This window comes from Jaculus jaculus, chromosome 4 (assembly GCF_020740685.1).
Source record: "Jaculus jaculus isolate mJacJac1 chromosome 4, mJacJac1.mat.Y.cur, whole genome shotgun sequence".
In the NCBI taxonomy this organism is placed as follows: Eukaryota; Metazoa; Chordata; class Mammalia; order Rodentia; family Dipodidae; genus Jaculus; species Jaculus jaculus.
In genome coordinates this window covers 178,492,005-178,552,952 of record NC_059105.1, presented here as the reverse complement: position 1 = coordinate 178,552,952, position 60,948 = coordinate 178,492,005, and the positions used below count along the sequence as shown (strand labels likewise).

The following is a 60,948-nucleotide window of genomic DNA, read 5'->3' as shown; positions in this document are numbered from 1 at the left end:
TCTGTCTTTCTCTCACTCTCTGATCAATACTTTTTTTTTTTTTTTTCTAGGTAAGGTCTCACTGTAGCTCAGATTGACCAGAAATTCACCCTGTATTCTCAGGCTGACCTCAAACTCACAGAGGTCTTCCTACCTTGGCCTCCCAAACTCTGGGATTAAAGGCATGCACCACCATGCCCAGCAATAAGTTTTTTGTTTTTTTTTTAATCTCAGGATTAACGTCATAGCTTTTAATTTTCTTTGTCTTTTTTCATTTCTCTTCATACTTTTCATTAAATTTTCATGTATTTAACTCTTTGAATTTGTCTTTTCCTATATTTTTCTATAACCAGCTCCATAATTACTAACTTACTAGGAAGCAGATTATTGAAAAAGCTATAGGTATTTATTCTTTCAGTAAAATTTAGCCATAAAAACTATCCTGTCATTTCTGTCACTCTTTGAGGAGAATCCCCAAGAATCTGACCCTTTTGATTATGATCGAATAACTGTTCAGAACTAGTAAATGTTTTGTCCTGGGAGAGATCATTGGCAATTAATGAAAGAATCGACCTTAAAGATATACATCATTTATTCAATATTTGTTGTAGATAGTACATGTGGAAATGAGACAGTGGAGCAGAAATATAGGTCCTTCTCTTCAATGCCTTTTCAGTTTAGCATGGAAAGAAGATATTAAATGAATAATTATGTAAGTCATTTCTTAGTCTCAATTTTATTAATGTTATGAGGAAAGATGCCTGAGAGTATATGTTAAGGGATCCAGATTAATGTGCTGGTCCAAAAATAGCTTTTCTGGTGAACTATTATTTAAGCAATGGCTCAAAATGTAAGCTGGTTTAACTCTACAAAAACTGGTGAGAGAGAGAGAGACAGAGAGAGAGAGAGAGAGAGAGAGAGAGAGAGAGGGAGGGAGGGAGGGAGAGAGTTGTCTGTTATGTCAATCACAGGAGCCAGAAGTCTATAAATTAAAATTAACAGATTCCTTTGTCAACTTTCTGGCACTAGGCAGCACTGGCACGTCATCAGAAAGTAGACCTGAAGAAGCCATGGTTTTTGCTCCCTGGGGAGCTACTAGGATGCAAGACAAATGATGGAAGGCCCGAGGTTCAAGTTTTAGCATCATGTGTGGAAAGGCACGTCCTGTCTGGTTCAAAAAGAGGGAAGAACAGGCTTGGCATCGCCAGCATAATGAAGAGAGATGATGCAGCTCCACTCTGCAGCCAGTAGCTCACTTACTGAAGTGGTTCCTGGATTCTGTTTTACTGGCTGTATACTACTAACATAGAAGAAAAGAATGGAATGAAAGCTAAGTAAGGTAGAAAGGTAATGTACACTCGTAAGTCATGAAGAATTTTGTGGAGTTTGTCTTAACAGTAATGGGAACCCATTAAAGAATTCTCTAGAAATGGCCCAATCCACTTTCCATTTATAAAAGGATGGTATGACTACTCCAGAGAGAAGGTATTGGTGAGGATGGGTTCTCTATGAGAAATGGATTAACTGAATTCAGTATCACTTAAGTGAATCCAGGAACTTACAGAAGAAATGACAGAAGTTAGATCCAATGCTATAAAACTACAGAAGTTTGCAGCTCTGAAGAGGAACTGGTAAGACTCTGGGGATGGCTTGGATTTAGAGGGATATAAAGGCAAAGGTGTTCCAGAGTTTCTAATGTGCAAGTATGTGAGAGTATGTGAGCGCACTTCTGAGCAGAGCACAGAAGATGGGGTGCTCCCTTGAGAAGGGACAAGAGGGCCCAGTGAAGTAAGGAGACACTAGCAACATAAGCTAAGAGTTGCTGAAGAGGAAAAGCAGCAGGAAATTTAAAATGTGGTGTTTTATAACTGGGAGGATAAGAATGCTTCTAGAAAGAGAATGATCGGTTAGAAGGAATGCTACTTTGTAAGTGGGAACACTAGAAATCTCAGAAACAAACCTAGCAATAACTAATAAAAATAGACACTGAATTCAAAGTGTATCGGGGAGTATATCAAATCTCTGGAAGGCATGATGTACCCGATTGGAAACAAAACCAGAGACAATGCCTCAAATCAGACTACGGACGTAAGATGTATTTGTGTGTGTGTGTGTGTGTGTGTGTGTGTGTGTGTGTTTAAAGGCTACTGTTCATGCAGACACTGCATCAGCTGCCACAGCTGGCTCTGAGAAGAAAGATGACAGGTGACCCTAGCTACCACCTCTTACTGCTGCCACAGTCACCTCAGAAACAGCTCCCCTGCTAGGGCAGCTGACCTGCCCAGTGGTGGAAACAGAACCTACATAGGCTGAAAGCACCCATGTCATAGAAGACTGGCACGTGAAGAGCAAGTGTAAACAGCCTTTTCAAGGCATTTGGCTGCGAAAGGGGAGTGGGGAAGCTGTAGCTGGAGGGCTCTGTGCCACTCCCCAAGAACTGTTGAGATGAGCAGAAGTTAGCCAACAGGGAGATGCTCGTGATGCCAGAATGTAAGATTATCTGTGTAGCAAGTCAAGAGTGCATACTAGCATGCTATAGCCCAACATTATTCCGGGGACATTAAACACAAAACAGAAAGTAAATTTTAGCTTTGAATATGAGAATGGAAGAGGTTAAGTTGCTGTAGGTAATGTAATTGTACATGTGAAAATCCCAAGATAATTAATTACACACTGATCAGAAAATCCAGTGACGAACTATGACTAATATACAGAAATTACTAACTCTTGTATATTAAAACAAGGAGTTAAGTAGTCTAATAAAAATAAGATCCACTTACAATAGCCATTAAAATGATTAAATATACAGAAATAACCCTAGCAAGAGATATGTAAATTGTGTATGAAGAACACTTTAAATTATGAAAGTGGAAGAGGAAAACATAAGATTTATTTTCATGATGTTGGAGTAGGGAAGGACTTTCTAAGTGTACCACAAAGCCAGGAGCTATACAAGTGAAACTTTAATAAATCTTACTTTAAAACATTTTCTGCATTGCCAAAAGTTGCAATGTATATTACAAAAGTTACCTTTACATATCCATAACTTTAATAGACTAGTTTTTAGAAAATGCACACAAGAAAATTAAAAAGAGATATGGATAGAAACATCATAGAAAAACAATTATAAATGCTTTTAGAGTATTTGAGGATAATATTAAAAGTGAAATCTTAACTAAATTGATGTAATAAGCAGAAATTTTGTGGCAGTTTTATTTAAAAAGACTTATTTATTTGCAAGGAGAGAGGGAGGGAGAGATAGGGAGAATGGGCCCTCCAGGGCATCTTGCTATTATTGCAAACAAACTCTAGATGCATGTGTCACTTTGTGCATCTGGCTTTAAGTGGGTACTGGGGAATTGAACCGGGGCTGGCAGGCTTTACAAACAAGTGCCCTTAACCAGTTAACCATCTCCCCAGCCTGACAATTTTCTTTTGGATGAGTATTGTCATTCTAGTGCATTTTGGTGGAGGATAATTTAGACATATCTATCAGCATTACAACTGCATCTCTTTAGCTGTGCAAACCCACAAAAATGAACTTAATGGCAGGTGCTTTTTTGCATATGTGAAATAAATCTATAAAGTCAGTAATTACAGTGTTGTTTATAACAGAAACAAGTTAAATGTCCATTAATTTGTTCAGGTTAAATGACTGGAAATCCAGAATTTATGTCATGTAGTTGAAAAAGAATGAGCTATTACTTTATGAGTTAAGATACAATTCTGAATGAGAAAAGGAAGGAAGATACATAACAGTGTATTAAGTGTCCCTTTTTTTTAAGACTCAAGAAAAAGGTTGCATTCATTTATTTGTGTGTTAGGGGATATCTCTGCCAGGGCCTGTTCCTCAGAGCAGAGGTTCTGCCAATGAAAGAGAGACTGTGGAGGCTGGGAAATGGCCCTGTGTTTAAAGGTGCTTGCTTGCAAAGCCTGTCCACAGGGGCGCAGCCCTTCCCAGCACCCATGTTAAACCAGACTTAGAGGCAGATGCAAAGGGGTTCATGCATCTGTAACGCCGAGACACCCAGCACAACAGGAGACACAGCAAGGAAAACATAAAGTTTATGGGCCAGCTAGTCTGTTGTTCACTTTTAGCAGCAGCAAATACTGTCACAAGAAGAACAGAGATACCTTGAGACTGTCCTTTGACCCCGTGCATGACACGGCACGTGAGCCCACAAATTAATTAATGAATTAATTGAAAGAGACGTTCATATTTTCTTTACATAATTTGTGAACTTTGAATCAGTTTAAAAGCTGTTTATGCAAAATGATTAAGACATGTCAAGAAAAGCTTGTGAGTTTCCTAGAAACACTCAAGGGAATGGATTGTATAGAATATGTGGCCAGCTTGGCTTCCAGTGATGAGGAACAATTGATTTCCTCCATGTTTACAGGTCAGAAGGAAGATAGAGAGGATGTAGTTTAATTTATTTTGTCCAGGATGGAGGGTTGAAAAAACTTGTAATGCATAGGGGTTCTTTTTTTTTGGGGGGGGCGGATTTTGTTTGATTGGTTTGTTTTTCTTAAAGGAGGATGCAATGTCAGGAGATTGTACTTATAACAAGGATGGAGAAAGGAAGAGTAGAAGTTTGAGATGAGGTTGTGAATATAGAAGAATGAACTGACTGCAGGTAGGCAGAGGGCAAACATTCCGACCTTCTCCATTTCCTGAGGCCTTTTCTACCAATTCTTAGCTGGTTGTGGTGAGTTAAAAAGTGTTCAGGAAAACGAGATATTTAACTTTTTACTTTCTTTCTTTTTTTTCTTTTTCTTTTTTTCCAGGAGGAGGAATGGGAACAAGATGAACCCTGTGAGTGGAAAAACATCCTAAGGATGGGTAATTAAACTGACAGGAAATGCCAGCCTGGCATGGAAAAGTGCCATTTTACAGTTTGCCATCATCTGTCATGAAGAAACAAGAACACATTTACAAGAACTTGCTTACACATGGGTAACACAAATTCTGCTTGAGTCTCTTAAGTCCTCAGAAGTTGTGTGAGGACAAAAAGTTCATGTTCCATCTCAAAAACTAGGAACAAGTTGTCAGTGTAATACAAACATTACTTGTCATTCATGTTCGATTTGACATACAATTCTATGAGGACTTTTAAGGTACTTTATTTCATATACTTAAAAAAATAGGATACTAATCTGAATTTTAAAAGTATGACTCCATTGAGGCCAAATATTAAAGTATAACTGTGATTCCCAATTGTGCTGATTTATAATTTTTCGAATTCTACTAATAGAAAACATACACACACATATATCTATATATAATACACACACACATATATGTATGTATGCACATATGTACATATATATGCTGTTTGTGGCATATTAATAACTCTGAATTTGAAATACATAGAGTTACACATTATTATTTTTAATGTTTTTTTTCCCTCAACTATAGAACTCTGATGCAGCTTACTAAACTGCACTTTTGCTGTGCGTGACTACAAGCCCCTTCACAGCACTGTGTGCGTGTTACAGTCAGAGGTCGGTTTTCAGGTGCTGGTTCTCCCCTACCTTGTTTGAGTTCACGGTGGTGCTCACCAGGCTAGCCAGTCCTCAAGCTGCCGGCACGGCCTTCTATCGCCACCTCCCTTCTCACTGAAGGCATGCTTGAATCACACACACCAGCACCCAGCTTTTTGTATGGATGCTGGGTTTCTAAACTCAAGTCCGCACACTTGAGCCGCAAGGGTTTTTACCCACTGAGCCATCTGTTCAGCCCCAGGACTGCTTTCTCTCTTAGTCCCAATTTTTAAGACTGAAAATAAGTGTAATGTCTAAGAAATGTCTTGTTCAGACATAGCTCTGACCCTTCTATTATTTAGAACTCTCAAAATTAGTTCATGAGGAGACACAGCAGTTTTGTTTGTATTATGATGGCATAGGCTCCCATTGGAACTGAAAGAAATACTCATTTCCTGGAAGTATGCTGTTACAAATCTACATACGATGTGCTTTAGAAAGGCTTTACTTCCCCACTTATGCCTTTGAGGTAGTTCTTTGTCGGTGCCCAAGAACTGCTTCCCATAGTGATCTTTAAATAGCAACAATCAAAAGGCTCTTTCTTCAGAGCTGTCATTGGAAAAGGTACTTTCCCTGTGCTGGGCTGAGCGTACGCACTTGATTGATGGGCCTTTTGTAATTAAGTTCTCTTAAAATAGATACTCTTCAGGGATGGGCCAATAGTTTTATACATACTTCTATGGGGGGAACATAAGTTATACATGCTCATAACACCAAAATTTCTTTGCCTTTCAATATAGGTAACAATGAAAACAATCTGATTGCACTGGCTAGGGCCCCCAGTAAAGAATTATAAAAACATAAAACTTTGTATTAAACTTTGCATTAAAAGTATATAACCATTTAAACAACAAATATACTTAAAATGAATGCTGTTTCATATCTCTATGGGCACTACAGAGTGAATACTATTTATAAAATTTAAAACAAGACTTGAAATATAAATAGTATCTTTCTTAATTTCTGAATACAATATGGCCAATATACCTTTTTTGAATTAGAAAAGTCAGTCTTCTCTTGTCTACATAAGGGACCTTCGGCTTTGCTTGTGCAGTACCAGGTCCATGGTTGAAGCCTCTAAAAAAAAAAAAAATTTAAAAAGACATTGATTAAAAGGAAAGTACATATATATATATATATATATATACATATATATATACACATACATACATACATAACTACATACAGTTTGAAGGGAAGGGAAGTTGTACAGTAGTGTGATAGAAAAGGAGAGAGTGATGGGCTTGGAGTAGATGTCATCTTCTTCATTGTGACCCTGAGTAGTCACAGTAAGGATTTCCATCTCCTGTAGGTATAGAAAGAGCCTCTATCATGAACAGCTCTTGACCTTAGAGGAAGATCAGGTGATCTTTTCTGGGCTGATTTTGGGGAGAAAAAGCAAATAAAGTAACAGACATCTTCCTGATTCTGTTTCCTTAAATGTCAACTTTCTATAATTTTGGGTAGTGTATCCTAAACCCTGTTGCATTAAACATTTTCCCTAGGGAGACACAAACACACATCTATTCACCCCAGATAAGACAGAGAGTAATGCATGATTGCACCAAAATCCAGGTAACAAAACCACATATTTTATTTTATTTTTATTTCTAAGGAGAGAGAGGAGAGGGAGAGAAAGAATGTGGGTGCATGGGGGCCTCTTGCCACTGCAAACACACTCCAGATGCATACACCACTTTGTGCATCTGGTTTTATATGGTTACTAGGGAAGTGGCCCCGCTGGGCAGGTTTTCCATCCAAGTGCCTTGAACTGCTGAGCCACCTCTCCAGCCCCCAAATCCAGTTCTGATGAACTAATGAGTTTATTTGGGTTCACAGGTGAGGGAGGATTTGAGGAACATGGGTCACTGTGAGGCATGCAAAGCCCAGGTCAGCTCAGGGGACAAGTCCGGGAAGTGGCATGGCTGGGAGGGAGCTCAAGGCTCTGCTTTCAGTGGGCCTGAGTGGTCACAGTCCCTCCCAGCTGGGGTTTTTTGCTTTTTCTTTTTTGATCTACAACCTTGGAGAGGGGGTGTTGTGACCTTTATGGTTTTCCCCAGACTTGTTTACCTCCTGAATCTCCCGAGCCTTCCTCAGGGGGAGGGGATATTTCAATTCATTGTATCAATTCAGAGGAAATTGCTATATTAACACACTTCAATGCCGTTTTCACTTTCCTTAGGGCCTCGGTCTTCTTTGTTTTGTATGCCTCTCTATGAACAATACGGTTTGTCAGAGCGTGTGCCTCACCCGAGGCATGTTTGCCTGCGCACTTGCTGGTAATAGAGCTCATCACGGGCTGGAGAGATGGCTTAGTGGTTAAGGCTCTTGCCTGTGAAGCATACGGACACCTGTTGGACTCTCCAGATCCCATGTAAGCTAGATGCACAAAGGTGAGGCAAGTGCAAGGTCACACATGCTCACTAGGTGGGACAAATGTCTGGAGTTCTATTGCAGTGGCAGAGGCCCTGGCATGCCAATTCTCTCTCTCTCTGGCTTGCTCTCTTAAAAAAAAATAAAATAAAGTTCATCAAAACCTGGTTAAACGTTAAAATGGTTTTGCCCTTCTTCCTCTGTAGGTGAAACCTATGCCCAGTCTCTAAGGACAACTATGGAGAAGAGGTTGTGACTTCTTGGACTTCATGAAGTGTGACAGCAGAAAGTATGATTATCCAATTGACATTTCTTCTTCTTTTTTTTTAAACAAATTTTTATGCCCAGAACCCGTTTTTGTTTTTGTTTTTGTTTTTTTTCTCCCTATGAGTCCATCTACTTTGATGTCTTTTTTTTGTCTTCAGCCATTATCCGGACAATATGTTGGTGGGACCCGTGCTATACCGGTCTAGAGCAGGCAATGCCTGGCCCTGTGCGACAGCCACTTCAGGTCCGGAGGACAGGGCTTCAGAGCACTCCACCCATCCTCTGGCTCTCACATTCTTTCTATCTCCATTCTACCCTAACGTCCCCTGAGCCTTTCAGGGGATGCTATAGAGGTCTCATTTAGCACAGAGCGCTCAACAGTCACTGAATTCTCCATAGTTTCATGAGTTTTTAGTATTCATATCACCACCAATTGCAGAAAGAAGCTTCTATGGCCAAAGCTGAGAGTAATATCAATACATGGGCCCAAACATGATTATTTAGAGGGCAACCTGATGGGTGCAACATCCATCAGTGGTAGCACCCTATTCCTTCGAGGGCCTACGACCTTCCCAGCCACAGGCTTTTGATGAGGTTTCCAGAACTAGGTGTGAATTTCCTCCTATGGAGTGGGCTTCAAATCCAACTGAGAAGCAGTTGGTTACCCCCATAATAGTCACACCACTATTGTATCATGAGTCAATTGTCATTTAACTGTGTAAAGCCTAGTCTGGATTCCCCTTGGGATAACTACACAGGCTATCAGATTCCAGATAAGGAATGGCAGTTGGAGACAATAGCAAGCTTTGAAGATCAATTTCCCTACTCTATAATTCTTTATGAACATATCTTTTCTTAGAGATAATACAATCTACACCAAAGATTTGGTTTGAGAGTCAGGTTCACATGTAAATATTGTTTAAAAAAATGAGATAACTGTGTTACCGGGTTAATTCATTAAGATCCCTAGTGGTGGGTGGGTCTAATAAAGAATTCCTTTGAGATAAACATTATTTCATGGATTTATCACAAAATTATAAAGGCTAAGCAAGACACTGACTGAAGATATTCTCTTCTTTTTTTCTATGTCATATACATTGCTTTTAACAAAAAAAAAGGTGTGACCAGAAAAATATTTGAATCAGTCTCTCATATTAATCAGCCTCTATCTCTCATTCATATTGATATTTTAAATTAAAAAATTAACTTATTTGTAAGCAGAGAGAGAGAGAGAAAGAGAGGAAAAGATTGAGAATGAATGGGCATACTAGGGCTTCTAGCCATTGCAGATGAACTCCAGATGCATGCATCACTTCACTTTGTGCATCTGGCTTTATGTGTGTATGAGGGAATCAGATCTGGGTTGGTTAGTATTTTCGGGCAAGTGTATTAGCTACTGAGCCATCTTTCCAGCTCTCAATGTCTTTTATACAACTCTAAAGCAAGGTGAATCTGGTCCACTCCTTATTTCTTTACTCTGTTGCATTAGTAAGTGCTATTAGCAATAAATAATAAGATATTTTACTTGGGGTCCACTTTCATAGTGCTAGAAAATACACATCTGCTGGATGAAATATTCATTTTTCCCCACTGCCTTCATTTTGAAAATATGTAGATATTCACAGAAATAATATACAAAATATATCATAACTTAGGAAAACAGTTTACGCAGCAGATCTAGAACTCCTCTCAATTTTTGCGAGGGCATTTGTATGTGTTTTTCTGTCAGAGAAGGGTGCCTTGGCCCTCCAGTCTAAACCAGGGGACTCTGATTATTCATTCGCATAGAAAGGTTTATTTGATTTAATGTCTACCTCTCAAAAGTATAGGTTTCATTAAGTCGTTGCATATTCTGTTGACTCTATATAAGTACAGCACTTAGCTAGTACATAGCTGTATACAATGAACATTTGTTAAATGGACAAACTGACATCAAAGAGCAGATAATGCCTTTGGTGAAGACATCTCGTATTTATTCGCATATTTTCCTCTTCTGGGGAAAAAAGAGAGGAAATAGGGCACAATTTAAGAGACATGCATGCCATAAGGTTTCCTTTTATTTTTCAAGCTTAAGATCCCAAACCTGAAAATCCAGTACAAAGGAAGTGGTGCCACATCGTTCTTGAAAATCCAGTTTAAAATTGCCCTGTGTTGTGGGAAGATGAGAGGTAACTTTTTGCTCATCTGTGCAAAAGTCTAAGAGGCAAAAGGCAAAGAAAGCCAAGGAGAGGTGGTCAGTGCTGCCCTCCTTCAGTACCTCCACCCTCCCAGAAAAGACAGCCCTTGGGCAGCATCCTTCGTCTGCTGTGGTGAGAATGGGCACACGTTCCTCCTCATCAAACGTGTTCCCCAAAGAAAGGCTACATTGCTAACTATGAAGCTACTGATGTTCTTGAGGATTTCAACTGCCTGTATGTAGTGTAAGTGAATTTGAAGCAACTTTCTTTCTTCCTTTCTTTTCTTTTCTTTCTTTCTTTCTTTTTTTTTTTTTTTTTGGTTTTTAGAGGTAGGGGTTTCACTCTAGCCCAGGCTGACCTGGGATTCCCTATAGAGTCCTAAGGTGGCCTCGAACTCACGGCAATCCTCCTACCTCTGCCTCCTGAATTCTGGGATTAAAGGTGTGCACCACCACGCCGGGCTCTTTCTTTCTTTTTCTTTCTTTCACTGAAAATGCATGTGCTTGTGTGTTGACCATTGCAAGCTAAGTAGAATTAGTAATATATTTTGCAAACTAAATTTGTAATGATATGAAGAATAACTGAACCACTCTTCTATGCTTATAAAATAGTCAATTTCAGAAGCGTTGATCATTCATGTGGTTTTTTTTTAAAGAACTGTTTCCACATAGTCAGGGCTTACACTTCTAGCTTTATTTCCCCCCGCTTTCCCCAGGATACTAGATTTCCTTTTACACGTTACAGTATAAATATTACAATACTTATCATTGGAGGCATACCTCTGTAGAATTCCTTCCATACGATTAGCTCAGGGGAAAACTACGAAAGTCCATATACTCAAAAGCCTTTTCACAAGGCAAGACAAGCCACAGTGACCTGCTGTGGCACTGATCTCTACCTCTCAGAGGCACACAGAGAAGTCAGAGCCTGTCAGGAGTTGCCTGTGGGACACAGGGCGGCAATCTGGCTCCTGGCAGTTTGTTTTTCTCAAGATTGGAACTATATTGACGCGGAGTCTCTCTTGTACAATGAGGAATGTAAGTCACGGGGCTGAGGCAGGTGCAAAATACAGAGTAATTTAGCAGGCTCTCTAAAACTTCTTGAGGCCTGACAAGGCCAAAAGAAACATGACATACCACCATCACAACTGAAAGAAATAAGACAGCTATAAAGAGAGGATATTGTTTGTACAGAGAATTACCTAAAACCACAGTCACGTGGAGGAGGATCAATGGCTGTAGCAGCTGTGTGCTCTGGAAACAAGCAGAATTTTAAGATGGAGTATTCATGACTCTGTGCATTGTGCTAACCGAAATCCCCAAGAGAATAGTTGGGTGCAGGTGAAAAAAATCTAGTCAAGTGTGGTGGTTTGATTCAGGTGTCCCCCATAAACTTAGGTGTTCTGAATGCTAGGTTCCCAGCTGATGGAGATTTGGGAATTAACGCCTCCTGGAGGAAGTATGTTGGGGGCGGGCTTATGGGTTTTATAGCCAGTGTCCCCTTGCCAGTGTTTGGCACACTCTTGTGTTGCTGTTGTCCACCTGATATTGGCCAGGGGGTGATGTCCACCTTCTGCTCATGCAATCGTTTTTCTTGCCATCATGGAGGTTCCCCTTCAAGCCTGTAAGACAAAATAAAGCTTTTTTTCCCCCCACAAGCTGCTCTTGGTTGGGTGATTTCTACCAGCAATGCAAACCAGACTCTAACAGCAAGTCTGCTTGCAAATCCTGTGACCTCATGAGACTGTGATGACTCCCGAGGTCTGTTGGTGGGCTGGCTACAGCCTAGTTTCCATGTGCATTCTAAACATATTGTGCTTCCTTGTTTTCTTGATCATTCAGGAAAGAGGAAAGAAGGGCTGAGACCAAATATCATCACCATGTCCTTCCCCACACTCATTCCCACATACGCATACCTTTACTGAAAGCAGGATAGTAGAATATTCAAAGGACTCCAGAGCTCAGTCCATTGTAACTTCCATCTTCCCTCCTTCCCTTCTTCTTTCTCTTTCTCTCTCCTTTCTTCTCTTTCTTTTTGGCATAGGCTAAAGGTACACAAAACTGATTCATTGATTTGAGGTAACATGGGAGGTCGTCCCTGGGAAGTCATTGTTCAGCGCAGCATAAGTGGTTTCAAGTCTAGGATCTCTCATTAGAGAGCTTGAGCAACTCAGCCAGTCTTTTTGGACCTCGATCTCTACATTTGAAAAGGAAAAGTTTAAATTACAGCAATGGCTCTCCAAGATGGGTTGCATGGGTAAAAGCTTTCCAGTTTAGACCTACTGGAATACAATAATAAAGTCTTTTTGTTGAAGCTGTAATTAATAATCTAAATCCATAGCTTAACAAAACCAATATCTAAATGTTTTCCTTCATGGCCTTGCTGTTATGCACTGACTTTATTTTTAAAAAAATAAACAAAGAAGAAGGTCAAAGAAGAGGAAAATCAGGAGGAGGAGGAGGGGAACCAGTCTTCTTAATTTAATGTATGAAGATGTGTTTACAGCACAGGTAAATTTCATTACTCTGGCTATAATGACCCAAGTGACCACCATACAATCAGTATAGCTTTCTTGAGCAGCATTAATTTCCTAGGGGGTTGAAGCATTTTAGGTTAGTGATGATATGGCTGGTTTCAGGAGGCATGCTGGTGTCCTGTCCAGCTTTCACCCAGAATCAGGGAGTGTTTGTGTTAGTCCGTTTTATAGTGTGAAACCTCCCTTAAGTACAAGAATCAGGCTCTGCCTTGATGTTTACGGCCAATAGCTCAAATTTCAGTGTTGAAAAAAAAATCATACTTTTCAAGCAACCCTCCTAAAAATTTAAATTTCTTTTACTGACTTTAAATATTTTCTTTTTATTTATTTATTTAAGAGAGAGAGAGAGAGGGAGGGAGAGAAAGAAGCAGATAGAGAATGGGTGCATCGGGGCTTTCAGCCACTGCAAATGAACTCCAGATACATGCGCCGCCTTGTGCTTCTGGCATACATGATTTCTGGGGAGTTGAACCTGGGTCCTTAGGCTTTGCAGGCAAGAAAATGCCTTATCTGCTAAGCCATCTCTCCAGTCCTAAGAAAATATATTTGAAATGAAAAATATTTTGAGCTTCAGTTTTCTCTTTGTGTTTTAATAGACCATGTAGACTGGTTAGACTAAATAAAGTGACTTTAATTTATAGATAGATGAAAATCACTGAAATTTAGTAGCAATTATGTTAGATGAAGATCCAGAAAACCTAATTGCTTACCTTAGCCTTGATATTAACTGGATATAGATGTTCAACTGCTGTGTTTACCACTTTGGACTTCAGTGTCCTAGGAAGTGAAAGCACAGAGTTATTGAGTCCTTTCCAATTCTTGTGGAGAAGTTCCTCATTCCTTTCTCTTCTTTATCCTGGTGCAACCATCTTTTTCTCCATCTTACAGTCATTACCCAAACAGGTCAATTTATCTGACATATTAGTATGACCAAATCTGGACTAGTCTCTCTAAAATCATGCTATTTCCAACTCCAAATTATCATGTATTACACTGGCAGTTATCTGTCTAAAATTCTAATTTTATTATTGTATAAGTGTATTCCAAATACTGATGAAACATCAAACATTAGTTCCTTTGCATCACCTTGGGAAGCCATTGCAAGCTTACCTGCTTGCCTCAGCCAAGAAAGAAAGGTAAAATGAAGCCAACTGCTGGGGGTTGCAGCCAATATGAAAATATGTTTCTTTCTGAAAAGGAGGTTGCTAAAACTTGGCTTCATCAGGTGACTGCCACATAGGATTCTGGAATGCTAGTCAGATCGTTACTAGTGTAAGAGAAAGGAAATTCTGATTTATTTTGGGGAATAAAATCCAGTTTTTGAATGTTGATAATTAAACCATCTTCGATCAGGGAAACATTTTTGAGTAAAGTCTCTCTTAATTATACTCATTTTAACTACTCAGGTATTATTTTTAATTGTAGCACCTTGTAGGCCCTTTTACCAAGTTGTATGTTCTCAGGTCCCTTTGTTGCTATTTCCTAGAATCTACCTTTCTGTCTGTCTCATCTTCCCCTCTGTGGTATTTTGAATAGAAGGTCCCCAATATATTCAGTATTTTATTAGTTTGTAGTTTGCATCTGCAGCCACCTGGCTGGAGGTGGTGTCACTGTACGGATCTTAAGTGGTGGTGGTGGGTTTGAGCTTTCATTCTAAAGATATGCAAAGTGTGCCTAGCTGGAGTTCCTGAAGTGTTCTCTTTGGCTTTTGGCTTGGGGCTTCTCTCGCGCTCTGCTGGTTCCTATAAGAGCTGGTCAGCTTCTTCTGCCATTATGGAATGTCTCCTGGATCTGTAGGCGTCAATAAACATCCCTTCCTCCATAGCTGTGCCTGGTCTGGACGTTCATCTCAGCGAACCTGACGCTGTCTGCCACACCCCCACCCTTACATAGTGGAGCATTAGGTCATAGCCAATGTTCAATATCCATTGTGAAAATATACCCTTTGCAGAATAACAATGAGTTTTCCAAAAGTGAATCCAGAAAATCTTAGAGATTCCCACAGCCTTAACATGGGATTTTACATCTGAATGCCATCCAAAGCTCTTCTGTGGTTGTGGTTAAGACAAGAAGCTGGGATAAGAGCCACCAGGGCCACTGCACAGATGAGCAGAAGGAAATCCAAAGCAGAGTAGTCCTGATGTTTTGTCAGATGGAATGCAAATTCTACAGAGCCATCCATTTCCAGACAAAGGGACAATTATATGAGGGCATTGGAATGACCTCACAGGACCGTGACTATATGACAAAGCATCTGAATCCTCAGGAATTGGTTAGGTAACTTTTTTTAAAAATTATAATATGGAAAGTAGGCGCTTCAACTTTGCAAGCCACATGACCTTTTTTATTGCAACTACTTAGTACTGTAACATTGTGATGTGACACCAGCCATAGACAACATATAAATGAACCCTCATGACAACCAGGTATGTGAGTCGAGAGAGTTGAAAAATGTCTTTTATTATCAAAGAATCAGAAAATACAGGGAGTAAAATCAGAGAATAGAGATATATAAAGTCCAGGAAATAGTGAAATCTAGGTACAACCCAGAGGGGTGACCACGTCCTGGGACAGCCACGCAACAGGTCTGAAGAGCCGCAACTCCAAGTGGGGCACACAGTTGACGTGGACGTGGGTCCTAGGCTGGGGTGGAAGAGAGGGTCGATTTAATAATTTATTCAGCAAAATAAATTTAAAATGTTTACGACGAAAAGATTGAAAAAATAAAGTAAAATAATTAAAATTTCTTGGAACAAAACCAAAAGATTGTGCATGAAAGGAACCTTTACTATAGTATAGCTATTTAGGTGACAGCCCAAACTACTTGACTCTATAGTAAGTACTAATATAGCCTGAAAATATTGTAAGCACTGTTAGGTTACTTAACATAAAAATTATTTAGCTATACTTGAAGAAAGAGAGAGGAATAGTGGTTGTTGTGCCTTAATATGAGACCATAAATAACATTAGTAAATCAATATCAGTCACATAGACACATTATTTATAAATAGCAAGCCTATAGTTAAAAACATATCATCTGTAGATGACAGCATCTAAGGTTAGGGATGTATGGAACAAGAAATGGTTCATACTCATATTGGTGTATAGTACCATTTGGCTTTAATAATAATAATTAAATAATAATATTTAAAAATAACAACATAAGCATATTATGTATTTTTTAAAACTTATTTTCTTGGCTCAAGAGGGAAAGTACTTGCCATGCAAGCATGAGAACCCGAGTTAGGATTCTCAGAACCCACATAAAAACACCAGGTGAGGTGTGTGCCTGCGATCCCAGAGCACTTGGGAAGTGTAGACAGGAGAACCTACCTTGGTTTAGCCTAACTGCTGAGCTCCAGGTTCAGTGAAAGAGCTTGTCGGAGAAAATAAAGTGGAGAACCACTGAGAAAGAAACTCAACAAGGCTGTCCCCCACCATATTTCATGTATAAAACATACACATACTCACACCCCACACGATACACATGCAAAGAAAAAAATCTGCATCTGTTTTCTAAGTTGGAGTTATTCATCAGTCATGATCATGCACATGAGTCAGCTAGCTATATGATCTGTTCACTTGACTTTGATAGATGTAGTATCAGCCCTTATCTCATAAACGAGCCTGTGTGGGTTTAATTCACATATGCTAATTCTTCCTTTCTTGTTGGAAGTGTTTTAAATTTCTATTAGCTAATGTCTATAAAGGGATTTCAGTTACTTGCATAAAATACTTAATCAATGTGGAAGTTATTTATTTTTCTAATCAGAAATTTTAAGGTACCTTTAGTTATGACTTCTACTTGACATCAAATCACAAAATACAAAAAAACCCTGAACATTAGAACTACAATGTGACATCCTACTATAATCTGCTTTGCTTTGTAAAATTTTAGATATTTTTAAATCAAAGGAAAATTAGCATTTTACTTGTTTTAGAGGTCATCAAAATGAAGGAGAATAAAATGTAGTCAATAAAATTAAATCACATTTTAAATGTAACAATACTATGCTCTAAAGACATAGAAAGGATGAAAAAATTAAATGACTTACATGTTATTGCTTGGTATCAGATAGTATTGAAGAAAGAAAATAATAATATAATATAGAAATATACATGACATTTATTGAGAACACTTTTATAGCTTGTTTTGAATCCATGTGATTTTTTTGTTTTTCTTAATTATTTTAACTTTTATTTTTTATTTATTATTTGAGAGAGAGAGAGAGAGAGAGAGAGAGAGAGAGGGAGAAAAAGAGAGAGAGAGAGAGAGAAGGAGGGAGAGATAGAATAGGCAACCAGGACCTTAGGTCACTGCAGACAAACTCCAGACATATGTACCACTTTGTGCATCTGGGTTATTGAACCTGGGTCCTTTTGCTTTGCAGGCAAGCACTTTAACCACTAAGCCATCTCTTCAGCCGTGAATCCATCTGCTTTCATTGCTTAGATGAGGAAATACGTTGCAGAACTCTTACGTGACTTGTTTAAAATTGCACAGACGATTTGGTAAATTCATGGAATCCAGTTCCAATCCTGGATTGGATTGGAACAGCTCAACATTCTATGAGGTTTTCCAGAAAACAACACTTGAAACAAAAATGAAAGGTATTATTAGCATTGTCAGCGCTCTCCAATTGTATCCGATGTTAGAAAGTTTCAAGTGGTTAACGTTAGTAAAAATGGACAAGCACGTGCTGAAAACTGAATTCTTCCGCTTTCGTTCACTCACAGTAATAGGAACTTTCTGCGTGTGTGTGTGTGTGTGTGTGTGTGTGTGTGTGTGTGTGTGTGCGCGCGCGCGCGCGCATATGCCTGTTCCTGTGTGGGGGTGCACATCCGTGGGGCTGCATGTGAGTGTTAGAGTCGACATTGGCTATCTCGCTCTCTACTGTGATTCTTTCTCAGACCATGGCTTGTGCTGCAACTAAAGCGTACCCGTCCTGCTAGACTAGCCAGTCAACAAGCAAGCTCTTGCGACCAGCCTGCCCTGTCCTGTCCCATCTCTGTCTCCCTTGTGCCAGGGTTACAGTTGCACACCACCATGTCTGTGGTGTTTCCTGTGGCTGTGAGGCATCAGAACCCAATTTCTCATGAGAGCCCACACTTTGCCCACTGAGCTATCTGCGCAGCCCACCGGGAGTAAGGCCTGGGACTTGTAGTCGGTGTCTCTCACAGTACAGCATCTTGACTAGGAAGCTTGTGAGACGTGCGGATTCCCAAGCTTCACTTCAGTCCTGGACCCAAGCTTTAGTTGCACAGAACTCACTGGAAACAAGTGACTTGAAACAAGCATAGCCAGAAGCCTTAGATCCCACTCGCGTAGATTCTGAGTCAGTAAGGACCAGAAATTTGTATTCCCAACAACCCTCGGTGACACCACAGTTGAACTTCAAGTGTAGGTCAAGTAGTTTATAAAACACTTTTAAAAGAATTTTGTATTTATTTATTTATTTATTTGATAGAGAAAGAGGGGGAGAGAGAGAGAGAGAGAGAATGGGCATGCCAGGGCCTCCAGCCACTGCAAACGAACTCCAGACACGTGCGCCCCCTTGTACATCTGGCTAATGTGGGTCCTGGGGAATCAAACCTGGTCCTTTGGCTTTGCAGGCAAACACTTTAACCGCGAAGCCATCCCTCCAGCCCTCCCTTATAAATCAATTTTATTCAAAGAATGGACAATGAATGAATGAATGAGCACTTCATCAGGACAAAAAAAAATATCAAAAACCTGGGATGGGGCAGTGGGACAAGCAGAAAGGATAGTTAGAACTAAAGAGTCATGGAGAAAGGCACAGTGAATAAATGAAAGCAGGAGACCGCGTATCAATGTCTGACATAGGGCCTTGATGATTGCATGAACTATGTATGTTAGAACATGGTGTAAGATGTATTACCAGCCTAACCTCAGTATTATGCATCCTGCCTTATTTTTTTTTTTTTTAATTAGGGCTGGAGAGATGGCTTAGTGGCTAAGGTGTTTGCCTGCAAAGCTAAAGGACCCAGGTTCGATTCCCCAGGACCCACATAAGTCAGATATACAAGGTGGTGCTTGCATCAGGAGTTCGTTTGCAGTCGTGGGAGGCCCTCCCTGGTGCACCCTCTCTCTCTCTTTCTGCCACATTTTCTCTCTCTCCAATAAGTGAATAAAAATAAAAAAAATATTTATTGGAAAGAGAGAGGCAGATAGAGAGAATGAGTGTGCCAGGGCCTTTGGCTACTGCAGATAAACTCTAGATGGATGCGCTACCTTGTGCATCTGGCTTACGTGAGTCTTGGAGAACCGAACCTGGGTCCCTAGGCTTCTCAGGCAAATGCCTGAACTGCTAGGTCATCTCTCCAGCCCTCACCCTGACAGTTTTAGATAGGAGACATTTCAAGAAAGGAAGTTTTCTTATCAGGGACTGAAAGCAATACGATCCAACAAGTTACAAATTATTAAAGGAAATTCCATATTTGAAATATCACTTTTTATTCTAAAGCAATTCCCAAAATAGAAGACTGATATAGATCCTGATAATACCCTCTTACTATCACATCAATAGTAATTGAGTTTTAAACCCAGTATTAAAAAATAAAATTCCGACCTCTTTCTCTTCCGGCCCTTGGGGACAGTTCTTTGGGCTGGTGTTCAACTCCAGTTGGAGTTGTGGAAAGAAACAATAGCCATGGCAGTGTTTGAGCAGATGAGCGTGAATGTGAGCAAATTGCAGGTACAACCCCGAGAACGTGGCCACTCTGCTGCCTTAAGTGGAGACCCAGGCCAATGAGAATGTGTTTGATCTGGAGGCCAACCTGGCCGTCCCGAGCTGTGCTGGTTCATCCCAGCCTTTCAGGCCACAGTCGCCGCTCAGACCTTGCTGCAGGCGCTCACCAGCCGGCCCCACGCTGACTTCTCTGTGCCAGTGCACGGCAGGCCAGGCCCATCGAGAAGATCGTTCCGTAAGGCAGGTTTTGTACCTTGGGGACCTTCTAGAGACCTGCCACTTCCAGGCCTTCTGGCCCTTGAAGAAACCATGGACCTCTTAGAAGGTCTAACCAGCTTTGAAGATTCTGTCCGAAAATGTATCTGCCATGTGGTTGGCATTACATACCAGCACATCGGCTGTTGGCTGCTGGCTGGGGCACCCCGGCATCTGACAGACAACCACCTGAAGGTGTGGATGAGCAAATATGGCTGGAGCGCTGACGAGTCAGGGCAGATCGTCATCTGTAGCCAGGAAGAGTATTAAGCGCCAGAACTCTGTGGAGATTGACCCCCAATAGTGTGTTGAGCATCATGCCCTCCTTTCAGTAGACAATGCTGTTTCATAAAGATTGGCTGACTAAAAATGAATAAGTAAATTCCAGGCTGGTGAGATGGCTTAGTGGTTAAGGCACTTGCCCACAAAGTCAAAGGACCCAGGTTCGATTCCCCAGTACTCATGTAAACCAGATGCACAAGGTGATACATATGTTTGGAGTTTGCAGTGGCTAGAGGCCCTGGTGTGCCCATTCTCTCTCTCTCTCTCATAAATAAATACATAAATTAAAACATTTAAAAAAACGAATACAATAAAATTCCAGCCAGGCGTGGCGGTACACACCTTTAATCCCAGCACTCAGGATGCAGAAGTAGGAGGATTATATGAGTTCAAGGCTAGCCTGAGATGGCCTGGATACCCATGACCTCACAGTGCCTGACACTACCTACACAAGACCATCTCATAAGAGGAGGAAAAGATGATGACATCAAAATAAAAGAGAGACTGCTTGAGAGGGGGAGGGCATAAGATGGAGAATGGAATTTCAAAGGGGAAAGTGGGGGTAGGGAGGATATTACCATAGGATATTTTTTATAATCATGGAAAATAAAAATTGAGATAAAAAACAGCAAAAAGAATTCCAAAGATTTAAAACAGAAGCATTGAAGTATGAAGCATATTTTGAGTTTTTTAAAGCATTCTCTACCTCTCCATATCTTTCGTTATCCTTCCATGTTTTCTAATTTCTTAATCTAGAGAAAAAGGTGGTTCATTGTAACATATTTTTTTCCAGAGATGACAAAATTATACTATACATACATATTTTTCAAATATAAGGATCATATTTGATAAAACACTTCCATTGCAGAATTTAGAAATCCATTAAAGATTATGTATTATGCTGTGATTTATGGCATATTGTATGATAGAATAGGCTATAATCATTTAATTTTTCCCTTTGTAAGGGAGGTCATGAAATTTATAGTATTATAGGGTGAAGAGCAATCCTGTAGCCACGTGACCCTTATTCATTTAGATCCAAGAAGGGAAAAGTAAACGAGGAAGAATTAAGTTTGGCTATGCATTCTAGATGTTAAAATATAAACAAAAATATGGACTTCTAAGCGATCGACAACTTATAGAGAAAAGGACTCGATGCTGCTGGAGATTTTTCTTTTTACCAGTCATGCCAGGCTGTAGAGATGTCTTTGAATGTCCATGAATCTGCTTATTGAGAAACAAAGCCAGGGGTAAGAATTCAAACCCAAGGGGCTTAATTATCATTGACCATATGATGCATCAATAGAGAAGGAATGAGCTGACATACAGAGAAGGAAGGAAGAGGGAAGTATTTTACTAAAGTATTTTACTAAAGATAGGAGGACCTTAATCTTCCTGGGGAACTCTGGAGAACGCAGGATTCTCCCCACCTCCAACAACTAGTCCAACAACAAGGAGGGTGGCGATCATTTCTGGGGTCTTGTTGGTCTCCCATGCCTATAGGCAGAGAAGGTGTCACTAAGACCAACTTTGTGGGGTCTAGTGAAAAATAAACATTAGAATGTGGGATCCTTTGTGAAATAACATTTTTGTATTTTCCTTCCCCCTCCTTCCATTCTGCTTATGATATGTGATGGCTATTTAATGTCACATTCCTCTGGCACTCTGTTAACTCATAGGAAAGTTCAGCTGGTCCCTGCTCTATCCTTCCTGTAGTTGGGCACTTGTGGTGATCCAAGTACATATGCCTAGCCTTGACTCTTATCCCAACCTCCCCTACGGCCAGACGTAGTGGAAGCAATGCAGTGGTCAGGGTCGGGGAGAAGAAGGGACATTAAAAAGTGAAAGCCAGCCGTGTGTGGTGGTGCATGCTTTTAATCCCAGCACTCAGGGAGGCAGAGGCAGGTGGATCACTGTGAGTTCAAGACCATCCTGACACTACATAGTGAGTTCCAGGCCAGTCTGGGCTAAAGTGAGACCCTATCTTGAAAAACCAAAAAGCAAACCAAACCAAACAAAACAAAAAATTTAAAAAATAGTGAAGGCTCCTTAGTGGTTGCACATGCTTTTGTGTTGTTGTTTGTTTGTTTGTTTTTCAAGGTAGAGCCTCACTTTAGCCCAAGTTGACCTGAAACTCACTCTGTAGTCTCAGAGTGGCCTTGAACTCATGGCAATCCTCCTACCTCTGCCACCCAAGTGCTGGGATTAAAGGCATGCACCACCACGCCTGGCTTGCACATGCTTTTTTCTACCATTAGGATTTACAGAATGCAAATTCAAAGACAAGCAAAAAATTAACCCTCAAGCACAGGGTTTCCCTTTCCGAGAAGAGGGTCCTGCACTGGTCATATACTAACAAAACCAGCGCTGAACTAGTTAGCGAGATATGTCTTTTATCAAAGAGATGAAGACACTCCCAGCTAGAATTTGGAGTATTAGGATAAAAACCCAAGGGTATATGTGTGGGACATGCTACAGGTTCAAAGATTTAAACTCTATACACCCATTCCTGGAATTAATTTTATATTCCATATGAAGTCATAGGAAGTTCTTTACTTGACCTTGGAGAGAGTTACTTCTGAAACTTCCAGATTATCTTTTATTCTTGTTCATTCCCATACGTTAGGGACTCACATTGTCATACATCTTTCATTACCAGCTATGGAAACATTTTATGCTTCCTGTTTCCCCCAAATAGACTTAATCATGTATTGGTGCATTTGTCAAGCTTCCATTCTGGACTAAACACTGCACTAGATGTTAGGAATAAACCAATGTACATGATCAATAAGTTGTCTACTATAATGGAGATTATGTTCCAAGTTTAATTCAAGGAATTTGCTTCTTGGGCTGCAATGAAATTCTCTGGACATCTTGGGAGCAATGCTGGTACTCGGCAAGCAGGAAACCGATATCCTTATTTCATGTCAGTTGCAGCCCTTGAGAGTTGTTCATGAAAATGCAATAGCTACATTCATCTCCTTTTAAAATCCATCGAGAATCCTTGCTAAAGGATAGATTTGGTGGGAAATCCCTTGGGTTAATTATAGATTTGGTAAAAATAGTTCTTTCTATTCCTTTTCAAAATGGCCCGCTCCTCAGTGTATCGTCTAGGACGAACACCTAAGCAGTTGTTTGTAATACACTGTGGCACCTAATTTTCACGTGGTCGTTCTAGAGGACAATTTCTGTAGCAAGTGCCCATATTCCCTCACTCATCACAAAGAGGGTTTTTCTTCTCTTATCAAAACGCATGAACATGGGTACTCCATGTTTTCTCCGTGGTCCGCCAGTTAGGACATTAAAATTGTTCCCAAACATTTGGGTCATAATTCCTCTTCCACTCTCCTTGACTGTATGAAATCATAAAGCACTGTTGACGGTGCTCTACTTATTTATTTCTTTTTTTTACATTTTTAGTCTCTTTAGTATGTAGATTTTAAGAAATAACAGACCACACCAACAAGACTTTCAGAACTGTGAAAGAAAAGTCACATCATGAAACAAAATAATTCTCACTTTGTTCCTGGACAAAAATAGTCTTTGTTTCTTGTCTCTGAGAGAGTCCTTGGTGTGATGGCTGAAATTACATGAATACTTGAGTTGGGGGAAGTGAACCTCACAAAAGCCAAAATGTCTCTTCTCCATTATGTAAATAACCCATCAGTTCTGACTAAAACAGTTGGTACTACATGTTCAGGGAAGAGGAAGAGGTGTTTAAAGACTCACCCCTCTATCACTTGCGATTGAAAGCACTTTTTGCAGCATGCACTTTGCATGCATATGGAAGTAGCAGATCCTAGGCTGCAATTACATCAAATGAGGCTGTTGGGTGACTATAATCTGATTCTACAAGATAAATTGCTTCCATAAGAAACGTTAAAATAACTAAAACCAAACAGAAATCAATTGGTTTTCTAATGATATTAAAATATGCGTTGGTGGTAGGTATGCAGATAGGTATAGGCAGAGAAGTTTCAGAAAAACTTCAGAAAATTGAATACTATTTTTGCCACTTTAAAACAAGACATTTCACCAATAACAATGGCAATAGCAAAAGTTCTTTCTCACCTCATTTATAAAAATCTCTGAAACCCATAAAACATGTAAGATATCCTGAAAAAGCCACACCCTACTTAAATAAAATAAATAGGAAATTAACTTTAACTTCTGTTTTAGTGACACTTTTTCATGATTACTATTAAAGAATTGCCAGATCCCTGGAAACTTTCCCATGGTTATTTCTGAAAGGTTTCCCCAGTGCTGTTCTATTATTATTTCTAATTTTTAAAAGAACTTTTAAATTAGTGTACAAAATACTCGGTTTTTGGCTGGAGGTATGACTTAACAGTTAAGGCGTTTGCCTGCAAAGCCAAAAGACCCTGGTTCAATTCCCCAGGACCCACGTTAGCCCAGATGCACAAGGGGTCGCACACTTCTGGAGTTTGTTTGCAGTGGCTGGATGCCCTGGTGCACCCATTCTCTCTCTCTCTTTCCTCTGCCAAATAAATAGATACAATACTTTTTAAAAATGCTGGGTTTCATTGTGGTTCTTCATATGCATAAGTCTTTGCATTTTACTCATATTTGCCGGGCCACAGGACACTCTGTTGTCCCTCCTCCCGCTTCTGGCTAGTCCCTTCCTTTCCCCAGGGAGTCTCCTGTTTTCATGTCATATGTTTGTGTATTAGTGAACCTAATTCTGCATTTGAAGGAAAACATGCAATATTTTGTCTCCTCCTCCATTTCCCCTCTCTCACCTTCATCTCTGCCCCAACATTTTACCAGCTGCTAATAGATATGATGCCTCCCATTTCTTCACCTCTAGGTTTCTACCCCAAGTCTGACTTGCAACTGAGGATGTTTGGTACAGAAAGACCTCTTGTCTACTGGGCCCATGGCAGATGTCTCCGCCTCCCATTGATGTGCTGTCCGCATCTTGCTGGGATGGCTACAGCTCACTCCTTACCCTCCTTTGTTAATCTTGACCTTCTCCTGCTTAATAGATGACTGATGTATTATAGTTACCTTCATGTTGCTGAGACAAAACCCTTGACCAGGTCTGGAGAGACGGCTTAGTATAGGCCCTTGCCTACAAAGCCAAAGGACCCAAGTTTGATCCCCCAGAATCCTCATAAGCCAGATGCACAAGGTCACATGTGCGTCTGGAGTTTATTTGATGAGCCTGGAGTTTCTCTAACTGCCTCTCTTTCTCTCATCAATAAATAAAAATAATATATTTTTAAAACCAGTTGAACAAAGCAGCTAATGGGAGGGAAGAGTTTATTCTGGCTGGCGTCTTGACGGGCAGCTTCATGCTGGCAGGGAAATGACGGTCGAGCCGAGGCTGGACATCGCTTCTGCCGCTCCAGGCAGAAGAGAGCAACAGGAGGGAGAGCTGAATTCTGGAAAAAGGGAGCTGACTAGAACACCCCAAAACCTGCCCCAGAGACACACTTTCAGCAAGGCCTCATCTCCCAAATAGCTACCAGCTATGAACCAAGCACTGAACCCATGTGAGTTTAGGGGACATCTGACTCAAACCGCCACACCATGTGAGTCTTCTAAATTAAAATATTCGATAACAGTGAAGTGTCTTGTTCCAACTGGGGTTATGTATATATATATTTTCTGCTAAATTCAGTCCTTTCAGGGCTCAGGCCTCAAATCCTAAATCATCTGTGATCCCTCCCCTTCTTTCACTCATGATACACAGTCCGTAAATAAACTCCTTTCACTTCCTCTAAATATCTCCAAAATTATGCTGGAGAGATTGCTTAATGATTAAGGCACTTGCCTGTGAAGCCTAAGGACTCATGTTCACCCTTCAGGCCCCACATAAGCCAGACATACAGTGACACAAGCGCACAAGGGGGCTGTGGTGGTTTGAATAGGTGGCCCCCAGTATGTTCTGTTCTTTATTGTTTGTAGTTTGCATCTGCTGGCTACCTGGCTGGAGGCAATGGCACTGGGTGGATCTCAAGGTGTGGTGGTGGGTTCCAGATTTCAATCTAAAGATATGCAAAGTGTGCCTAGCTGGAGTTCCTGAAGTGTGCTGTGGCTTTTGACCTTTTAGCTTGTGCTTCTCTCTCTCTGTCTGCTTGGGTCTGTGAAGGCGGGCCAGCTTCTTCTGCCATTATGGAACTTCCTCTGGATCTGTAAGCTGCAACAAATCCCTTCCTCCATAACTGTGCCTGGTCTGGAAGTGAACCTGAATCTCAGTGAACCTGAATCTGTCTGCTACAGGGGCGCACACATCTGGAGTTCAGCTGCAGCGGTTGGAGGCCCTGGCATGCCAATGCTCTCTCTCTCTCTCTTTCTCTCTCTCTCAGTTGCTCACATAACAAAGGCAGTCTGTTGGACTTGCCTAATAAGTAAATAAATAAAACCATAATTTTACTAATTGCTCCCCATCTACCTCTGCTACCTTAGCTGGAATCACCATCACCTCTGGCTGGGCTGTTGCCACAGGTTCCTAATGGATGTTCTTCTTGGTGACTTGGCAGTCAGAATGATCATCTAAAAGCCAACATCACACCTCCTTTCTTTCTTCCACTCAGAATCAAATGCAAAGATTATATCTGTGGCTCATGGGCTTTAGTAATCAGGTTCCTGGACAACTACAACGGCATCTTCTTGAACTTCTCTCTCTCTCCCTCACCCCTAGAACGAAGCCAGTGCTCATGAAGCTGCCTCTCTCACTCCATTTTACTTCCCCCCAATGACCTTGTGTAAAAACATCCCTTTCCCTCCCCCAGATAACACAACCATGGTTCCCTCCCCTGGTTGGCCTTCTTTTTCATTTCAGCACATCTTGCTATATGTTACATTAAATATTCGTTTGACATGTTTGTTTGTGGTTTGTCACTTGAAGTAGAATGTGAATTCTGTGAATATAACAATGTGACTTATTCAAGTTTGTATCCCTGGAATCTGGCTATTTGCAGAGGCTCTATATATATTGTTTAAGTGAGTGGATATGTGACTCCTGCTACAGTAAGGAGTGGCTAGTGGACTAAAATTTACTATTTCTGAATCTTGGGCTAAATATTATAACAACATCACATCCTACTATCACTCAAGCTATGCTTTTCAACAGTAATGTTACCAATAGAAATTGATATTATATGTGTGTGTGTGTGTGTGTGTGTGTGTGTGTGTATGTATGTATATATGTATGTGTGTGTATCAAATAGTTCCACACATTTGGCATCCTTATAGCCACAGTTTGGCTATTTGGGTAATTGTAATGACATCTTAAGTATCTGAGGTCTGAATTATATTTGTTATATAACTCATATAGCTTACATTTTAATGTTGATTGTAATTCAGTAATATCTAGACTTTTCTAGAATGCTATAATTCATATACTTTTTCTTTCAATGTGCAAACACTAGGATTATATATAATGAGAATATTTTCTTATTTTGTTTGTGATCCTTTGTGAGGATTTGATTCAGGTGTCTCCTATAAACTTAGGTGTTCTGAACACTAGTCTCCCCAGCTGATAGCAATTGGAAATTAATGTCTCCTGGAGGTAGTGTATTGGTGGGGGCAGGCTTATGGGTGTTATACCCATTTCCACTTGGCAGTGTTTGGCACACTCTCCTGTTGCTATTATCCACCTTATATTGGCCAGGGGGTGATGTCCACACTCTGCTCATGCCATTATTTTCCCCTGCCATCGTGGAGCTTCCTCTCCAGCCTGTAAGCCAAAATAAACCTCTTTTTCCCACAAGCTGCTCTTAGTCAGGTGATTTCTACCAGCAAACCTGACTGCAACGTCCCTAAAGGAAAGAATTTCTGTGAATTAACAACATGGAGAGTAAAACACTTTGTTTTCCTTTCTCTGACTACTCTCATAGCACCAGCACTTTCTGATAGGACCTTCAGGATTTTCAGAGCTAATGATCATAAGTGGAGGGTCTTAGAACTCCTTCTCAGGCTTGATCATGTGGTAGAAAGGCTCACCGAACGCAAGGGGACACTTTCCTTGCTTTTTCCTCTTTAGTACAAAAGGACACAACTCAGGTGCATCGAGGTGAAGAGTTGACTTAAGTCTGGTGAAAGGGGTGGAGTTTTTGTGCTTTCTCTGGAATGAACAACATTAGCAGAAACTCCTTATATGTCCTTATATGGACAAAATGGATTAAATCATTAGCTGTTGCTGATCAATGCAACCTTCAGTTCCTCTCCCCTCCACAGAGGCTCAGAGGTGAGGCTGAAAGTTTTGATCTGCTGCTACTCAGATGGTTCATTGCCCTGGGAACCCTGAAGTTAGTGGAGAGACCACAGTGGCCATCTAGCTCATTAACATTTACAGAGACACAACTGTGTGCCAGGAAAGGAGGCAGAGGCTCCCTATATAGATACATGGTAAATGTACGTATATATTTGCTAATATATTATAATATTATACAGAGGACCACCTTTTTCTATTTATGTAGCTTACACAGACTTAACATTGGAGGGAATTTTTTATTGCCTTTATCCACAGTGTCCTTCTCTATTCTAAGCAAAGTTGTAATTTCTTTTCTTTCTACATGGCATTGTAACTAAGCCCCCCCTTCAGAATACTGTCCATCAGAATAATGTCTTCAGGAAGTTTGATTATGCCTAGAAGTATCCATGCATACACATTTGGAGAGTGTTGTGAAAGTTGTATTAATGTTCTCAGTAATTTAAGTTGGTTTCTTTATCCACAATTGGCTTCCTTAATTCCTGAACCATATTAGTTGCCAGTGAAAACTCTTACAGACCAACAAGGAGTGTGAGAAGCATAGAGAAAGCTATAAGCAAAAGAAAATGAGAAAAGAGGCCATTAAACAGTCATCTATTTCCTTATGTTAACTAGCATTTATTATATCCTTTGAAGTCCTCAGAAGTTCCATGCTTGGAAAAATACAGGAAGGTAAGAAAAGTGAGGTATAAATAATTTCTGGATTACTCCATGCGGACTCAGTACAGTCCTTTCTTGTTCCAGAGGACCATTAGTATATCCCTAACACTCTATATGTGATATGAACTTACATAAATCTGTTTTTCCTATGCTAACGTACCTATGGTAAAATTTAATTTATAAATTAGGCATAGTAAGAGATTAATCCTAATTAAATAATAACAATAATAGAAAATAATCATAGTAAGAGACACTAAAGAAAGTTATGTGACTATGCATTTGTTTCCAAGATATGTTTTCAATATTTTATTTATTTATTTATTTGATGGAGAGAGAGAGGATGGACACTCCAGGGCATCTAGCCACTGCAACTGGACTCCAGACACATGCACCACCATGTACATCTGACTTATGTGGTTTCTGGAGAGTCAAACCTGGGTCCTTAGGTTTTGCAGGCATGCACCTTAACTGCTAAACCATGTCTCCAGCCCTGTTTCCAAGATAATTTTGTAGTGTTCTCACCCCCCTTTTATTTGAGATAGGGTCTCACTCTGGCCCAGGGTGACCTGGAATTAGCTATGTAGTCTGTAGTCTCAGGGTGTCCTCGAACTCACGGCAATCCTCCTACCTCTGCCTCCCAAGTGCTGGGATTAAAGGCGTGTGCCACCTCACCTGGCTTGTTCTCCCTCTTTTGATGAAGCCAGATGATCAAGAACCTATGTGATGAGATGGACTGAAGTGAGTGCCTTTAAGTCAGTCCATGAGGGTTACTGGGAGGCACAGTGCTATGACCGGGGGAGATCTGCTCATTGAGAGGGCTAAGAGTGACTCACGGGCAGGTGGTAAGTAATGCGGGAGTGAGCTGGATAAATGGATGATTCATATCCAGGCTGGGTAGGAGACTTCTAATACATTACTCAGAGGAGTACAAGATTTAAAACATGGATTGTTTGGTTCTAGAATTTTCCATGTAATAGTTCATGCCTCAACTAGTTATAGTTAACTGACATTGTGGAAAGAATAAAAGGCCTGATTAAGGGAGTGGTGGGGGACTGGTGTGTAATTTTTTTTCACGTTAGGGGAAATATGCTCCTAAATTTCAATTTAAGTTCTTGAATTGGACAACCTCATTAAACGAGCGTTCTCACTTATTAGCAGTGTATCATTTCTGCAATGTTCTGATTACAGAGAATACCATAATTAGAGCCTTCAATAGCAAAAAAAATAATTATTTTAATTCTATTGTAATACTTTTCACCTGAAAATGGAAACTTGCCTTCTTTTATCTAAAATAATGTAATACTTGAAGGCTGCTGAATTGCAATTATTTTGGTTAATCTTTACATCCCAGGCCGAATGATTAATCCATCAAGGCTTAACAACACATTTGCAGGGTTTTGATGAGGAATTCATATTTTATCAATGGCCTAGATCCCTTCCCCCCTCTATTCAATAAAGGTTGTCAGATTAGGATGCTTTAATACTTTGTTTCCAAAGCTTAGTGTGAACCTGGATCATCTGGAAGTCTTGTTAGCATTGCAGGCCCTGGTCCTAACGTTGCTTATCTAGAAGATCAGTGGTGGAGCCCTAAAACTGTGTGACTTCAAAGCAGGGCCTACACTGCAGATGTGGGGGATGAAACTTTGAGGCTAGTGTCTTACTAGTTCAAATCAGGGCCCATTGGTTCCTCCGTTAATCACTTTGTTTGTATGTACGCTCTGATCTTTTATTGCGAAGAGAATGCTAATGATACAAGGAAAAAATGTTCAAAATAGATGTGACTTTAAAACTGTACTGAGGGCTGGAGAGATGGCTTAGTGGTTAAGCGCTTTCCTGTGAAGTCTAACGACCTCAGTTCGTGGCTCACTTCTCCAGGACCCATGTTAGCCAGATGCACAAGGGGCGCACACGTCTGGAGTTCCTTTGCAGTGGCTGGAAGCCTTGGCGTGCCCATTCTCTCTCTCTCTGTCTATCTGCCTCTTTTTCTCTCTGTCACTCTCAAATTAATAAATAAAATGAACTAAAAAATAAATAATTAAAAAAAAAACTGTACTGAGCTCGCTGCTGTGTCCTACCAAGTAGCATCTGAGGTAAGTCTACAGCACATGTTCTCGAGGTTGGAGCTTATGCAAAGCTTGAAGCCCTGGTCGGAGGAGAGGATCTGTTTATTTAAGAAGAGCTAAGCCCTAATAGCAATAAAATCAAGCAACTCAAGAAGCGTGGATAACAGTGAAATATAACAAAAATAAATCTAGGGATGGAGGGATGGCTCAGCAGTTGAAGTGCTTGCCTGCAAAGCCTAAGAACTCATGTTTGATTCTCTAAGTCCCACATCAGCCAGATGCACAGTGTCACAAGTGCACAGCGCTGTACACGAGGGGACGCACACATCTGGAGTTCATTCACAGTGGCTGAAGGCTCTGGTGTGCCCATTCTCTCTCTCTCTCAAAATAAATAAATATTAAGAAATAAATGTTTGGCTTGTAATGAAATGCTATCAGTATATTTGACATTGACCTTTGGAACATATGGAGCAGATGGCCTATTTCAAAACAAAAAAAAAAAACCAACAAAAAAACCTTACCAGTGCATTATGGGTTAACGACTTTTATTACACGGCATCCATTTCTGGGACCCTTTATGGGTGCTTTGCACTTAGATTACTTTGAAAGAGACATTAATCTAACCCTTAACTTTCTCATATCTCTCTTGCTTGAAAAAAAAAAGTATTTTTGTATGATCAGATGTGCAATGCCAATCTGTTAAGACATGATTTATGATAGGTAGAGTCTCATTGTCCCTGAATACCTCATACCTCCAAGTATCTTTTCCCCAGTTAAATGGATTGAAAGCTTAAGGAAGGCATTGCTGATGCGAAGATGAGGAACAATGCTATCAAATTCATTGTCATATAGAAATAAATAAAAACAACTATCCTCATCAGATTTTTCCTTTAATTTTGCCCATTTTCATTGTTTCTCTCTATATGATATTTCAGTATTCAGCTTAATGCTAGAAAATGGTTTATGTTTCTCATTTTCTTTTCAGATGCACTTAGTGCTTTATTCTGCTTTCAGCTGGTCTCTCAGCACTCCCTGTGGTGGTTTGATTCAGGTATTCTGAATGCTAGGTTCCCAGCTGATGGGGATTTGGGAATTAATGCCTTCTGGAGGCAGTGTATTGTTGGGGGCAGGCTTATAGGTGTTATAGCCAGTGTCCCCATGCCAGTGTTTGGCACACTCTCCTGTTGCTGTTGTCCACCTGATGTTGGGCAGGGAGTGATGTCCACCCACTGCTCATGCCAACATTTTCTCCTGCCAGCATGGAGCTTCCCCTCAAGTCTGTAAGCCAAAATAAACGCCCCCCCCCCCCCGCCCAAAAGCTGCTTTAGGTTGGGTGATTTCTGCCAGCAATGCGAACATGATGCAACGCCGCACATATTCAGTCTCATACCATAGATGTCTCCCAAGCTACAAGAGACTGGCAACATCTCTTTGGAAAGGCTTCCAGGGGGTTATCTGGAATTGATAACCTGACGTCTTCTGTCATAGTCCCAGAGTGACTTGTGTCATTATCACCTTTCCTGATAGCCATAGTCACTGCATGTTAAGTAGCTCTGTCTTTGGCTTCTGAGTGTGCTGAGATGGTTTTGGACTTACTCATACCCTTTAATTTTTTTTTTTTTTTTTTTTTGGTTTTTCAAGGTAGGGTCTTACTCTGGCTCAGGCTGACCTGGAATTCACTATATAGTCTCAGGGTGGCCTTGAACTCATGGTAATCCTCTTACCTCTGCCTCCCGAGTGCTGGGATTAAAGGTGTGCGACACCACACTCAGTTTAAAAATTTTTAATATATATATTTTTTTATTTGAAAGAGTGAGAAATGGAGAGAGGGATGGAGTGAGAGAGAGTGCTTCAGGGCCTCCAGCCACTGCAAACGAACTCCAGACATGTGCCACCTTGTGCATCTGGGTTACGTGGGTCCTGGGGAATCAAACCTGGGTCCTTTGGCTTTGTAGGCAAACTCCTTGACCACTAAGCCATCTATCCGGACTCGTACCCTTTTTAAAACTGTCATTTTTTTTCCTGGATAATATAGACAAAAATTTCCATGGAGATAATGTACCAAGATATAATTGTTATATAATATTAAATGTAAAACAAAATACTGAGATAATTGTTATGTAATATTATTGAAATCACATGTAAATATTTTCAGTATATCTTGTTGAGCTTGGGAACATGTGGAGTGGGCAGCATATTTCCAGAGGTCAAACTTTGTAGAGCAGCACAGTAATTCAGGACTCTTTTTTTTTTTTTTTAAAGCTACATTCCATATTTCAGAGAACATTTTCATTTCCTATTTTCAGAGATTATTTTTCCCTTCTTGATTCCTATGTGCTACAAAAGTAAACAGGTAGCTAAGCTGAATCACAGTGGGCTACAGTCTGGGATTTCAATATGCGATTTAAAATATTTCGGTGGTTTTCTACTGGAACTGGTTTTGGAAAATGTGGCATATTTAGAAATGGAGGGCAGTGATATGGTTTGGCATTCACGGAAGTGTGTTCTCTAAACATTTATGTGCTGGAAGCCTGGGCTCCAGTGTGGCTGCGCTCAGGTCATAGAATCTTTAAGAAGTGGCGTAGTTAAGGTGATGCCACTTGTGATCGTGACTAATGCTGGCTTTGCAAAGTTAGTTCACAGGGTTGTATTCGTTTTTTATAAATATATTTTTGTTTATTTATTTATTTTTACTTATTTCAGAGCAAAAGATAGAAAGAGGCAGGGAGAGAGAGAATGGGCGCCAGGGCCTCCAGCCACTGCAAACGAACTCCAGACGCGTGCGCCCCCTTGTGCATCTGGCTAACATGGGACCTGGGGAACCGAGCCTCGAACCGGGGTCCTTAGGCTTCACAGGCAAGCGCTTAACCGCTAAGCCATCTCTCCAGCCCCACAGGGTTGTATTCTTCTACAATGAGGACTCCTCATTACTTGGCCTCTTCTGCATGTGGGTGTTTCTCATTCTGCTTCACTGCAACATTTTACATCCTCAGGGAACCCTTGGAACCCCAAGGATGGGCGTGTCACACTGTCTTGAGCTCTTAGGCCACTGGAATATGAGCCTGTTAGACATCTTCACCAAAACACCCAGCTTCAGATACTTCTTTTTTTTTTTTTGTAGCAACACAAAAGGTTGTAATACAGGCACCATCTTTTATGTAGCGTAAAAAAAAAAAAATGTCTTATACATATAATAAAAAAAGAGTAATATAGATTAGCACAGAAAAGGCAGCGTTTGGGTTGAAGGGCTCCTATCAGCTATTTTTCCAGTTTGGGCCTGTCGTCTACTCTGGTCCTGTGAAAGAGATTTACTTCAGCTTGTTCAGTGAGTAACTAAACAGTTCTCACCTGTGATCTATGCTTGTAATTAGAAGTTCCTTACTTCCAGCTGGAGAGATAACAGGATAACTGGGATAACAGATTCAATATCAGAAGCAAGACGCTAGGCCAGAAAGGAAGTGAAACTTCATGGTACGGCTGAGGGTTCCCTGCCGGGTGAAAAGAGGGGTGCACTAGAGCCCAGAGCAAGGCCAGCTCGGCTCTGTGATGGGGCTTTCAGCCTTGGGGCTCACTTGAGCACTTCTGAAGCTCCTGTGGCACCTATGGGCAAGTCTGGGGTAACATCTACAGCTGTAGGTTTCCTGTTCAACTTCTCTGCCCCAGCAAACACAGGCAATGGTAGACATGTTGTTGGTACCCAGAAAAAAATGAAAAAAAGGTTTTGAATTTGGTGCCAGTTTGGGCACAGCAACATGGACTAGTGGACTTGGGAGCTGAACTTGGACGTGGAGGGTGCAGTCCACAGCAATAATAGCAAAACACCAGGAGGTTATAGCTATCTGCCCAAGAAAAAAAGGTGAAGACTAGCTGATGGCTTAACTTTTCAACACAAATGAAACAGTTATTAGAAGCCAACAGCAGCAGTTGGTGGAATCATTGCACAAAGTTTTGGGAAGGAAACCAGGCCCTTGCTGTAAACGTAGAGGCTATTAAGACATTGCCAGATGATGAGACAGAAGTTGTCATTTACATTGTTTAGTGGTCTCCAAATGGTCCCGCAGGAGGATTTGCAGCTATAACACTGTATGCCCATTTTGAGCAAGCCAATAGAAAAGCACTGTTGCAGCAGCTTGGTGTAACCCTTTATGTGACAGGACAACGTGCTCTCTTGCACAGATCCTGCAGAACCCTACCACTGGGGGGGGTCCTGATGTTCAGAAATGAGCCAAGGTTGATAACCCTTATTCTAAACGTTAGTTCCTGTGCCAGGGGTGGGTTTCAATGAACTTTTTTGAAGACTAAAAGGTCAAGGTCAAATGACTGAGCAGCACCAGCCTCTATAGTGACCATTTCTGAAGATACTAGTGAATTACAAAAGATCAAATTTCAACTATGGCCAAAAGTGCTAAATACAAGAGGAAATTCACAGATCCTTCCCACAAAACCTTACAGGTTGTCATCCAAGAAAGCGAGGAGGGAGCAAGGCCATGCTATCGAGACTGAAGAACAGTTTCAGGTTTGGGGAGACAGACTTCAGCACAAATTAAAGATACCTCCTCAGTTCAAGGGCTGACTAAATGAACGGATGCCTCCAGTCAGAGTTAGTATGGAGCAGTCAAACTGAAAAAAGATATTACATAGATGCAGGTCTGATGGGAAATCAAGCAGTATTTGAAACCATGGGGAAGCCTTAGTCTAGTTAGCATCATAAAGATGATATGGGGGCCTAGAGAGATGGCTCAATGGTAAAGGCGCTTGCCTATAAAACTGACCATATTGGGAAAGAAAAATGCATCTTGTCCTGGCTGGAATTTTTGAAGTTACTGATAATTGCTGCTCATCAGATGTGAAATAATAGCCTCATAGCTCTGCAGAGATAGCTTTTGAATGTTCTACTCCTAAGAGCTGTATTTCCTTCTTAACTTTGAGTTAATTACCAAAAATATATGTACAGTTGCATGTTTTTACAAAAACATTATTGCCAACAGTACACATATGGTTACACATTTTTATAGCATTACATATAATCATAGTGTTTAATGATAAAACATGATGCTACATAACTCAAATGTTTCCCACTAAACTTTTTATTAACGAATTAAGTACTAAAAAGTAAGACATTCTCAGGGTGACAGAAGTACTACATAAAAAGTAAAACATGCATGTTTCAAGTCTCACCGACTTCGGATGCCATTGCTCAGAAGTAAACCTGTGCTAACTGCTGTTGACTTGTGAACATTTCACATAACTATTTATAAAAAGCCCTATACTAATAGCCATGCATCTGTCTGGCTGTCCATCTGATTTCAGTTTAGATACAATGTCTCCTGTTTAGTCTTCTGCAGACACAGGAAATATCTGCGCCAGCCTTTACCATGTAAACAACTCAGGATCCCAGGCTAGCCACCAACTGCTTTGACATTTTCCTGGTAAGCAATCCCAATTCTATAAACTTATTATTGGTGTATGTATTAAAATATTTTCCTCTTTTCCACAACACACACACACTGTCTATGGATCAAGTACTCTAATAAACTTTAAAAATCCTTTAATACTATAATTCGATTTAGTATTATTTGTAATTGAAAGTCTCACCATCTTTGTAATGGGGTCACAAACTCATCCAGGAATGTTGTGGTCTAATTTTGTTTGACATTCAGTTGATTGCTCATCACTAATAGATTCTATAGTCATGTGTAGTGAGATGTCACTTCAGTTAACTCATTATCTTTGTTTTTAATGAATATTACATTGAAACGTGGGCTTGTTATCTAACGAGATGTGACTGCACAGATCAAAGATGGAGAGTAGAGTTTTCTGGAGGGCTTCTCCTCACTTCTTCCCATTTTCCTTGCTATCATGGGCACGTCAGTTATTCATTGTACATCAACATCTGAAGAGTGAGAACACAAGAGAAATACCTTTCTTAGTAGAGTAGTTAACTTAAAAATACTTTAAAGATTTGATATTGCTGAAGTATTCAAATGGGAAAAATCTAATGGTTTGTAATTATCTTAAAGAATTTTAATAAAGTGAATGCATATATAAAGAATACAAAAACCCTATGTATAGAATCTAAGTAATAAATATTTTTGCACCTACTACCCAGTGTTAAGAATCAGGACATGGATGGGCTTGAACATCTGTATATTTTAGTGTCTGCTGGGAGTCCAAAAAAACAAATCCTTATGGATTCCTATAATGACTGTGTGAATAAAATATTAGACACAGTTAAAAAAAACAGGATGTGTCTAATACATTGGAGGCACCTTGCCAAATGCACCAGTTTATTCTCTCTCCAATGTAACTTGTAGGCTTAAGCTTTTAGTTTTCTTGGTTTTTGTGTAGTTCTGTCATCTAAGTGTTTATCTTCAAACAATATTTTATGGTTTGCTCATCCCAAGCTTTAAACTTTATAAAAACTGGATTATGCTGTGTGAATTTGTCTGCAATTTCAAGCAAACTGAGTTTCTCAACTCATTTATGTTGAAGAGTGTAGGTTGAATGAGGTCCTTTCATCGATGAATGATGTCTCATCACATGAATACCATAGAGTCTAGTTGTTCATTGTATTATTGATGAACTTTGGGGTTTCTTCCTATTATTGACGCCACTCAGGAAATTATTAGGTATCGACCCACCACAGGATTGCTTAGTTTTTTAAAAAAACACTTTAATTTCTAATACAAACAAAATTCACACAGGGCAGGCCTCAAACAGCGCTTGAGTGAATGAGTTTCAATAATTTGATAGCAGTAATAAAATCTATTGATTATTTCATAGCAAATACACACTGAACATCAAATGTGAAGGACAGGCTTGCTGACGCCGTGCAAGGGAAAGGCTCAGTAACTGTTTAGCTTGACTTACCCGCTCCAAAAGAAGCTCAGTGCTTCTTGAAGGAATCACAGTACACATAGAAGGAGATAACTCAGCGTGATGATGTGTGTTCCTTGCTAGACCACCAAGCAAAAGCACATTTACTCAGCCAAGCCCTTTCCAAGCCTTCTGGGACAGCGACAGATGGAGACAAGCACAGTAAGTCAAATGTTTGCCCAGCTGACTTTTCCTGTCGGGTTGGTCTTTCTCTAGACGGGTGGCAGCTCAAATTCCTTTCAAGTCTCTCTTCCGTCCTTCTGTTGTCACTCGTTACATTCTGATTCCCATCTCAAAGCATTCATTACATGCTCAGGGACCCATGGTATTGCAAATAAAATCAAGGCTGCAAAGTGAGTTAGTGTCCCTCCTTCATTACTGAAGAAAGCATGTTAAAACCCTATATTTTTTAATGAGAGAGAGAGAGAGAGAAAGAGAGAGAGAGAGAAAATTGGCATACCAGGGCATCTTGCCCCTGCAGTCACCCTCCAGAGGTGTATGCCCCCTTGTGTGCATGGGCCACCGTGTGCCCATGCATCACCTTGTGTGTCTGGTCTACATGGATTCTGGCGAGTTGAGCCTGGGTCCTTATGCTTCGCAGGCAAGTGCCTTAACTGCTAAGCCATCTATCTGTCCAGCCCTACACCCATATCTTAACATGAGGTATCTAGTTACAATATGAATTTTTGCCAAATAGTTTGAAGGATTTGTATGGTACATAAAAGCCCAGACATTGAAAACACAAGGTAAGTATGATAATGTCCCTGAAGGCATTGGCACGTCTAGGGCAGCTTGAGACTGCTCACCAACTTCTCTCTGGCAGGAAATATTAAGAAGCCACATTTCCTGCCACCAAATGAGGCTCTTCTGTGTTCTCGGGGCAGACACATTGCTTATGATGAATGTTTCTGGATTCCAGCCTCGCTGGCCTCAACATCAGTGACCTATCTGATCTCTCCCATTTCTTACTGGAATTACTTGCAAAAGTTTTTTTTTTGTTGTTGTTTCTGAGTATTATTTATCCTTTATCCCTCACATATTCATTGATCATTGTATGTATGGTGGCAGGTGTCCAGTTTTCAACCTGAGCATGAATAACCACCCCCACTCCAGCAGCAAACCCTACTTTCAAGTATTATATTTGCCATCCTTTCCCAGAAGGTCAGCAAAAAGCTCCTTCTCCATTTTGTATTCTAAGGGCCAGTTTCCTTTCTAGTTTTCCTAGGAACTAGTTTCTACTTTCACTGTTACTTTTCTTTCTTACTTTTTTTTTTTTTTTTAGGTATGGCCTCGCGGCAGCCCAGGCTGACCTGGAATTCACTACTTAGTCTCAGGGTGGCCTTGAATTCTCGGCGATGCCTCTACCTCTGCCTCCCCAGTGCTAGGATAAAAGGCGTGTGCCACCCTGCCCGGCTCACTGTTAAGTTTTAACATTTATTGCAATGAATGCACAAAACAATTCTTAGAGTCAAAGGGTTCTTCCTTTCTTCATTCTTTCTGGAGTGTGTATGCTTATGATGTGTGTGCACGCCACTTGTATGTATGTTCATGTATGTGACTGCAATCCTGCACGTGCCATGCTGTGTATGTGGAGGTCAGAGGACACCTCTTGCGTGTTGGTCCTTACCTTCTCCCTCGTTTCACAAAGGATTGTCGGGCACTGCCAGGCACAGGCTGGAGGCTTCAGAGACGAGCCTAAGCTGCCAGGCACAGCTAAGTACCCCGCCCCTTAGAGGAGGCCATGCCCTCTCCCAGCCAAGCGCTCCTGAATGTAACCTTAGCACAAAGCCCTGTGACCTTTGGCCAGTTGCCTAGGAAACTCTGTATCAGCCAGCAGCCTTCCCACAGCCCCTCCCCCTGCGACCCTCTTCCCGCCACTATATAGATCACCTGACTCCCTACCTGCAGGAATGAATGTTCCGAGGCACCAGCTAGCAACCTTTGAACCCACCACTCCCTTGGGACCCTCTTCCCGCCCTCAACTGCTTATAAACCCATTTCCCTGTTGAATAAACTAGGACTAGTCTCTGAAGCCAGCTCTTCTGGGTGTACTTCTTCTGTCCTGCTCACGGCCACTCTGGACCCTGCTCTCCAGGGTTGCCTGGACACCTTCGGGGAACTGCAGGCTCGAGGATCCAGGGGCCCACAAAGGATCTCTCCTTGTTTACCACCCTATTTGCCAACAGTAACTAGCCCACGAGCTTCTTGCAGATTGTCCTGTTTCCACTCCCTTCACACACACACACACACACACACACACACACACACACACACACACACGTGTGCTGGGATCACAGATGCTTCCCACAATGTTCAGTTTTTCATGTGGGCTCTGGAGATCCCATCTCAGGCACCCCTGCTTGCGTGCAAAGTGCTTTACCTCCTGAGCCATGTTCAGCCCGGTTCAAGGCTCTTCAAGGGGCCGAGGATGTAGCTTTCGTGGTAGCGTACTTGCCTAGTATGCACGGAACTCTGGCTTCAATCATTAATTCCGTCACTGCACAGGTGGAGGAGCAGGACCTGTAGCACAAAGCCAGTCTGCGCTATATGAGAGCCTAACTTAAAAAGTCGGGGGGGGGGGGGCAAAATTTTCTGGGCTTGTGATATTGGTCGGTGAACAAAGGGCTTGCTGCACCGGAGTAGCTGAGTTTGGATCCTGAGACCTGACATCAAAGCCCGAAGCTGCAGCAGGTTTCTGTAATCCCAGAGCAGAGAGGCGGAGACAGGGACGTTTCCCAGGAGCTCACAGCCCATCGCTGGCAATTGCAGCAGTGAACGATAATGAGAAAGACCCTCGGCCTCAAAAGAGCAGGAAGGTGAGGGGTGACCCCCGCAGTTGTCCTCTGGCTTCCACACACACTGTGTGGCATGCGTGTTCCCACATGCACACACACAAACCAACAAAAAGTCCTTTAAAGCCCAAATTCTGTGACTGTTGACAGACAAGTACTAGGACCCCTATCATTAGAACAGCACGCGAGTCAGCTGCCTTCCCCATACTTTCCACCCTTTGGAATGTCCACTGGCGAAGGCTTGGAAGTCCCTTGAGGTCTCACATGAACACTTGCTCAGTTTGATCCCCAGTCCTGAAAACTAAATCTGGTGACATGTTAGGTTCTAGAGATAAGTACTATATGGCATGTCTAAATTCCTATTTGGCCATGCTGTCTGGGCTCAGCGTGGAGCCCCATCTACACCCACATGATGGGCTGGAACAAAATCTTCCTCCCCATGCTGCACCTCTGAAGAGGGCATCCCGTGGACGTGCGGTGCCAGTGGAGTTTGCCTCAGTGTGTGCGGACCTAGGGATTGCTCCGAGGTGCCAAAGAAGGATCCACCTTTCTTCCATCACCTGCTTCTGTAGTCCACCAGGCAAGGCCGCTCCATGGTGAAATCACACTGAGGTCTGAAGGTCCCAGCTGTTTGGACTTAGGCTGTGCTAATGGAGCAGGACGCAAGCCCCACGGGCAGCCTCACAGCTGGCCTCTGTCAGTGGTGCTGCGTGCTCCTAGATTCTGTCCTCGCCAAAACTGTATTTCTGTCACTTTTTAGCTTTCTTTCTACTCTGAGCTATTTGAATCCACTCAAACAAGTTTTAATAATCTTGAGTCTTGGGGAAAAGTAATTAAACATTCCTACTGTTACCAGAAAGCCATTAATCTTAATCAAATATTGTTAACTGAAGTGCTCTCAAAGATAGGGATACTAGTAACCATTTTTGTAGAAAGAGAGGAGAGAAGTTGAGAGAGATAGAGAGAGAGAGAGAGAGAGAGAGAGAGAGAGAGAGAGAGGCGCAGAGAGAGAGACAAAGAGAGAGAAAGAGAGAGAGAGAAAGAGAGATTGGGTTATAGGCCTAAAAAATCAAAGGAAAGAAGAATAAACAAACTGAAGTACTTTTTCAGTGGACACAAATAGGTCAGAATCACGATGGGTTTCGAACTTACATAGAAAGCCTCATCAAGACATCAACCTACTGCTAATCCCAGCTACCATGACATTACTACAATGCCAAATCTGCCTTTAAACTTAACAGCACAGTTTGTTTTCTATATTATTGTACTTCTAAAATAATTACTTTGGTAGCTATAGAATATTTTCTTATTGTAGTGTTTAATTTAATAACTACCTACTTTGTGTCTTTATTTCCAACTTATTTCTTTTCTTTCTTTCTTTCTTTCTTTTTGGTTTTTTGAGGTAGAGTTTCACTCTAGTCTAGGCTGACCTGGAATTCACTCTGTAGTCTCAGGGTGGCCTTGAACTCATGGTGATCCTCCTACTTCTGCCTCCTGAGTGCTGGGATTAAAGGCGTGCACCACCACGCCCGGCTCCAACTTACTTCTTACTGTAAAGTTTTGTATATACCTTTATTTCATTAGGATAAGTGGTCAGCAAAATAATTTCTAGAATTTGGAAAAGTCTATATTTCATATCTCTGTAAAATTCTACTTCAAAATAATTTTAAATCTGGAGGAGTTGCAAAGACAGTAGTTTCTCTAACTCTAGTCATCTTCTGTTTTTGTTTTTTTTTTCACCTAGCTTTCCCCAGTGATAGTGTCTTAAAATGTTCCTGGTACATTTATTGCTGTTAAAAAGTGGTAAATGCTATGAATTGAGTTAAAAGTACCAATGCCCTTTTTCTGTTCTAGAATATAATCTAGAATAGGTCACACACTTTTAAAGCTTTTGACATTGTATAAGTCATAGTTATCTAGGAAACACAACTGTTAGAATAATTAATATATGTCATCAGTATAACATATGTTAAATATATTATTCAAAATATCTGATATGGCATAAATAAATTAATATAATAAATATCTGTTATATATATTATGTTATATAATATAATCAGCATATTAAATATATAATGTAAAATATTATAGAGATAAATAGATATTGATTAGATTGGCTTTACAAGATGCAAGCTAGGAAGTCTAACACAGCTGTCTATAGGCTGTTGGCTGGCTGCTCAGTTCACAAGACTGGATGATGTCGAACCTGACGTTGGACGATTCCTGGAGAGCTGCTGATCTTCAGTCTATGCAGGAAGGCTGGAAGAGCTGGGTTATCATGTATATATCTACTGTCACTGGAAAAGCTGTCCACTTTAGGGGAAAGTCCTATTCCCTCAGTTTAGTCTACCTAAAAATGCCCTCACATGTCTACCTGAGTGGTGTGTCTCTTACTTGACTACAGATCTGATCAAGCTGGCCATGGAAAATAGACAGGAGAGGCATGTGCTTTGCAAGACCTCCAACCCAGTGTTAGCAATAGGGGGTGCACAAGGTACTGAAGGCTGGCATCTTTTCAAGTGCTGTGTGTGCACCTCACATTCCATTTTCTTTGTGCACCTCCACACATCAGTATTTTAATGTTGGGCCAAGGTTTTCTTTCTGTGGTGACTTTTGCTATTAGTATGTTCTATTTGTGAAGAGTTCTAAATCGTCATACCTCACAGATGAAATCTAGAGCGAATCAGTGATGAATAATCTTGTCCTGATTTCTTAAAGCTGGAGACAGGACTTGAAGCACTTGAAAAGCAGCTCCTTGGGATTTTAAAATTTGTCTCTTGAACTTGATCCACCTACATCTAATTTGTCAGCAGCTTTTCTTGTCTTAATTCTTTATTCTTAAAAATAAATTATGTTGTCTTTTCAAAGCACTTGGCTCCCATTGAGAAAACAAATCACTTTTCATCTCATCAATTACACAACATTAAGTACAGCTCCATTACATAATGAATACAACTAGAGTGAGCAAGTTCAGGGAAGTCCTGACTGACTTGGAGGATCTGTGCCTTTGGTTAAGGACCATTGAGCAAAGATCAGTGCTTAGCAGACCTTGGGATGAGCCTTGCAGCTTCCATGTTGGCTATGCAGAGGGGTCAGTGTGCATGTTTGCAGAGGGAATACTGATGCTGGTTCATCTAGAAACTGGGAGAGAAGAGGCCAGTGAAGACAGCTGCCAATGTCTTGCTAATTATTATTATTTTTTTTGTAAAGTTGTTACTTACATTCTCAATTACATGATAGGAGAGATTTTTTTGTTTATTTTTTATTTATTTGAGAACAACAGAGAGAAAGAAGCAGATAGAAAGAGAAAGACAATGGGTACGCCAGGGCCTCCAGCCAATGCAGACAAACTCCAAACACGTGCGCCCCCTTGTGCATCTGGCCAACGTGGGTCCTTGGGGAATTGAGCCTCGAGCGGGGGTCCTTAGGCTTCACAGGCAAGCGCTTAACTGCTAAGCCATTATAGAATTTTTAGTGCTATACTTTTGATCATATTGGATGTTAAATTTGTAGTCACCAAATTACACGATATAGAAATAAGTTATTATGTCATTATATGTATTGCCATGACTAACAAGACTACATTTTCTTGCCATTTTGCTTGTTATTTGTATTCCTTTATTTTTAGGCAATAATGTGTTTCCACGTCAGAAACCAAGTTTTTTGGTCTGCCTTTACTTAAAGGTTTCTGGACTATGACTATGGTGTCTGGTAACAGTTGTTCTGCTAACTACTCTGTCTGGCATTGAATTTTGCCTATCTGGTAACTCCTACTGTGCAAGCTTCTCTTTATTTCAAAGGCAGTTATAAGCAGCAAGGAACCATTGACCAGCAGAGACAACATTTCAGTCAGCCCTGCTGCTTGTTCCTATTGGTCTGTCTCTCCATTGTCTCTCTGTCTCCACTCGTCCTCCTTTGCTGGCCTTTTAACTTCCCTTCTGTATTGTACAGAGCACATGGTGTTCCTGTCAGGGCTTCTGCGGCCTGTTTCCTTTGCCTGGATGCTCCTTCCCCGTTACCTACGTGCCCCTCCCTTCTCCCCTCCAAGTCGGCTAAGGTGTTTCGCCATTGCTCTCAATGCTACACTGACTGTCCTCATTGAAATCGCTACTCATCACCCCCCCCCCTTGACATTAGACTCCCCTTTTCCCTGTAACGCATAGAACATTCCCAATACACTATTCTCTTTCTTATCACATCTAGTGGTTATGTTTCCTATTACTACATTGAAAACTCCACACTTAGGTAAGGGACTTTTTCTGTTGTGCTATCTGATTAGTTCCAACATCTAAGGGCAATGCCCAGAGTGGTACATTTTCAATAAATATTTGTTAGAAGGAAGAAATAATTTTAGAATGGACAGGCAAAATGTTGCAGTCCGGTTTGCATTGCTGGTAGAAATCACCCAACCAAGAGTAGCTTCTGGGAAAAAGAGGCTTATTTTGGCTTACAGGCTCGAGGGGAAGCTCCACGATGGCAGGGGAAAACTATGGCATGAGCAGAGGGTGGACATCACCCCCTGGCCAACATAAGGTGGACCACAGCAACAGGAGGGTGTGCCAAACACTGGCATGGGGAAACTGGCTATAAAGCCCATAAGCCCAATCCCAACAATACACTCCCTCCAGGAGGCATTAATTCCCAAATATCCATCAGCTGGGAACCTAGCATTCAGAACACCTAAGTTTATGGGGGACACCTGAATCAAACCACCACACAAAACATCGGCACAGGAAAGGAAATTCCCTACCAGAGCATGCTGTCTGTCTGAGGATTTTAATCTGGATCTTGTAGAGTGCGGTTGCACCCGTTGTTGACCAGTCAATTATTCAACTGGCCCATCTTGCGGACTTCTTCAAGTGACTTGCTTCACCAATGTCAGTGTGTCCTGGTGGTCCATAAAAAGATACTTCGTGGGGCTGGAGAGATTGTTTACTGGTTAAGGCATGCTTAAGGTACTTTCTGTTGAAGCCTACAGACATAGGTTTGATTCCCCTGAACCCACATAAGCCAGATGCGCATGGTGAACATGAGTCTGGAGTTCATTTTCAGTGCCGCAGGCCCTGGAGTGCCCATTCTCTCTCTCTCTCTCTCTCTCTCTCTCTCTCTCTCTCTCTCTCTCTCATAAACAAATAAAAATATTTTTAAACAGCTTCATAACTGACACTTCCTTGGATTATAGATTTCTACACTCTAGGGCCAACCATATAGATTTTAGCTGCTCCATGGAATTTTAAGATAAAATTTTTGACTGCTCAGTTTTGGGTAATCAGAACTAAATTTTGTGGCCTAGGGAGTGATTATCTTTACAGACCACTTATCCCATGTTTGTTAAAGCTTGTCAGCTGGATAACTAGCCTCCACAACCTCTGAGAAGAAGTGCAGGGAAACTGTTGGGCACAAAGACTTTATTGTTCCTTGTTTTCTTTCAATCCACTTAGAAGTGAATAACTTGATATCAAACATTTGTGAGTATAAGAAAAGTGGGTGTGTACTCGTGGGTGTGTGAGTGTGTGCTCACACACGTGCCGTGGCGCATGTGTGGAGGTCAGAGGACAACCTCAAGGCTTGGTCCTTCGCCTCTGGCCTGGTTTTGAGGCAGGAGCTCTTGTTGGTCACTGCTTCAGCTGGCCCTTGAGCTTTCAGAGAACTTCCCGTCTCTTCCTCCCAGAGGGCAACAGGAGTGCTGTGATTACATTCTCACCATGGGTTCTGGGGTCTGAACTCAGGTCCTCATGCTTGTGCCATAAGAGCTTGCTTTACCCACCGAGTGTCTCTCCAGCGCTGATTCTACCCATTTTTAAAGAAATGTTAAGGTGGGTTAGCGGTTAAGGCATTTGCCTGCAAAGCCAAAGGACCCAGGTTTGATTCTCCAGGACCCACGTTAGCCAGATGCACAAGGAGGTGCATGTGTCTGGAGTTCATTTGCAGTGGCTGGAGACCTTGGTGTGCTCATTCTCTCTCTCTCTTTCTCAAATAAATAAATAAAATAAAGTTTAAAACGAATATTAAAGAAAGAAACATTGAAGAATGATCTGGGGCTGTAGAGATAGATGGCTTAGCACTTAAGGTGCTTTCCTGCAAAGTCAAAGGACCCAGGTTCGACTCCCAAAGACCCACATAAGTCAGATGCACAAGGGGGCTCCTGCATCTGGAGTTTGCTTACAGTGGCTGAAGGCCTTGGAGTGCCCATTCTCTTTCTCTCCCTGTCTATTTCTGTGTCTCTCTCTCTCAGATACATAAAAATAAAATATTAAAAAAGCATGTTTCAGACAACACTTGAGGTTCAACTTTAAACACATATTATTTATTTATACTAGAGAAAATGAGAAAAAGAGAAATGGGCATAGAGAGAAAGAGAATGGGCATCCCAGGGCCTCTAGCCATTGAAAATGAACTCCAGATGTATGTGCCACCTTCTGCATGTGGCTTTACGTGGGTACTGGGGAATCAAACTCTCATCCTTAGGCTTTGTAGGCAAGTGCCTTAATTGCTGAATCATTTCTCCAGCCTAGGTTCAACTTCTTAAAATGTAAAATTCCACAAAACAGTTGGCAATATAACAAGACAAAGCCAGATCATCTAAACAATGTCATTGTTTCCTAAACCCATAAGAAACCTGGCAAACAGGTCCTTCTGAGCGGGTCCAAGGTGTGAGAACTGTTGTATCTTTGGCAGAGTGTGGGAAGAAGAGTGGCTTCTGTGGAAGAGGTAAGAAGAAAACAGCTAAGATTTCAATAATTCCTTAACAGACCAGATTATAAGCTAGCATACCCAGCTAGAATAACGGAGAGCTCCACTCACAAGGGAAGCTCACTGCCATTTATAAGTGTATTTTTCCTCGGGGCTGACACTGGATGCTTACAAAAAAAAAAAAAAAATAAATAATAATGAAAAGATTGGGGTCAGGGCAGAAGACCAGAGGAGCCCCAGAAACAAAGGAAGATTGGGTTGCCATGGGGACCAGAGCAGGAATGCCCAGAAGCCCCTGCCTCCTAGGCTGAGACACACAAATTCTGCTTAAAGCTCACACTAAGCACGAAGTCATCTCCGGGGATCGTAAGGACTGATGCTGAGACAGTGGTAGCAACACCAGGTGCAAACAGCTTTACGGACTGACTGCAGAACACTGACAACCAGCATGCGTCTGGTAGCATGCCTTTCAGGAGTTCCTGACTGTAGTTTGATCTACTTGGTTTAAGGAAAGAAAAGAAAAGAGCGTTAGGGTTTTCGATCACTGGTGACTCTGCTTTTTGCAGCCCTAACACAGGGGCGCGCTCTGCTCTCACAACCCGGAGCTAGATTTAAAGCAAACATTGTGACTTGTAAGTGCTCTGCCTATAATACATGGGAGAATTTAATTTTGGGGGAGCCCTATGCCTGCTTCTACCCATTGATAGAGTGTCGTGGTTGGTTTTGAATCTGCCTCCTTAGGCATTGCACCAATAGGCATCTCACTGCAGTCACACCAATGGTTATAGTCACAGTGAGTTATAGCAACAATCACTTATCATTGTTTCCTGTGGGATAATTTTTTTTCCCAAATATTACATGGGGAAAATCATGTGCAAACTATTGCGTTTTAAGAAACTTCTGAAACATCAGTGTGACATAAATGATGTTAAATTTTTGTTTTAAATATTCCCCTAGTTTCTCCAGCACATTCTTTATAAATTCACAAGAGGCTATGAAATAGTTGGAGTGATCACTCATGTTTCAAGGTGAAATCTCCTTATGTTACCTTCATTTTAGAAAGCCAACTACCTTATATTTGCATGTAAACATCATAGCCTAGGTAGGAAACACAAACTCAACTGTGCTGATTGCAATGCAATTTCCATTCCTTCATATATGAATTGCCCAAAATTCTAACTTCAAATTTACATAGTACACACACTCAAAAGACAAAGGTAGAAGCAGAAAACATCTAGTCAGGCTGTCCTTCCGCTCACCAACAGGAAATATGCTGCCTACTCAGTCAGACTTGGAACTGAAGATTGCACTTCAGGCATTAGATGCAATTTTTCTTAAATAAGCAGCAACCAGCCCAAGCTAATGTTATCTACATAAGTACCGAGTTACACTTGGCCAAAGATTTGGTTTGTTTATCAATTCTAACACTTCCACAAAACATATAAAAATTACCTCAATGGCATTTGCTTCTTATTCTGTAGGAGGTGGCAAAGGAGCAAGATAAGCACATTAATATTTGTTTTGTTTGTAGGTGATAATTGTCCTAAAAATAAACTTCATTGTGATAGATACAGATAAGAACCTGTTAATTTACCAGGGAGTAAAAGTGTGGTCAGAAAGATAAAAGAAAGGAAAGCCCGGGGCATCCATCCTTCCAGCCTGTCTCCCACATGAGCTGTCAAACCAGTAACAAATGATGATAAGGCAATGCTGGGCTCTTCTGTGGCCTCCTTAGGGCAAGGATGGTCTTTTATTGTCTGTATACAGAAATATGCCATCTATATAAGCATATGTATTTTTAATTTTAAATAAGATAAATGTTGTGTGAAATATTACATATTTATTTTAGATAGAAATATTTATGTTATGTAAATATTTATTGTGTATTTAGAAGAGAGAAGTGGTACTTCTGTATTCAAAGTCATTTGCGATTGTGATCAGGAACAAAGGACACAGAGCATATGTATGATAAGAGTTAGAATTATTTAATTTAGAGTAATAGGTTTTTGACTAGTCCATTTTGGAATTCAGAATCCTAAAATCTCCCTTTACACATTCAGTCTTTATAGAACAATCCATCCATTTCGTTCAATTAACTAATACCTTGCTCTTCTTTGATGGGAGTAGGTGTCTTCAAGCTCTCCCAGGCCTCTCAAGTGGTAGGTACTGATGGTCCTGCTCTGGTCTCAGCTGCAGGGGGAGAGGGCCCCGCACCCCCCTTTTGAACCTAAAGCCTCTTCTTAGCCAGCATGCTGCACTCAAGTTCTTTCTCCCTTAGACCCACAATATCTGGCTGATAGCATGGTAGGAAAATAAAAACAAACAAGTTTTTGATGTTAGCAGATCTGGTTTCCAATGTTGCCACGCCCTTCATAAAGTTCATAACCTGGCAAGTCAGTGAACATCTGTGAACTCCTATTTAAGGATCTGTGAAGCAAAGATGAGGTAGTCCCATCACAGGGGTGCTGTGAAAATTGGGCATGAAAATACCTACTCAGACATGGTAAATGATAAACATCACTAGGCCACAAATACTAGCTCTCCTCACTTCTCTCTGGTCAGATTCACTTCTGAATTCCCAATTAGTCCACAATCGCAGAACAACGTATTGACTTCTTTTTCTCCTTGGTGCTTGACATTAACTTGTCAGTATCACGCTGTCAGTCTGTACTGCATGGTAGCTAACAACGTGTTTTATATCTTCTTGAACTTATTGGATGAAATTTTATTAAAGACTTTTAAGACTATGTACATGAAAGATATATCTTTTCCCCTTTAGAATGTCTTTCTCTAAATCTCATATCAAAGTAATAATAATGGCCTCATTGACTGACTTGTCATTTCCCCTTTTCTACATCGTGAAAAGTTTATACAGAATGTGTGTGATTTATTAAGTATTAATAAAACTCATCCATGAAGCCATCTGGGACTGAAGTATGCATGCTTTGTAAGAAGTTTTATATTTAGTTTTCTCAGTTTGCACATAGTTATTCAGATTTTCTATTTTTTTATTGTTTTGATGTATTTCAAGAAATAATTTTATTTCGTATATGTTCTTCAGATTATTAAGAAAGGTTATTCATGCTATTTTATTGCCATTTCATATATAAATTACCTCATGAGTTTTTATTCTAGCATATAGCTAATATCTTTCTGATAATCTCATACGTATAATGAGTATGTTTTGATTTTCTTTTCTCAAAATCAGTTCAGGTTGAGACTTATCAATTTTATTAATCTTCACAAATCTAAATTCAATTTCACTGGAGACATGTATTTTTTTGATTTATCCTTTCATTCTACTAATATGAAATTCAATTTGTTCTTTAGTTTCTTAAGCATAAATAATGGATTTAACCATTCCTTTTCCACAAGTTTTCGAGGACATACTTTTTCTCTTTGAACATTATTCTGGCTTTTATGTATCATTTCAGTCTCATGATTTCTTCTGTGTTGTGCTTAACTTCCAAGCATTTGCGTCTATTTTAAATTTGTTTTCAGACTGAGCTTTTCTCTGCAGCCCAGGCTGAATTTGAAGCCAAGATCCTCCTACCTCAACGTTCTGAGCGCTGGAGTTCCGGAATTCCAGCTTTAAGATGCTGTGCGTTGTTCCCCCATTCTACTGTAATTCCATTGCAGTCAGAAAAGAGACTGTGTTATTACAAGTTTTGGAGTAGATTTCTTTAAAGTCCATCCCACGCTGTGCCTCAGTCACTGTCCGTTTGCCTTTGTGAAGAGTTTCCCATTTTCATCTACTTGTTTCACAAGTGACTTAGGAGAAATTGTAGAATCTATAGCTCTCATTTGTATTTCTACTTCCCTCTTTTGCTTTTTTTTTTTTAAATTCATTATTTATTTTTGTTAATAAGCCTGCTTATTGTGCCTTTTCTTTTCCTTTTGTTGTTTGAAGGTCCCCTCACTGACCTTGCTTCCCATGAGTGGCCGAGACCAAGGGGAGAGGAAAGGGGCGCCGGCTGGCGCAGGGGAGGATCAAGGGGTTCCCCCCCCCCCAGGCCCTTGGGTCTGGCAGGAAGGGGGCAGGCCTGGGGCTGCTAGAAGCTCCAGGCAGGAGCTCCCAAAAGCCTGCCTGCCAGCTTCGGTGCCAAGGTGCAAGGGTCCTTGACGTTTTCACAGCAGTTCTCTCCATTCCTGCTTGATGGGGTCCTTGGACAAGTTTGCTCTTAAGGGGTGCACACTCAGGATGCCCAGAAGATGAGCACCAGGTCCTCCTTCTTGCTTGCCCTTGTCTGGCAGCATCTTGACCAAGGTGGCGCAGGGCTGAGCTTGGGATGGCCTGCACAGCCAGCCAGCGTCTGCTCGCCCTCCTCCAGGCAGGCGACCAGCCCGGGGCCGCGTCCCCCAAGCCAAAGGGGGAAGGGAGAAGAGGGGAGCCCCTGAGCAGCTGCCGGGATCTGACTCCTCCTCTGGTTTTACTTCGTGTATGTTAAGAATAATGATTGCGAGTCAGGCGTTGGTGGCGCACGCCTTTAATCCCAGCACTCGGGAGGCAGAAGTAGGAGGATCGCCAAGAGTTCAAGACCACCCTGAGAGTAGTTAGTGAATTCCCAGTCAGCATGGATTAGAGTGAAACCCTACTTCCAAAAAGCAACAAAATACTACTACTAATAGTAATAATAATAATGCTTTAATCTTTAAACCAATTCCTCCATATATATGAAATGTCCCTTATATAGCTATCCTATTTATTCTCTCAGTGTATATTTCTCTACTTATTTCAGTTAAGTGCCAGCGTATTATATTTTCATTTCAATTTTTTTAACTTTCAATGTCTATGTCTTTAATTTCACAGATACTTTTCTTGGTTCATTTTTATTTATTTCTTTGAGAGTGACAGAAAGAGAGAGAGAGAGAGAGAGAGAGAGAGAGAGGGAGGGAGAAAGAGGCAGATAGATAGAGAATGGGTGCACCAGGGCTTCCAGCCGCTGCAAATGAACTCCAGACAGTGCATCCCCTTGTGCATCTGGCTAATGGGTCCTGGGGAATCAAGCCTTGAACCAGGGTCCTTAGGCTTCACAGGCAAGCACTTAACCGCTAAGCCATGTCTCCAGCCCAAAGATATTTTTCTTGATCAGCATGCATTTTGTTCTTTTATCTCCAGCTGGCAACTTCTTCAACATAGACTATAGACGATAGACAGAGTGCTGACCCATTGCTGTCCCTCCCATTATATGAACTTGTAGTAGTCTCTATTTGCTATTTGCGAGGACTCGGGCACCTTAACAAACTCAAGTCGCACACGGGCGCACTAGTTAACCCCAGGCCTTTATGACAAGAAGGTCTGCAAGCATCTTATGTTATATTCCATAAATTTCCACTTACTTATGTGGTTGTTAATAACATTTTGCTTTTGTCAGTAGACATGAATCATAAATGCAAAATCTAATGTAAGTCTTATTGCTACCTGTTTTAGGACCAAGCTCACTTGTTGGTGGACTTTTTCAAATCAATATGATAGTTTTCATATCTATAACTTTTTTTAAAGTTTTGTTCATTTTTTATTTATTTCTTTGAGAGTGACAGACAGAGCAAGAAAGACAGATAGAGAGAGAGAATGGGCGCGCCAGGGCCTCCAGCCACTGCAAATGAACTCCAGACGCGTGCACCCCCTTGTGCATCTGGCCAATATGGGTCCTGGGCAATTGAGCCCCGAACTGGGGTCCTTAGGCTTCACAGGCAAACGCTTAACTGCTAAGCCATCTCTCCAGCCCTATCTATAACATTGTTATTGATAATTATTTTTATGGGAGTGAATACAAATTTGTTGTAATACATTATGTCTAGTATTTGTAAAATCTCACAAACCATTTATAATAAAACCAAATTTCTTATAAACTCCTTTGCGTTGCTTGTAGAAACGTGTAGTATGGAGGCAAGTTATTAGTAGTGGAAATGTGTTTTCCACAAGTCCCAACAGTTGTTTTAAACACCATCTCATGATAACAGTTTGTTCAGCCAAGAGTAATATAAGCCAATATACACATTTTTAGAATAATGCGACCCAACAACTTAAGAAATGACACATTTTAGACCAAATTTTCAAAAAATCTAATTTTCTTAATAATTTGTTTTTAAAGTGACATCCTTTAGAGGAGAAATGCTCTTAAAACATCTCTGTGTCCTTATGTTACATCTATCATAGCAGATCCTGAGTTACATAAATGGGCAAAAGTGAGAAAAGCATCTACCCTCAATAATTATAGCTCTTAGTTTTTCCTTGTTGATATCTGGACTAGTTGTCTGAAAGGTCAGCAGCCACGTGCTCTGCAGATGAATCACCAACTGTTGCTGCTTAACTTGGCAGCATTGTAAAATATTAGAAAGATCTGGTTGGAACTCTCAAAGTTTCTATAAAGTCCCCCAACTCTGAAGCAATGATGGAATTTACTTATGTTTTGTTGTTGTTGTTGTTGTTTTTGGAAAGATGAAACAATAGCTACTGCTGGTCTTTGCCTCCTCAACCACAGCCACAAGCATACCTCTATGTTTCTAGAGTAACATTCCATTCACATTGACAGATAAGGATTTATGTGTATTTTTATGTCTATTTTTTAATTTAAACTTTGGGAACATGGGCAGGCATTTACTCATTTCATTATTACTGTTTTATCCAGAGGATTAAAGAAAAAAGTAAGAGACTATAAGGCTGTCTAGTTAGAATGAATCTTAGGCAAAGAATAGCTAGAATAGCTAAAGATTGTTGTAATGCCACATGCTGTCTGCATGAGGGGTTTGTTGTCTTTTGTTGTTGTTTCTGTTTGCTCACAGTGCTGAGGATCAAATCCAGGGTCTTACACATTCTCACCAAGACCTCCATTGTTGAGCTTCATCCATTATCCCTTTGTGAAAAAAAAATCAACTAAAATATGTAACAAATGAATTAAGTGGTTTTAGGAGTCATGTGTTCTGAAGGAAAAAAGAAAAGGAATTTAGAAGTGGATCAAAGACAGACTTAAGGCATCAGTGTAGAACGTTAAAATTCCCATCCCAACTTGGCATAATTTTTCAGAAACACAGTATTTTAGCTCCCTAGGTGCATGTGTAAGCTTCCCTTTATTGTAAATTTCGACTCTATTGATTTTTCACCATCAAGGTCACATGTCATTTCATCTTCCATCCAGACAACACATTAATTTTTGTCCATATCATTTATTTATGCTGCCTATGGCTATTCCTAGACTATTGTCTCTTAAACAGTAATTCGATTCTTAATATTTTCAGGGCAGAAATCCAATCCTTTGCTAGTTGGCATTGTCCCATATATCCAGCATATTATAGGTAATTTAAAATGTCTTAAAATCTGGTAGTTTAATATGACCGACTATTCATGATAATGCTCAACTTTCCAGCACAATTATAAAAAGGAATAGCAAAAAGGTGTTGATTTATATGAGAAAGGGCAATGAGGATGGTTTTAAATATCCCTCCAGTATCTATATGGTTGGTTCCAGGGTGGCCCTGTTGGGAGGAAATGTAACCCTTTAGAAGTAGGACCTAGTTGGCCCCCCAAACTCTGCTTCTGATTCAATATTTGCTTTTTCTCACTATAGCTGTGTACCATGAGATCATGCAAGTGACTGGTCCTTCACACAACAGGGTTCATGCTACAACCTCTGAAGGTCCAGCCTCCAAAACTTTAACAGTTTTTTTTTTCTTTAGAAAAAAGTAGACTTCGTCAGGTGTTTTGTTATAATGAGAACAATCCAGCTCGAACAGTGAGAGGAAACAGCAATGGATAAAGGTTTGAAAAGGAGTGTCTATGGAAAGTAGATAGAAAGGGATTCTTAAAAGCAAGTAGAGAAAGACAAATTCAAAAATATTTGTTTGTTAAACCACAAAAAGTCTCAGGGACTAGATGTGCTAGTAATCTAGAGGGAAAGGTAAGATAGAACTTAAAACCAGGGCTGAAGGGATGGCTTAGCGGTTAAGGTGTTTGCCTGCAAAGCCAAAGGACCCAGCTTCAATTCCCCAGGACCCACATTGGCCAGATGCACAAGGGGGTGCATGCGTCTGGAGTTCGCTTGCAGTGGCTGGAAGCCCTGGCATGCCCATTCTCTTTCTCTTTCTCTCCTTCTTTCTCTGTCAAATAAATAAATTAAAAATTTTAAAAAGACAGCGATCTTAAAAACAAAGAAAGCATTGGTTTAAAGAAAGCAACAGATATATGAATTGGGGAGATTGTAAGCATAAAGTCTCCAGGCTTGCGTCTGATAAGCACAAAGGTGGGCAGAGGGGTAGATTGGCGAGATTGGACTAGGACAGAGGTGAGAGAAAGTGTCCACACTGAATGCTGACAACACATGGTTTCCCTTCCTTTGCTCACAGAAAATCTGTCAGAGAGCCGGAGAATCCTTCTTTGAGGACAGTGGAGAGCTAAAGAGAAAATACTCAGAGATTTTGACATTTTGTATACCTTCCTGCAAAAGGCTAGCTTTAGAAATGGATCAAAGGTAGATGTAAAACAAATGTAAAACATGTGTTGAAATTTTCACCCCAACTTACTATAACCTTTCAGAAACATAGTACTTTGGTTTTTTAAACTTTTGTGGCAGCTCATTTTCTCCCCAAATTTCCAGTCTCAATTCTCACAGTACATGTTTTCAAACATAGAAAGCTTCATGCTGTGTTACTGTCAAACAAGACAACATATTAGGACACTTCCCTTTACATGAATAAAGACAACATTTTCTTAAAAAGTAGTTCAACAAAAATAGAAGGAATCCTGGAATCAGAAGAAAACTAACAACAATTGATTTACACACTCTAAGAGAGATGAAAGGGTGCTGTTATATACACTAGTCATAGTGGAATAAGAATATATGCTAACAAATAAATGAAAAATAAAAATAGGAAGCTTTAGAAAATAAAAAATACATATAGCTTAAGTTAAAATTTGAGTGTATTAGATGGAATGCTAAAGGAAGGAAATATCTCAACAAACAGAAGAAAAGAGTAAAAAGAGAAAGGATGAGCAATATGAAAAGCATCAGACTGGGGAGATACTTCAGTGGTTAAAAGTATTTATTTACAAAGCCTAACGGCCCTGGTCCAATTCCTAGTACCCATGTAAAGCCAAATGCACAAGATGATGCACGTGTCTGGAGTTTGCTTGCAGGAGTCCCTGCGGTATCCATTCTCTCTGTCTCTTTTCTCTTAAATTGATAAATAACTAAAAATTTTAAAGAAAGGAAAGACCAACTTTGCAGTTTTATAATAGATGAGAACATATCCCTCATCTATTATGGATGAAGAATAGTTGATCCAGAGAAACAGTGAGGAGAGAATGGAAAGAGTAGTTGAAGAAAATAAAACATGAAGTTTCCATTACTGAGGCATATACATTTATAGACTAATAGCATTCTGAGAAACCAGAAAAATTAAAAGAAGGTGAGAGAGACCCAAATCAGAGAACTCCATAAAAATTCAACTCAATCTAGATAATAAAGAAATCTGAAATTCTCCATAGAACAAAAGAGATTACACACAAAAAATGAGGTTAAAGATGGCCCTAGGTTTTGCTGTAGCCAAAAGGAACAAGTCCTTTCAAACTCTCAGGAAAATGATTTTCACTCTTCACAAAAATGTTGTGAGGAGAGCAAAACATCATCTTGAGGTATGTAAGATTTACAAACTTATATCCCCTGCTCTACTTTTTGGTAATTATTCTAAAATGACAGGCTGATCAAGAAAAGACATGGGAGGTGGAAATGAGATCCACTGCAAGAAAAGTGGCACAGTCCCAAGATGAGGCTCCGGCTAAGCACCAGGAGGCAGCCGTGCAGCAAATCAGAGGAAGTGCACAGAACTGACAGGCATCTTAAAAAATGGGTTTCACTGTGCTGGCTAGATGGCTTAGTGGTTAAGGCGCTTGCCTGCAAAGCCAAAGGAACCAGGTTCAATTCCCCATGAGCCATGTAAGCCAGATGCATAATGTGGCACATTTGTCTGGAGTTTATTTGCAGAGGCTGAAGGCCCTGGCATGCCTGTTTTCTCTCTCTCTCTCAAATAAAAAAATAAATAAAAATAAACTTTAGAAAAACTTAAAAAAATAGGCTCCATTATATGAATATAAAGCAAGACCCTATTGGAATATATAGAAAAATTGCAATGGATTAAATTTTTTTTAAATGTTATAAAATAAAAAATTAACTCAATGGAAAAATTACATGTGAGTAAGAAAATATAATAACAGCATGTGGTCTTATGTGTTTAGACATATAACAGACATAACAGATTATACATGTTATCTTTCAGTATTCAAGTTGCCAGAGACTCAAGCCATAATATTGACTATTGGTAAGCAGACCAGTTGGAGACAAGGGACTATTGATTCTTTTATATTGTTTGGCAAATACTAAAATTAAAATAATATTGGATATTATTTTATTGTCCAGAAGAGGATGCACTCCATTTTATATCGCTCTGTAAAATGTCCAAAGGTCTCTGGTATCAGAGAGGAAGTATCAGAAAAAGAAAGAACCCTTTCTCCTTTGATACTGAAAACCATCTGGGATGGAAACTGGCAGCTTTGGGCTGGAGAGATGGTTTAGCAGTTAAGGTGTTTGCCCGAGAAGCAGGGCATCCACTGAGCTCTCCAAGTCCAATCTAAGCCAGATGCCCAAGGTGGAACAAGTGTGCAGGGTGGTACCTGCACACCAGGTATACATGCATCTGGAGTTCAACTGCAGTGGTGGGAGGTCCTGGTGTGTCAATCCTCTCTCTGTCTCATAACAAACAAGGAAAAAAGAAAAATGAAACTCGAAGCTTCTGTAGTACTTGCATACTATGATTTCACAGGCCAACTGAAGGAAGGTCCTTTCTCCTTCCAAATATTCCCTGGAAAGGTAGTGGTGATATCCCCAGAGGGAAGCTTGGGATGTTTGTTGTGAAAACCTTTATTTCTGCCTCCTCCAGTTTCATTGAAGAGGACATTTCTCTTAACACTTCAGGTAGCCTTTTGACTAGGGTAGAGAACCTCATTATTGTGGATTTGTTGGAAGAAAAACTAGTCTGTACCTGCTTGTCTTGGAATTATTTACTCCTGAGGGTGTTCAAACAGAAGTCTTCTCCATGGTGTACCAGGTATGGGCTCTTTCACCCCAGTGCTCCTAAATGGGGAACCTGGCTGTTTATCCAGTGCTGAAATGATTGTGCGGGGTCAGCGCGCGCAGTTCACAACTAGAAAGTCCATTGTGGTCCCAGAGCTCTGCTGAAGCTGTCATTAGTAGTAAAGGCAACATTTTGGTTTCACTAGCCAATGGCCCCTTTGTCTTCAGTTACTGTTAATGGGGCTGAATCTAATTGAACATCCACTCCAACAAGAACCTGTCTATGGTGACATCAGCTGTTTCAGATCTTCCTTGGGATTTTCTCTGGTAAATTTGGTGGCAATTATAAATAGCGCTACAGTTTAGAAATTTCATAGACTGGTAAGAAATTGTTCTTTTGCATTATTTCCATAATAAGCCAAACTCTTAATAAGGATAATGAAGAGATAAAGTGTCTTTTTTGTTGGCTACAAATATTAAAAATGTAAATCTACATTGTCAGTTGAATGATAGGATTCACACTTTAAATTTGTCTGCCAGGAAAATAGTTATGAAGATGCAAATTCAGTAATGAGAAAAGTTAATGACAGTGACATGTATTTTCCACAGTATCCTAAGAGAATGAGATCAACACTCATTAGGAAAAAACTTATAGTGTAAATGTTCATTACTGACATAGAGTTACTGAGCACCTTCTCTGTGCCAAGTACTATTTTAATGCTATTATTTTATGCTACTATTTTAATACAAGAGTAAGCAATAGAGATAAAAAAAAATGAATGGAGGTTACTGTCCAATGGACAAGACAGATGTAGAACTATTAAAATGTAATGAATGGTATTAAGAAAAAAATAGAATAGGAAGGGTGAATGTGGAATCTATACAATGTTAATATTCAAGAGAATTTCAAATTTCAAATATAAAATCTTATATCTATTTCTTTTTTCTATGTTAGGGATGGGACTCAGAACTTTATGATTATTTGACAAGTACTCTGTCAACAAACTATATCCCAGCTCTCAAATAGTAGGCCTTTTGACTAAGGACTTGGAAGATACGAGGCAGAAATGCATGTTTGTTTTTGAGGTCTTGAGTAATTTCCCACAATGTGTCCATTAAGAGAGAGAGAGAGTCAACTTAAATGTTTTTAGTTTCCATTCTGTGTGTCTATTCCTATGTAGGAAAAGAAAGTGAGTCTGTTAAAATAATTAATAGGAAGGGAAAAATGTAAACTTATATTCATTACCCATTTCTAGAGTTCTTTATTTCTTTCTACAGATCCAAGTTTCTAAACAGTATCGCATGTCTTATGCCTGAAGAACTTTTATAGGCAGCTTGATATGGTACATCTCTGGCACTATATTTGGTATAGTCTAGCTCTGCTGGACATGCTGTTTTTGAGCATATGTGACTGAAAAGCCTTTTTCCCTTTTTATTTTTAAGTATTAAATTTAAATATTGTTATTTATTTATTTGAGAGAGAGTGAGTATGGGCATATCAGGGTCTCCTGCCACTGCAAACAAACTCCAGATGCATGCACATTTTGTGCTTGTGGCTTTATGTGGGTACTGGGAAATCAAACCTAGGCCTTCAGGATTTTCAACAAGTGCCTTCAACTTCTGAGCCATCTCTCCAGTGCCCCCTTTTTTATTTTTATTTTATTTATTTTCGTTTTTTTGGGGTAGGGTCTCACTCTAGTCTCAGCTGACCTGGAATTCATTATGTACTCTCAGGAAGGCCTAGAACTCATGGCAATTCTCCTCCCTCTTCCTCCTGACAGATATTTTATTGGATATAGAATTAGGGATTAACTGTTTCTTTTTCTGTGCCTTTAAGATATCACTCAAGGGCTGGAGAGATGGCTTAGCAGTTAAGCGCTTGCCTGTGAAGCCTGAGGACCCCAGTTCGAGGCTCGATTCCCCAGGACCCACGTCAGCCAGATGCACAAGGGGGTGCACGCATCTGGAGTTTGTTTGCAGAGGCTAGAAGCCCTGACATACCTGTTCTCTCTGTCTCTATTTGCCTCTTTATCTCTCTGTCACTTTTGAATAAATAAATAAAAATATTTTATAAAAGATAGCACTCGATTTTCTTTTTTGCATTTTTTATAACCTCTCTTCTTCTGTAGATAATGTGTCACCACCCCCATTCCTGAGATATAGTTAGGATATGCTCTTTCCCTGGTTTTCTGCAAGTCCAATATGACATGTCTTCTTGTTTTCTTTTCTCTTTTTGTATTCATTCTGATTGGTGTTCTCACAGATCGGGAATTATGTCTTTGTTGTTAGTTTTGGAAAAGTCTTAGCCACTGTTTCTTCAAAAACTACTGACTTCCCCCTTCCCCATTCTCTTCCCTTTTTGACATTTCAATTACACATTTGTTGAACTACTTGATTTTGTTCCATGGTTCCATGGTTCTTAAATATTCTGTTTAT

At 40.5% G+C, this 60,948-nt stretch overlaps 1 pseudogene; it reads left to right on the top strand.

Annotated features, from left to right (window-relative positions):
* The first annotated feature begins 19,547 nt into the window (after nucleotides 1-19,547).
* Nucleotides 19,548-20,111, top strand: LOC101601562 (annotated as a pseudogene).
* The last annotated feature ends 40,837 nt before the right edge of the window (nucleotides 20,112-60,948 follow it).